A 72,089-nucleotide genomic window follows, 5' to 3' on the forward strand; every position below is an offset into this window, starting at 1 on the left:
ACTCCCACCTTACTATAAATAGTCATAATGTGTTTTAAAGGGACATTGGGAAGCTGTGATAGCAGAAGTTAGAGAAATTTCCATAATAATTATAGCTACAAATGGAAATATTATTACTAAAGAGCTCTAGTCACTACATGTTCTGTATTTCAGTTTGAAGAAACACTATCACAAAACCAAGCAGACAACTGGAGAAAAGACCTTAGCACTGCTGTTTTTGTCACAAACCTCCTCAACATTAGAAATGTTATTGTGGTAAAAGTTACTCTTCAGGTTTGTGGTCTTCCTGATGACTTAAAGCAAGACTGGTAACTCATGTGGTGTAACTCCCCTCCAATTCCCACTGGAAATACTTTCATAGAATTACTTTGGCTGCCTGAGTATTCAAGGAGGAGGGTCTGCCTAGGTTGAATGTTCATTCTCCTTGACCGTACACTCATCACTAAATCACTTTTTACTTGCCCTTTCTTGCTGTCATTCATGTTCATTTCATTACTAAGACATCCATGTTTTTCTTTATCATTTATGTTCATATGAGGTGGGTTGGGGTGGAGATGTGGGGGAAAAGAGACTAAGATCAGAGAATCTCTCAGCTCCAGCAACTGCAGTGCCATGGTTGGAAACTTGGGGTTCCTGTGTGCTGGCTGGTTCTATGCATCAACATGCTAATCTCTTTCCCTGGTCCCATGTTCCTCTTTTGCTACGTCCAGCACTTGGATAATTACCACACCATGCTCCAACCCAACAGTTAAAACTGTTTATTACATCATTAGTTATCCAACCTCTATAAATTAGTAACCCCCACCCCATTCAACCCATGCACTTATGCCAAGCATCCATTTCATATATTAAATTTCTACCCACAACTTAAAAAAAAACTCCACCTAATTTAGCTCCAAAGACTCCATTCTTTCTGAAATTATTATATTCTGTACAAATCATTTGATAGGACCTTCTAATCCAGGCAGAAGAATCTCTCAGTGACATTTATTCTTACCTATATCATGACCCAAAGGCTCATGTTTGACAAAATATTTGACATCCCTGAACCTTAGTTTCTTTAGATCTAAAGTGGAGACTATCATACCAGATAGGGCTTTGTCTAGCCATACTATGTAGAGAAATCATACTACACAGGTATTCAAAGAAGAATTATTTATTTACAAGTTCTCTCTATATAAATTGTCAGATTCTAGAAAAGTGCAGCTACATAATAATTTGCATCCCCACTTACACACTAATATTTGGCATCTAGACATTACCCACTGAAATACTTCCTGTACTAGTGACTGTCTGTACCAAATTTAACTATAGTCTCTCAAATTAAAGCAAACAATTTGAGTCCAGTCACTTTGAGGGTCCCACCCCCTGCCACAACACACGCATCACAAACAGAAGGATCTGTTAGCATGAGATTCAGACAGACCTCTTGCTCCTTTTTAAGGCTCAGTACAAATTAGACAAATTGTTGTTGTTTTCTGGGCAAGAAAGTGAATAAGCGAGAACAGGAAAACCTCATCAAACTAACTTTCCTATTAAAGAGCAACAACAAAAACACATGATGAAAAAAAAAAAACACATGATGGTGAGTGAGACATTATTTGTGATGTGCTAGAAATAGTTTTGGTAGCATTTTCCACAAATAGCAACTTCCTTCTCTGTAGGACTTTGAAATTATGATTTCTAAATGATTTGAAACTCATACTTAACATTGTGCATTCTATAGCAGAAAAGGCAGATGGCTATACAGAGACAGTTAAGAATCATGAAAAAAGGAATCTCACTGAGTTCCAAAGAGTATTCAGAATGTTCTGATTTAAAGACAGTAAACAGGGGGGTCAGCGGTAGTGCAGAGGGTTAAGCACATGAGGCATAAAGCGCAAGGACCTGCATAAGAATCCCTGTTTGAGCCCCTGGCTCCCCAACTGCAGAGGCCCGCTTCACAAGTGATGAAGCAGGTCTGTAGGTGTCTGTCTTTCTCTCCCCCCTGTCTTCCCTCCTCTCTCGATTTCTCTCGGTGCTACACAACAACATCAATGGCAACAAAAACAATAACAAAACAAGGGCAAAAAAAAAGGGGGAATGGCCTCCAGGAGCAGTGGTCATAGTGCAGGCATGGAGCCCCAGCAATAACCCTTGAGGCAAACTGTTGTAAATTAACTTTAAAAGAGGTATGGGGTTTGGGGCTGCTTGTGGCGCATATAGAAGAATTCACAGAGGGAGCTGGGAACTGGTTTAATCAATACACTGTTTATTAGGGTGAAACACGTAAAAGGCAAAATAAGCAATTATCATCAAGGGTTAAGCGTACACTAGGTCTGTAAAGTCTGAATACGGTTATCAAAATTTAGTCCCATAAGATAAACAATTGTAAGCTCTGGTAAAGGTTGCTTATGGCTGTAGAGGAGTCTAAAAGTTTACCGGCTAGCAGAGTCACACGTGTTCAGTTCCCAGGAGAAGCAGCCATGGCGGATACCTGACCAGAAGAAGCTTCTGACCAGAAGCAGCAGCAGCAGCCAGCCAAAGACAGTCACATGCTCCAAGTCCCTTGCTTTTATACATTCCCTTCTCTGAAGCACCTCCTCAAGGTGAGGTTGTTTGTATGCTAATAGTCCCAAACTCCTGCAGGGGTCACCACAGCAAACAAATAAATAAAGACCATAAACAGTGTCTTTCTCTCACTGTCCCCTTTCTAAAATAACATATATGTTATTCTTTTTAAAATCAGAGCACTGTTCTGTTATGACTGATTATAGTACCCAGAATTGAACATGAAATCTTGGAGCTTCAGGCATAGAAGTCTTTTGCATAGCCACTGTACCATCTCCCATCTATGTATATGATTTTTGAAGTATTTATTATCTTGATAAGATAAAGAAACTGAGAGGGAACGGGATGATAGGAAGAGAGAGACACCTCCAATACTGATTCAGCACTCATGAAGCTTTCCTCATGCAGGTGGGGACCAGGGACTTGAACCAGGACCCTTGTGCATAATATGTGTATTCAACTGAGTGTGTCACTATCTAGTTAGATTTTCAATTCATTTTTAAACCTTATTTTGTCTGATAGGACGGAGAGAAATTCAGAGGGAAGAAGAATATAGAGAGGGAGAGAAACAGAGACACCTATAGGCCTGCCTCATTGCTTGAGAAGCTTTCCCCCTGCAGGTGGACCATGGGCTTGAACTCAGGTCCTTCTATACTGTAATGTGTGCAGTTAACCAGGTGCACTACCACCTGCCCCCCAGATTGTCTAGCAGATTTTTAGTTAACCATTTTTAGTGAGTTTATTCTTCACCAGAATATTTAATTTGCTGGTAATCAACCTCTTCTTTCTCCCTGGAATCATGAGCTATAATCTCTCTTAGAAGGAAAAGCCTCTTCTACACAAAGAGGACACAGCCATATTATTTATAACTATACATTTCTGAAGTGGCAAATGTGCATGCTAAAATGGTAAGAATGGAAAAAAAATCTTGGCTAAGGAGTAGCAGCAGCTGTGTTTCTCTCCTCTCCTCTCCGAGTTAACTTGGAATACTAAGAGACCAACTGGGACCACAACAAGGCAGGACAAGAAAGATTTAGGAACCTACCAAACCACCACTGAGTGCAAACACGTGTGGCTCATGGACAGGTAGGAGCCTAAGGAGAAGACTGAGCGGCTAGTAATGGCTGGTAAACCAGCAGTTTACCATTTGAGGCACCAAATCCAGTCTGCTTTACCAACAAAAAGACTTCTGAAGGGAGGAGAGGACTCCCCTAATACTCACCAAATGCAACTGTGAGTCTCCATTGCTACTGCCATCAGAGGCGTGTATTATAGGGGCATTGTAATCAAAACTGCTTGGTACTGGAACATGAATACACACACTGACCAGTGGAATAGAACTGAGAGCCCAGAAGTAAACCCCCACAACTATGGACATCTAAGCTTTGACAAAGGTGTCCAGACTATTAAATGGGGAAAGATGAGTCTCTTCAACAAATGGTGTTGGAAAAAAAATGGGTTGAAACATGCGGAAGAGTTTAACTGAACCACTATATTTCACCAGAAACAAAAATAAATTCCAGGTGGATCAAACACTTGTTAGACCAGGAACTATCAGATACTTAGAGAAAAATATTGGCAGACTCTTTTCCATATAAATTTTAAAGACATCTTCAATGAAACAAATCTAATTAAAAAGAAGACTAAGGCAAGTATAAACCTATGGGACTACATCAAATTAAAAAGCTTCTGCACAGCAAAAGAAACCAATACCCAGACAAATAGACCCCTCACAGAATGGTAGAAGATCTTTACATGCCATACATCAGACAAGAGTTTAATAGCCAAAATATAAAAAGAGCTTGCCAACCTCAAGAACAAGAAAACAAATAACACCATCCAAAAATGGGGAGAGGACATGGACAGAACATTCACCACAGAAGAGATACAAAAGGCTGAGAAACACATGAAAAAAATGGTCCAAGTCTTTGATTGTCAAAGAAATGCAAATAAAGACAACAATGAGATACCACTTAACTCCTATGAGAACGCCATACAACATAAAAGGTAGCAGCAACAAATGCTGGAGAGGTTGTGGAGTCAAAAGGACCCACCTGCACTGCTGGTGGGAATATAAATTGGTCCAACCTTTGTAGAGAGCAGTCTGGAGAACTCTCAGAAGGCTAGAAATGGACCTACCCTATGATCCTGCAATTCCTCTCCCGGGGATTTATCCTCAGGAACCAAACACAAACCATCCAAAAAGATTTGTGTACACCTTTGTTCATAACAGCACAATTTGTAATAGCCCAAACCTGGATGCAACCCAGGTGTCCAACAACAGATGAGTGGCTGAGCAAGTTGTGGTCTATATACACAATGAAATACTACTCAGGTATTAAAAACGGTGACTTCACTGTTTACAGGCAATCTTGGATGGAGCTTGAAGAAATCATGTTAAGTGAAATAAGTCAGAAACCAAAGGATGCATATGGGATGATCTCACTCACAGGCAGAAGTTGAAAAACAAGATCAGTAGAGAAAAAACAAGTAGAACCTGAACTGGAGTAATACTTTGGTAACTGGAGTAATACTGGAGTTTGGTAACTGGAGTTTGGTAACTGGAGTTTGGTAACTGGAGTTTGGTAACTGGAGTTACTTTGGTAACTGGAGTAATACTTTGGTGTAATACTGGAGTATTACACCAAAGTAAAAGCCTCTGGAGTGGATGGTGGGGAGAATACAGGTCCAAAAAGGATGACAGAGGACCTACTGGGGGTTGTATTTTTATGTGAAAAACTGACAAATGTTATGCATGTACAAGCCATTGTATTTACTGTTGACTGTAAAACATTAACCCCCCAACAAAGAAATTAAAAAAAAAATGGCAATAATGCTCAAGGTAATGTAGAATTGCAGGAAAACTAGAACATTTAGATTCATCTATATCTGACTTTATACACAGACAAATGGTTTCTATCATCTAAAGATTCCCTGGAGGTGAGGATGCAATCTGTAAAAATTTCTGTAACAAACTAACACCTAGAAAGTTAAGAGTGACATATGTTTAATTTTCAACACTCATTTCTGGAAATGGTTTGACAAAATAGCCACTTTTGTGCACTAAAAGAGAGAGGACAAATTTGAAAAACTCTTGTGAAAAAATTTGGGCAAAATGTTATCAAGAGGTATAAACTGTTCTGTCATTCTAGATCTAGAAATGGTTTAAGGCTATAAAGCTGCAATACAAAAAAATTTGACACCTCAAATATCTATTAATCTATTAAAACTATAAAAAGTTGAACTTAAATGTCCAACAATGTGGAATTAAGTATGGGAATTAAGACATATTGAACAAATAAAAATTGCAACCACGTCCCTCATCATGAAAGAGAGAGAAGAATCAGTTACAGAATAGATTTATGCTTATCACTGATGGAGCACACACCAGAAATCCCAAAGTCAATTCAACTGAGCTGTCTGTGAATATAATTATATAATGATCTGGTAGGAAGAGATTCTGTCATATCTTTTTCAAGTCTATAGAAAGTAAACAGCTACCATTAGACAAGTCTTGCAGAAAGATTACACCAGCTCTATATAAAGCTGACAACAAATACAAGTTTGCTGATTGCTTAACTGATGACTGAAAATAAATAAACATGGGAGATGGCTTACCCAGAGAATGCACACTTTTAATGTTCATAGACCCAGGTTTGAATCTCTGGCTACCACACAGGAGTACCTCAACAGGGGTGGCTTCACAAGTGGTGAAACACTATTGGTACCTCTCCTTCTCTCTATTCATCAAGTTGTTATCACTAGAATTTTACTCCAGACTGTACCACCATACTGTGAAGAAAAAATTCCTGCCAACAGATTTTCAAGATTTATTTATTTTAGATAGAGACAAGGAGAAATTGAGGGGAGAAAGAGAGAGAGATGGAAGGAGACCTACCTGTGACACTGCTTCATCACTTATGATACTTCCTCTGTGCAAGTGAGGATTGAGAGCTTGAGTCAGGGTTCTTGCATATTGTAACATGTGCACTCAATCATATGTGCCACCACCTGGTTCCTCTGTCAATATATTCTTACCTTTTAGTATATTAAAGTATTTCCCTTCTCTTGCCAATGTTAATTGACATCATACCTCCCTCTTCCTTAGTTTAGTCTAGGTTTTCATGAATGGAAACATGGAGGGAATAAATTATTGCACTGAAGAGTATTATGCAATCATTAGATTATGAGAGCAAAGGCAAGATCAACTTTTAAATGGGGGCATGAATGACTTCATTACCTTTTATTTTTCAAAGTTTTCCCAAATTTATTATAAGAAATTAGCAGCATTATATAATTTCATTTTTAATGTAAAGATAAGACAGTTTATTGTTTTGTTTGTTTGTTTGTTTGTTTTTTGCCTCCAAGGTTATCGCTGGAGCTTGGTGCCTGCACTACGAATCCACTGCTCCTGGAGGCTATTTTTTCCCTTTTGTTGCCCTTTTTGTTTATCGTTGTTGTTATTGCTGCCATTGTTGGTGGGTAGGACAGAGAGAAATCAAGAGAGATGGGGAAGACAGAGAGGGAGAGAGAAAATAGATTATTTGCAGACCTGCTTCACTTCTTGTGAAGCGACCCCGCTGCAGGTGGGGAGCCGGGGGCTCAAACAGGGATCCTTATGCTGATCCTTGTGCTTTGCACCATGTGTGCTTAACCCCTTGTGCTACCACCCAATCCCCAGTTTACTTGTGTAATTTAATTTTAGCACAAAATTTTAAGCCAAGGTACCATACTTATTTTTAACAAACTAACTGTTACATACTTCCAGATGGTGCAGTGAATAAAAAGATAAAGCATGGTTCATGTGCTACTCATGGTCACAAATATTTGAGAGAGAAAGGAAATGCAATGTATTCAAGTAAAAGTAATACGATTTAAGCATTACAGCCTAAGACTACAGAGAAAACAGTGGGAAAATGAGGGAAGGAGCAACTAGTTCTGCCTGGAGTAAGAGTGACTCTCAGGAGACTTCACAGAAGTGGGAATGGTCAATGTGAGCTTAAAAGAACATTTTCACTTCACTGTCTGGAAATAAATGAGAGAAGAAAATGAAGCAGAGAAAGTAGAATTAAAAACATGAGGGGGCTGGAGCTAAAGTTGGGAAGGTGCTGCCCATCCTCTCGGTGAGGAACAGTGGTGAGAAACCTAGAGTTAGCCAGGTCTCTACCTTATAGTCAGCCACCTCCTGTTCTCCTGAGATTTTAAAAATAGCTGTGAAGTACCTAAAGAGAATAATCTTTGAGTGATGGCCCTCATTCTTGTTGTACAGCATCTCAAAATAAAGCTTTTTTCTTCCTATAAAAAAAGTGCAGAATTCTGTTATTATTCTGTGCTTTCAAGAAGATAGACCATTCCAGCTTTTATACATCAAGAATTAGAGCTTGACTAATAGGAGGTGAGTTCATTGCCAAAATGGTGGGTCAGAAGAGGAGACACAGACTATCTCCTAACCAACCTCTCCAGCTCTAGATTAGCCTTGCCCACTCCTGTTCTGATCAGTTTTTCTTACTGTAGCTCCAGCCATCATTCAAACTTGAATCTTAATATGTAATGCCCCAGATTAGAATACTTCTATGTACCCTACCTTGCTGATTGTCAGACAAATGTCAATTGAAAGGCAATGAGGTTCTATTTTTTGCCTGCTGGGATGGAAAAAACATTAAATATTGATAATATCCAGTGCTGGTAAGTACATGGGAAAATGAGCACTCATACATTTCTGGTAGGAGTAGAAATTGCTATGATATTTTGAGATACTTATTACCATCTTAAAATCTCATGACTTTTGATCTACTTTTAAGAATAAATCTTTTAGAAATAAAAGTAACAGTATAAATGGGTATATGTACAATAGTCTGTGTCATGCCATTGCAGTAAGAACCAAAACTTAGAGCATCTGATCAAATAAATAAGTGGTGATTCACATTAAGTAATAATATGCAGATATCAAAATCAGTATCCACATATTTGGTTTAAACCTAGAAAGAGCTAACAGATTTTTGTAGTAGATGACATGAAAAATATAGTTGTCAAGTTCTATATAATGATTTGATATTTCTAAAAACAAAAAAAATGGTAGTTACTAGCCTAATAATAATAAGTAATATGAATGCAAAGCTTTTAATTAGGTATTATTTATTTATTTAACTTCTGTGATATAGATTTCCATGAAGTCTAATATTTTTTTAATTTCTTTATCGGGATATTAATGTTTTACAGTCAAGAGTAAATACAGTAGTTTTTACATGCATAACATTTTTCAGTTTTCCACATAACAATATAGGTCCTCTGTCATCCTTTTCCAGAACCTGTACTCTCCCCACCCCCCACCCCAGAGTCTTTTACTTTGCTGCAATACACCAACTCCAGTTCAGGTTCTATTTGTGTTTACTTTTCTGATGTTGTTTTTCAACTACTGCCTGAGAGTGAGATCATCCCATATTCATCCTTCGGTTTCTGACTTATTTCACTTAACATGATTTCATCAAGCTCTATCCAAGATGGGCTGAAAATGGTGAAATCACCATTTTTAATAGCTGAGTAATATTCCTTTGTGTATATATACATACCATAACTTGCTCAACCACTCATCTGTTGTTGGACATCTGAGTTGCATCCAGGTTTTGGCTATTACAAATTGTGCCGCTAAGAACATATGTGTGCACAGATCTTTTTGGGTGGGTGTGTTGGGTAGCATATGCAACTTGATGTCTGAGGTTGCAGATCTTTCAGCTATAGATTATGAGTTCAGTCGGGTCTCTTGTATTTATTTGTTGTTTTGGGAAGAGAGCCATTCTGATCTCTATTACTCCACGCCTCCTAGAAGTCCCATTTTCCTTTCTATCTGTGATTTTCAGCCTGTTTTCTGACTTACAAACTCTCAGCAGGCTGCAAATATTCATGTGGTGCACCACAGATCCCACCAGAAAGACAGAGAAAAGAGGTTCCATAAGTTTATGGGGAATGACTTCCTGTCACAGGAAGCAATCACTAAACTGACCGTGAAGCTCTCTGGTTTTAACCACTCATCTCCTTAGAGTTCCATGAAACCAATTCCATGATAGTAATTCCACAAAAGTTGAAAAACCAAGCTTATTCTGATCTGGGGTTGCTGAGGGTGCACCCCTTGTCCTTGAAGGAGGACATCTTTCATTAAAGAGTGAAAGGCAGTTTCCTGTGGGCAACAGCTACATGCAGCCAGGCTGCTTTTGTTCAACAGGGAAAAAAGAATTGCATGGGCATTAGGCTAATTTATTTTCCCAATAAAGAATGTCCCATCAATTTTTCAAGGAGATTTATTGAATATATAAGGACTGAAACATCATTTTTACAGACCCATAAAAATGTCAGCAGCATCCCTTCTCTCTCAGGATTGCTAACAGCCAGGTCCTTTAGTTGGTATATGGTGCCAATGGGACCAGTGCAGTGCATCTGTGCTGCTACACGCCAATTAGTTCTGGGGACACCAACTATCCCAGTGATGATGGCAGTGGTGTCACTGATGATAGCTTGTGTGGCTGCAAATTCATTACCAATACCAAATTTATCCATCATCTACCAACCAACCTATCTAACCACTCAAAGTTTGGCCTGCTAATGAGAGATCCTAATAAGTCAAGTTTATATAAGTACTAGGAGTTGGATATATTTGCTTTCTGGATATCACTGTTCAAAATATAAGGTCAAGTTTTCAAGTATGATGAAAAAATGTTTTCCTGCTATATGTGGCCTTTTGCTTGTCCCCTTGCTTTAGTTTGCTTAGTTCAAGGCCAGTTTCTTTTAGTCTTAAACATCTCTACTGAATCCAGAACTGTAAAGCTTTATCTATATGAAGATCTTCACTAGTAGAACCCAGAAACTTCTCAGACTACAACTGTCCCAAACCACACTTTTTTCCCTGGGATCCAGAATCCCCCTTCCCTGCAGTTTCCCATTATAGTAACTACATCATGGGCAGTGATTTCTAAACCAGTAGCCCAGGTGTCAACCTTGAACTTTTTCTTCTAAAATTCTTCTCATATCCACTCTAAATAACAGGGTGAAGCAGAGTAGTAAGTAAAAAGGCAGAATCGGAAGACTAGGAGATAATGCATGCAGTAGAGTGCACATTTTACCATATGTATGTTCAGATCTATTCATCACTATTTGGCAATAGCAAGTTAGGCAATAGCAAATATATGACAATGGTAACACCAGAAAATAGCAAACTGGGCAGAGTGCCATGTCTTGCCATGTTCCTGGCTTAGGATAGAGTCCCAGAACCAAATAGGAGGCTTTATGACAACAAGGGTAGCTCTCACTATCTGCTTAATCTCTCTCTCTCTCTCTCTCAATGAAAAAGTCTCTCTAGGAGTGCTACATGAAGAATGTGCTTGTCTCTAGTGGCATAAAAAAAATAAAGAAGTACTCTGGTCCATTAACCGTCACGCCAGTAGCGAATCCCTCATGTATCTGTAAAAGGGTGTTAATTACGATACCTGCTTTATAACACCATAGGTCACATCATCCCTGCCAAATTTCAACATCTCAGCCAGGAAGACTAGGGGAGCTTGTTAAACAATGGCAGGAAAATGTTGCTGGAAGTTGAGGAGCACAGTCAACATTCATCCATCCAGAAACTATTTGTTAGGCACCCACTATGTTGCTAACATTGCTTTCATGGGAATCAGGGCTATCTGCATCGTAAAAATCAGGAGGAAATGACTTATGCTACTCTGGCATAAATGGCTCAAGACTCAGTTCAGTTAGTTCATAGAGCAAGATACAGTATGTGAAAACTGATTTTGGGGACCAAGTTTTGGTGCACCTGTCAAGCACAAGGAACTATCATGCTCGAGGAACTAAGTTTAAACCCCTGGTCCCCACCTGCTAAATGGAAACTTTACAAGCATTGAAGCAAGTACTGCAGGTGTCTCTCTTTCTTCCTATTTCCCCTCCCCTTTCTCTGAATGAAATTTTTCATTGTTATTTCTTCTGACAGTTGTTGATCACAAGTGTCCCTTTTTCAGTTCATACAATGATTTACATTTGAATAGCCTGACTTTTCCCTTTTCCTCTCACAAAGATACATACATATGCATTCTTCCTGAGCACAAAATGATGTAATGAAGAAAAATGGAGTGTCAGATATCATAGAGAAAACACCCATCTCTGAGGGAAACCAGTTTGCTTTCTATCTATTCAAGATAGAAAACAGGGAAAACAGAGCACTGGAGCAAATGAAGCTTCAGTTAAAGTTCTAGGTCCTGAGCAGTCACTGATTCCTGTGACCTTTAGTGGGTGAAGTGACTCCCTCCTGGGAGGAGTTCCTTCTCCCTAATAGGTAATGGATAGTCCCAGCCCCGGGGCTACAGTAAACAAGGGCCATCTGCCCCTAAAGACTGATCACTTCAGCACAGAAAAGATTCCTGACTTGCTTTAGAAATGCCTAAAAGTTTGAAAAGACTTAAAGGCTAAAAGAGGGGGGAAAAAAAGGTTTTAAACAAAAATAATTTTAAATTAAGAATTTCTAACTAAAGAAGCATAGTAACACTTTTCACTAAAATATAATAATTTTAGTAGGAATACATATTTTCTCTCATGCCACCAGGGCTCTTGATGGGGCTTTTTGCCTACACTACAACTCTATCACTCCAGATGGCCATTTTCCTTTTATTTATTTTTTTCTTTTCTTGTTTTTATTTGACAGGGGAGGGAAGATAGAGAAGGAAAAATAAAGATAGACACCTGTAGATCTGCTTCACCCCTTGTGAATCGTCCCCTCCTGCAGGTGGGGAGTGGGGCTTGAACGTGGATCCTTGTACATGGTACAATATGTACTTATTAACCAGGTGTACCACTGCTTGACCCTAGTAGAAATACATTTTTTTTACCATTAATAATATACAATTTCCTATAAGATGTTATTTATTTCTATTTACAGTATTTCATTATTTCACTCAGAATTCTTACTTTATGAGCCTTATAATATTCATAATATATTAGCACACCATTTTGTACAAATATTTCTGAGTAAAAAATATTTTAGATGAGGTATTAAGTAAAAATTTAAAATGCTGTTTGCTTTAGCTTCTCATGACTGTTGTTAATACATTATTACAAACTTGATGACAAAAATCAAAGGAAATTTATTCTTTTAGAGTTCTGACTCTAACTACAAAGTCCATATCACTGAACTCAGGTCAAAGAGGTTTTATAGGACAAATAGAGAAACTAAAAAAAAATATATATATGTTATTGTGAAAAGTCACTAATGTGCCCAATTCTTATTTCTCAATATATCTTACTTAAACTTGAGCGGAAATCAATAAACATAACTGAAGGTTGGAGAAGTAGCTGAGCCTGTTCAAGAACTATCTCTGATGTCTAAAGCTCTAGAGGTTTCAGTTTCAGTCCCTGGCACTACCTTATGTCAGAACTGAGCAGTATTCTTATCCTCTCACTATACTTCTCCCTCCTCTCATCCTCTCTTACTCACTAAAATAAGCAAATATTTAAGAAGAATGTTACAAAAACAATTGATAATAATAAACAAGTACCCAGTATTGCTCATGTATTGATACATATGTGTAACTATTAAGATCTGCTCATTAAAAAAGTTTTATTATATTTCTTTATTTATTGGATAGAGACAGCCAGAAATTGAGAGGGAAGGGGGCAATAGAGAGGGAGACAGAGAGACACCTGCAGCACTGCTTCACCAATTGCATAGCTTTCCCCTTGTAGGTGGGGAGTTGGGGCTTGAACCTGGATCCTTGTACATTGTAACCTGTATGCTCAACCAGGTGCGCCACCACCCAGCCCCAGATCTGCTCATTTTAATTGAGTGAAAGAGGGGTCCTCTGACTTAGGTATGTATCAGAACTCTGCAGGAAGAAAATCTTAAACAGGTTAACCTGTTTAACCACTCACAATCTCCAGGAAGATGATTAGATCATAAAGTCTCTTCACTGTTATGATACAGTCAATAAAATAAAATGAAAATAAAATAAGTGAAGATGCACTAAGCTGAATGATTGGCTCCTGCTCCTCCTTCTGGTGCTGCTCCTAAGTCAGGTCTTGGCAGAGAGACTGTTGGAGATAATGCGTACAGTAGTATTCACTCTGTATAATCTGATGTGCAATTGTAGTTAATGCTATTTGCTATTCCAGTGACTGGTGTCATCTTATGGGCTATTCCTCTCACTATTATTATCAAGCTCACTGGATTTACAGCAGTTTTAAAATTTCATTGTGTGTCACATATTAAACAATGAACCAGCTTTTCTTTTAAAGTTTTTATCTTTATTTTTAGTTTCGCGATAAGGCAAGGATCGCTAGTGCATACACACACACACACACACACACACACACACACACCACTTGTGTTTCCTCTGTTCTTTTTCATCTGCATCTGGTCTAGACTATAGACTATACTTTTTAACTTCTCTCATGCTAGGGTGTGGTCATTCAATTAAATACTTGTCAATAAAATTAAGTAGACTCCTCCTGGTCTGACCTCTAAACATATCCAATGCATAATGCTTGTTTGTAATTTTTTTCCCATCACTAGCTAAATGGATATGATTCTGAGACTCTAGGGGAAGGTACCTGAACCTCTGATGGCAGAGCAGACAGAACATCTCCCTATTCATGCATTCAAATCAAAACACATTTTTCTGTTATTAAGCTATGTAGACTGGGGTTTGTTCCATTCAGAATTTAACATGCTCTGACTAATTGATATTATTACTAGTCACAAAGCAGAATTTTAAAGAGGATGGGTTTAAGTGGTAGAGTTAAGTTTATTTCAAGCTACACACTGGGAAAGTAAGATTATTTCAAGCTACATACTGGAAAAATAATATTCTTGGATATGCCAAAAGATAATATCCATTGCTCTAGAAAGTTAAGCATGTTCTTTTCTGTACTGTTGTCTCAGCAGAAATGAGCACAGGTTGCTAGGGCAGGGAGGGGAGAGAGACTTCACAATCTAAGAGAACTAGGGGTAATACTGATTCAAAATGTGATACTAAAATAGAGCTTTCAGAAAAATTATGATGTATTGGAAAAAAAACTGTCCTCGTCAAATATTTTTTTAGAAAACTAAGTAGATATACCACAAAAATCAAATTCAGAAATTTCTATTAGAGCTCATTCTAAACTTCTAAAGCTTCCTTCTAAAGCCTAGAACGTTCAAGTCAAGAAAATCACAACAAATGTCTCATTCTTATTTGCCCTATCCCACCTTTCTTTCAAGAAAGAACCAGTACACCATAAAGAGACAAGCCATTCAGTACAAACCAAAACTGTCTTGCTGACACAGGCAAAGGGGTATCTATAGCTGATTCTTAGCAGATGCACATGTCAACTTTATCATGATCTGAACACTATGTAATGATCCCCTCACAGTTCTTCAGGGTACTGGGAGAGAGGAGAAATTGATGGTCAGTTCTTGAATCCTAAGCTAGGATTAAGTTGTAATTTCATCCTCATGTAAAAGTCACTCACTGATGATTCATCAAGAGCCAAATGCCCTACTCTGTGTTTCTAGGAGTGAAAAATCAATATTCTTGTCAATGAATTTGTTCTTTTGCCAGGATTGGTGAAGCTGGTTATTCCCAAATCTCAGAGTTTCACTGGCCCTTGCCTCCAAGCCACATACAACTGTTTTTCTTTTGTCTCTTGTCAAATACAAAGACAGAAGAGCAACTTCTTAAATTTCAGTTTCTATTATGTGAACATCTGTGAGCAAATACACTGTGAATGCAGTTTCCATCTCTTTTCTCTGCTTGGGACCCCACATTTCACTTCCAACCCATTGAGACCCAATGCACCTGGCAGAGATGAGTTGGTGCTCAGTGGGGTGGCTTTAAATCCATAAATTATTCAAAGGCAATACATAAAACAAGCACTCCAACTCTTTCACAGAGAAAGGAGACTGTATTTAGGAAATTGTCACCTTAGGCCACAATTTAGGAAATAATTTCCTTGATCTCAAAAGAGCTTGTTGTCTAGAAATAAAGTAACTTTTTTCTGAATACTTTTAAAACAACCCATGTCATTCTCTAATATGAATTCATGTTAGCTATTATTAATCATGCTATAAGAACTTAACCAAAATGCCACACTAGAAATTCTAGTAAGTATTGTAAATACAAACAAATAAAACTTTGTTTATGAAAATAAATTTCAAATCTTATATAACACAAATGTCTTGGAGGAATTATTTTCTACAGTATTCTCCCAGGGCCTATTATAACTGAGATACTGGGGCCATCCGGTCTTTTTCAGTGTATCAAACAAATAAAATAAGTTATCCCAGTCACCTGGGAAATGAGTCTAGCTGGTAGAAGCCAGGATCTGTACACATTAGGTGCCCAGTTTCATACCTTGTGCTTTAGGTACTAAAGTGGCTTTGTTCCTCTCCTCTCCTCTCCTCTCCTCTCCTCTCCTCTCCTCTCCTCTCCTCTCCTCTCCTCTCCTCTCCTCTCCTCTCCTCTCCTCTCCTCTCCTCCCTCCCCTCCCCTCTCCTCTTTCTCTCCTCTCCTCTTTCTCTCCTCTCCTCTTTCTCTCCTCTCCTCCCCCTCCCCACCCCTTCCATTCCCCCCCCCCTTCCAAATTTTATAAATCAATCTTATCCTGAAAAAAATCACCTTAAATATTTATGGAGTTGGTGAAGCCCCTTCTATTCCTTCACAGGATAGTAAAACAAGACTGACAATGAAAGACAGGACTTTAACACCATGGTACATATAGGAGAGATAGAGCTTTGACAGCAATAAACAGAACCTGTCTCTAAAGATGGTCAGCTTCCAGAGGGGTTGATTTTTTTTCTTCTTTCATCCAGGAACCAGCCTTACCAGAGTCTGGGTCCTAATTACCATTCCTTTATGTTTTAACATTTCTTCTAAAAGCAGATACGCTGGTTAGGAGGGTATCCCAAATACAATCTCCCAATTCATTCCTATTCAGGATTATCCACAGGTAGTCTGGTGATCCAGACTGAGGAAGGTTCAGGATCCCTCAGGAGAAGGTGGGCAGACTGGGGGGTGAGCAGCAGGTGCAGAGAGCAGCAAGAGGGCCCTGGTTACTGTGTTTGTGTTTGCAAGTGTTGGGGGGCCACACTCCGGTAAACAATAAGTTACAAGCCATTCTGTGATATTGAGATTTATATGAAATACATATTTGGACTTTCAAAGACTAAAATATATTTATCATATATATTTAGCCTTTATCCACAGTTCTTGACACAGTGGTCTCCCAAAGACTTAGAATTTCCTTAGCATTGAGAGTAATAAAGATATCTCATGTTATGCTAATGATGTCCCAGATGGGGGGGTAGAACCTAAAGATACAGCCTGGTTTCCAGGGGAAGCAAGACTGTGATTAAAGGGTTGGCATTTTCAGTCCCATCCCCCAACTTCCAAGGAGGGGAGAGAAGCTGATGGTTGAGTTCAATTGCCAGTGGTCAATGAGTAATCAATCATGCCTATGAAATGTAGCCTACAAAAGCCCAAAAGGAAGAAATTCAGAGAGCTTCTTGGTTGGGGAGACCCGTTTAGTAAGTAAAATGGTTTCCTGAGTTGAGTTGCTCTAGCAAATTAATCAAATCTGAGAATTTTCTAGCAAGTTTTGCTAAATAGTCAATGAGTCAGAAGTATAGACCATAGTCTAGGCTTGCAACTGACACCCAACTTATGAAGAAGAGGGTCATTAGAAGCTTTATTCTGTAGCTAGTCAGTCAGAAGGGCAGGTAATAACATAGAGCTTGGCTGGAGCTTGTGAATGGAGTATGCAGTGGAGGGTAGTCTTAGGAGACTGAGGTTCTTATCACTGGCAGAATCTGAAGCTACCTTTGAGTAAATTCTATCAAAATTCTGTTAAACTCTCTGATACCCTCTGATATCCAGGTATTGCTTTTTGGTTAAAAGAACCCATACATTCATGCTGTGATTATACTGCTTGAAAAGATTAATATAATCTTTACATATGATTCCCATCGGGTAAGGATGTAAGAACATTATGTGTGTGTGTGTGTGTGTGTGTGTGTGTGTGTGTGTGTGTGTAGCTAGGGCCCTACATGCATTTGTGATTTCACTGCTGTAGGTTTGCTTTTTCACTCAGATAGAGAACGAGAGGGTGAGACATTACAGTACCAGGCCTTCTGCTATGGCCAAGGCAGTGCTCTTGTGGTGCTGAGACACAGACCTTGGCCAGCATGACAAGGTATGCACCCTATACAGGGAACTATCACTCTGGATCCTATACTTTTGTTCATTCATTCATTCATTCATTCATTTCTTAAGCATATCTATGAGAGTGTTCCATACCAAACACCATTTATACTGAAGATAGACCTGTGCACCTATGAGCAGATGAGGACCCTATGCTCATATAATGCTTACATTCTAATAAAAGAGAAAGCCTTGACTGACTCAATAAATAAAGCCATTACTAATTGTGAATATATACTGTCATACATACTATTAGGCTGTCAGAAAAGTCATGACACAATTTTTGCATAGAAAAACAGACAAATATGACTTTTCTGACAATCCAACATAAAAAAAAATAGAAGGGTCTAGACGTAGAAAGTAACAAGGAAAGTTGACTTCAGGTGACTAGCTACTTACTCATTTTGTGGTCTTAGGTAAGCAACTTCTTTAATGAGGGTTCTCATTTTTTCATCAGACAGGAAAACTAGTAATACTCCTTAAGATAACTTTAAAGATCAAGATAAGAAGTGAACTAACGGGAGCCAGGCGGTAGCACAGCAGATTAAGCACACGTGGCGCAAAGCACAAGGACCCAAGGAAGGATCCTGGTTCAAGCCCCTGGCTCCCCACCTGCAGGGGAGTCACTTCACAAGCAGTGAAGCCGGTCTGCAGGTGTCTATCTTTCTCTTCCCGTCTCTGTCTTCCCCTCCTCTCTCAACTTCTGTCTGTCTTATCTAACAATAATTACATCAATAACAACAATAATAACTACAAAAATAAAACAAGGGCAACAAAAATGAATAAATAAATATAAAAAAAAAGAAATGAACTAACTACATTTACTCTCCCTTCTCTTCCTTATCCCACTTGAGAACATGAACTGGTCTCCAGTGACAGGAAATGTATCATCAAAACAGAAAAGAGCAAAACAACAACAACAACAACAAAATAAACAAACAAACAAAAACATGGTGGAAGAAGAGAGGCTATGAGCCAGGAGCTAGCTCACTTGGCAGAGCATGCACCTTGCTATACTCAGGACCCAGGCTGGAGTCCCAGCACAGTACTGGGGAAGTTCTGGTGCTGTACTATGTGTCTCTGAAATAAAAAGAAAAAGTTGGCTCAGGAATAATAGAATTGCACACATGCCCTGGCATTACAAAAAAGAACAGAAAGAGAGCCTATGTGTTTGTTATCTGCTGAGACAGAAGGTACATACAGATTTAAGTCAGATGCTCTGAAGTCTAAGACTGCTTACTCTGCTAAAAAAAAAAAAAAAACAGAAATATGCCCAAACTCTACCATCAGTGTTCTGACATTAGCATCTGTCATTCCAGAGCCCCCTCAAGGAATTTCTGTGGCATAGTTACTTTACCTCTGATAAAGGATGAACAGAAATTCATGCTTTAGCAAATTTCCTTTCACCTTGCAATGGCATTTTTAAACCTCTTAGTTTTAATAGGCTTGATGATGGGCATCAATATAAATACTATCTTAAGAAATTCTTACAGTTCATTTGATTAGCCACAGTATTTTTATATCTGTTATACTAATTCCTGCAATAATTTACAAAGCAACACTGCACGTCACTAGAATCCAGCTAACAGGAGAAAACTCCAGCTAACAGGAGGAAACCCAGAGCATAATTAGGCATATGTCTTCCAGAGGTTCCAGGGAACTCAAAGCATTTCCATGGCTCTTTATCATCAGTTCTCCTGGGAAACATTATCCTCAATTAATTGTTCAGTCTCATTGAAGATATGTTCTAGCTTAGGTCTAGCCCAGGTAAAATGTGTATTTCCTTTCTTCATAATGCAGCCTTGTGGAATGATTAAGAAGTTGAGACCATGAATTGGATCATAGCAGTCTGAATTTTGGTGCCACCATGTACAAATGACCCAAGGAAGCTCAATAACCCTGTATAGTAGAGACAATATAAGCACCTATGCCAGGCTAGCTTCATGGAGAGAGACCATGAACTCATGGCAGCGTGGTAATACAATTATTTATTCATGCAGGGACTCCAGAGTCGGGTGTGAGCACAGCGGGTTAAGCCACATGGCAACAAACCACAATGGCCGCCTCCCATTCTGCATGCTAGCCCTTCTCCAGGTTGGGACTCGGGAGAGAAAAGAAAGAGAGCAAAACCAGGAACAGAAGTGGGTTTTATAGGGTAAAACCAGAAGTGGCAAGTCGGAAGGGAGATGGCTGGGAAAGGGGTGGAGAAAAGAAAGAGTGGGAAGGTAGAAAGCTTCTGTAGCAAAGGTTTTAATTAGCAGGATTAGTGTACCCTGCAGTCAGGGCGGGTCTCGAGGTTGAAAGAAGATAGATCAATGGGTGGGGATCTTTCAGGCAAAACAATGATTATGTAAATAGGCCACAGTGTCAGCAATGGAGGATGGGGGGGCTGGCTTAAGACACACCTAGTTTACATGGGTTATTATGAGAAATAAATTCATAATAAATTTATTAATACATGTTTTGAGATACATGAAAATGATTTCAAACCATGCCTTGGCACACAATACACAATTGTGTGCAATAAGACTAGATAATAAGGTGATAAGTTTACACAGAGCATTAAAAAACACTATTCATGGTCCACTGGAGCTCACCTTTTGAAGGAAGGCCCCCATTTCCTTTGACAAAAGCTCTCAAATAATAAATGATGTTGATTTTGAAAGCTTGATCCAAAACAAAATATAAGCATACTTTTTCAAGCATCCCAGACAATTCTCCAAGCCTGTGCATCTTCCACCATAACAATGGCTGCTCTCGGGGCTCTCACCTGCTGCCTGTAGAATAAGAGCTGAGACTGGCAGGTCCCAGTGTACTAGGAGGCCTCCGCCCTGAGTGACAGCTGGGCTGTCAGAAGTCATTACCACTGGTGTGCACAGACCTTCTGGCAAAGCCAGGCAGAATGCAAGTACTGCAGTCTCCCTGCCCACCTGTCAGCCTAGCTCAGGAACAGCAGAGAAACAGCCCTAGTGCTCATGAATGCCTGTCTCTGCAGCTGAGGCAGTCTCTTGGCCCTCCCAGATCCATCACATACTCCCCAGCCCATTCTTTCAACAAAAGGATTAGCTCAATTAATCTCTAGACAAATGTCAAGGAGTCTGGAGGAGGGGGAACACCTTTCAAGTGCCATGTCCCAAACAGCAAGGCAGGCCAGACGTGAACTGATGTCACCCAGCACACTAGAGCTGAACAGCTGCCAGCATAATGGCACTGAGGTCCCTGTGTGGGGCTAAACTGCCTAAGTGCTCACTGTCCTGCAGCCTGTCCTGACAGATCCCATGTATGCATGGGATCTCAATTCTCCTTTTACAATCTGGAATGGAGTCCTGACAGGGAACTTGGGATCAGATACATTTCTGAGGACAGCACTGCAATTCTGCAGTCTATCATTACAGGTATCTGTCCTCTTCTCTCTTAGCTTACCAACTTCCCATATCCTCACCTTCAAAGCTTGGTTAGTGTACGAGATGACTCAGGCTCAAAATGACATAGAATGAGAAAGAGAGAGAGAGGGAGAGGGGGAAGGAGAGGGAGAAAGAGAGGGGGAGGGGAGGGGGGAGGGAAAAGAGGGGGGGAGTTGGGAAGACAACAATATAGAAAATTCTTATCACATATGTTTATCTCAACATGTAATATTTTCCCAAACCATAAGTTTCATTTTTCTGCTCCACAGAATTTTGGAAAAGTCTTGGGAGGATCTTTTCTCTGTTCCAATTCCCAGGAAGACCTTATCCAATCTACACAAGGGAGTTGCTGTACTTGGAATAATTCTCTGGAAAAGAGACTCCCCAATTGTTTCATAAAACCATTCCTCCCTCCCCCTTCCCCTTTCTCTCTGTAGCCAAGAAAACCTGGCATAACCAGCAGGCAATTAAACAGTGCTTCCACATGCTACAGTCCAGTGACTTGGTAATTAATTTTCATAATGATGATCTGAATGGATTTCTAGAGCCCCCTGAAAGATCCAAGAATTATCTCTTTCCTACTGACTATGCATATGCTTGATTAGAGGAGGCAGCCTGGGCATTTGGGCCTAGTGGTGCTACTTACAAGCTGTGTGACCTTGGGCAAGTTATTTAACCTCTCTTGTCTACCATCGCTGACTCCTGTATAAAATGGGGATACAAAGTTTACCAAGAGGGATAAATAACTAGCTTTCCAATTATGGAGTGTGCCCTATGAATCAGATACCATGCCAAATTATTTACCTGAATTATTTAACCCTAATAAAGTAACAACTACTGAGTCAGCATTAACTGTATTTCATTATATACATTCTAATTTGTTCAACATTACCAGGACACGTAGTCCTATAGTGACTATTAACCAGAAGATCAGCTTAAACAGTTGATTTCCTCACTCTGTTGAAGGGTAGAGTAGTCTACTACAGAGCTACAAGTATTATTCAAGATTCTTCTATTTAGATGTGATTTTGAAAGCTTCCGCCCACTTCCCCCCCAAAAAAAGGAGTTTAGAAAGACAGTATACATACAGTCAATATGATACACCAGTTTAAGATAGCCACTTGCCATTGAATACATTATAATTTCTGCAAGAAAATATCTGAATATTCTCCTGAAGGAAGACAATAAAAAGTCTCCTCTTATTTCAAAACAAGTTTTGCTACCAAAAGAATAGTTCATACTAGGCTAGTTTTGCCACCGAAGTTACAGGAGATTGTAAACCTTACAAAGAAACACTTGATAAAGAATTACAAAGAACTAAGAGTATGATCATGGTTCTAATAATAACTACTATGTGATCTTGGGCAAATCACAAAACCTTCCTGGTTTCAGAGTCTTCATTTATAAAATGGGTAACTACTATTACCTTCGAGGTTATGTAGAAGTGGTTTTGAAGATCTAATGAGATAATATCTGTCAAAGCATTTTGAATAAGTGCTAAGCAACCTCAAGCTATTTATTTTCTTTCTAAGTTTTATTAAATATTATTATGTCTAATTTTATTAAATATTATTATGTCTAATGCATGCATTACTGTTTCCTGTTTGAAAGAATTGTTTGCCCAGGAAGGGAGCCTCACTTAAGTGTCTTTCTCATATGTATTACTGTGGTTCCTTCTTAAACATCCATGTAGACCAGTACACACAAGATGTCTGCATTCCTGCAACATCTGTCTTAATCTACAAGAAACACCTCCAGGAACTAATGACAAGCTGCTGTGTCAAATCAGCACAGTTACCAACACCTAAAAGACCTTTTTTGTTTAAAAGGCAATTTGTCCAACAGTCAGATGGTTTCTAACCTGATTTCACAGCTTCTTAAAAAATCTGCCTTTGTCTCTCTTTCTGTGTGACCGACCTATGGGTAACCCACTAGCCTGGGAGTCTGAGACTCAGTGCCTAGACACAGCTTGGCCTGTGAACTTCTGCTTGCTTTCTGACAAGGCATGGTACCTTTCAGTTGAGCTCTCTAAGTCAGTGCAGCCCACTTAAATTTTGGACCATAAAGGAGGCCTTAATTTTCCTCTTTGGTATCTCCCATCTGAATTTCACTCCTTTAAAGTATGTGTGTATGTGTGTTTGTTTGTTTATTTGTATGAGAGAGAGAGAACCAGAGCAGCTATGGTCATATGTGGTGCTGAGGATCAATCCCAGACCTCATGCATGCAAACCTTTGCACCCCACCATAGCACCATATCCCTGGCCATTCCCAACTGATTTCCTTCTTACATTCTTTAGCCCTGTCACATACTTCTGACTATCAAATGCTGTCCCCATAGCTTGTCAACCGCATGTTGCTGATGTCAGCTCAGCAATGACAGCTTAGTTCTATACCAACCCAGTCACTCACATTTGCCTCATTCCCCCCTGCCCTGCACCTTCCCATAAACTGGGGGCAGAGTTATGACCCACTTTCTTTTTTGCTTTTCATTATGCTCCTTCAGCCAGGGAGTCTCCATGGCCTGGTGATTTGCCCCATTAGACATGGATCTACAGAATTAGCCATGATTGTTCTCCAGTATCAGTGGCAAAACCTTTACATCAAGTCAATTGTCCAACAAGTGTTCATTCTGGGATAGATGTTAACTTCAGGAAACAACTTCTCTGGAAACAAATGTGCAGATGTTGTGGAGGATAATAAAGAGTGAAATACAGTTGTTCCTCTAAGGAGTTTGTGATCTAATTTGGATGACAAGATTAACACAATTGGGTAAACTGAAAGATTAAATAAAATTTAATATAAAATGAAGTACAAAATTACATGAACTAAGCATATTATGTTAGTTTAAAGTAAAACAAACTATATCCAGGCATCAGGTCATGGGAGGCAGTCAGGCTCTACTGGATGGGAAAGAGCTAAATGGTTGTCAGTAGCAGGTATTAGAGGTGAGAGCTCCAGTAAAAGCAAACACACAGAAAGTATAAACTACTCTGTGTTCAAGATAATGCACAAACCAGCCATATTGAAGTGAAGGGGTATTGCAGGTATGAGAACTGTTGAGGAACAAATGCAGGACACAGGGAGTGCTGGGTTTGCACACATGGAACTGGCATGCACACTGACACATTTTTGTTTTCACGAGTTTGCACATGTGCAACTGAGATCTACTTGGTGAAGGCTTCCTTCTTTTTTTTTTCTTTTCTGCACCATATGCAGGAGGAGGAGCTTGCCTCCTCGGGCCAATGAAAAGTGGGCCCTGGTGTGACATAAGAAAGGGTATAAAGAGAAGGGAGCTTGTAGGATCTTGGTCTTCTGGCCTTTGGTCTTTTGGGTTTTTTGCCATTTTGGATGAGGTCCAGAGACCTTTGGGGAGTCTCTACCCTGAGCTTTTCCTCTAATTTCATTTTTGCATGACTATTAAAGAATGAATTTAGAAACCACGCATTTGTCATGTGTGTCCTTTGAAATTCTTTTTTGAGTGAAGCTGTGTCAAATCCAAAACCTTTCAACACAACCACCCTTCACTACTTCTGACTCCTGAGACAAATCATCACTTCACACTTGGACTGGTCCCACACAAGTTCTTATCTAGTAAGAATGTTCTGGAGAGCTAAAAATATGGTAAAGTCTAATAGATTTTTAATTAATGCATGATGAGTGGACAAAGGAAGACAATTTGCCTAGCATTCTATGTTGTCAGTAGATGGTCAATGATGCTGATGACTTCAGAATATCTTAGTTGTTTTCTTTCTGCCTCCAATTGAAATGTAATGCTATACTAAGCCACTTTGCAACTTTTCCTATTCACACCAAAAAATGACTATCAACCAGTTGTCTACAGCAATACACAGGTTATTTGGATTGAGAATTGTATGTTGAAAAGAAACATAAATTTATAAAGATTTCAAATCTAAAAAAAATCCTCAATTTTTCTCCTATCCCAGTAAATGATAAAATCTAGTACCTCCACTTATAACCTCTATTCCAGATTCACATAGTTCAAGGCTTTGTTGTCTTTTGTCTAACATACCATAATAACATTTACATATTACATGTAATATGTAACAGATATAAATATGTAAAAGATATATAGGCAACAGATATAAAATAAATAATAGTACTATAGTAGCTCCTTCCATGTAGTCTTACTCATCTTTAAACTCAACTAAAAAAATCTATTTTTAACATGTTGGTAAATCACTGATTTGATACTTTTGCCATTGTGCCCTCTATAGACACCTGCACATACACACACATACACAGAGACACATACACACACACATACAAGCACACAGTCACACATAAACCCCATATACTTTACATTTTCTCAACTTGTTCCCATATACCCATTCTTACTGTTTCTCAGAAGGAGATAATACAAAGGCTGTTTTTCTATTGCTGGTAGAACATTCTATTTGTATATTTAAGGACAAATGTCAACTTCTTCAAAAGAAGAATCTCTATAATTGAATCAATGCCATCCTGAGTCCCTTGGAATTTTTCAGACCATGAAAATGATAGCCTGTGATTTACTCTTGTGAAAAGAATCTAAAAATTAAACCTAAAATTATGGTAAAGTTGAAAGTCTTTAACTTTGTGTAAAATGACAAACATTTAAAGAGTATCTCTGTCTTGATTCTGAGTAAATTCAGGAATAAAGATCTCAGTTTTCTACTTAAACTGAAAAAAAAAAAAGATGGGGGGTTCATCATCTGGCCTGGAAAGAGTGACCAAAACCTAGTGATTGTATGGATCTGTGAAGAATTTCTTCTGGAACTAATATTTGGTGGGTATACCTAAGGGCATCTTTTTCATCTGCTGCCTGAGTGCCCAATAATTCTTTAGAGAGATGTAAGACATTGATCCTTAAACTCATAAAGCCCACTTCTCTTCCTGGTTTCACTCTCTTTTCTCTCCCGAGTCCTGACCTGGAGAAGGGCTGGCGTACAGAGCAGGAGGCGGCCATTGTGGTTTGGCGCCACGTGGCTTAACCCGCTGTGTTCACGCTGGAGTCTGGGGTGTCGGCACTAGCATCAATAAAGAATTGTATTACCACACCACCATGAGTTCCTGGATCCTCTCTCCCGCCCACAACACTAGCCTGGCAAAGAATCATAAATCCAAATGAACTAAAACAGAACTGTGGTGAAACTCATCATGATATTGATGCTCCAAGAAAGGTCACGCCTATAAATAGTGCCCCTTTCTAAAAGATTATTAAGATCCCACAGTACAATAATAGAAAAGACACATGTGAGCTTGTGGAGTGAACTTCAATTTAAACAGTAGATGTGTGACACCTAGCCTCACAGGTATCTGATACCTAAATACTAAAACATAGGCATACTTAATATGGAACCTTATGAACTGGGACTTTAACAAGAAAGCATGAAGTGCTTCAAATATTTCAATAGAGAATTCCACGCAGGAAATTGGCTATACAAGTGATGAAGATCTTATGCTAAATAACAGACAAAGGAGATAGCCCAGAATGAACAGGAGCAGGATAATCTACCACTTCTTGGCTAAAGAAAGCTAAAGGTACAAGGTGTTTTTGGAGGTCAGGAATGAAGCCACAAGCAGAAGCTAGAGTCAACCTTCTAGTCTCGTGGAGCTATAGGTCCAAAGAAGATACACTCATAGTCAGAGAGGGTAATATTCTGGTTTCTCTCTCTATTACACCATACATATCCATTACTACCTCACATTGGTCAAACCCAAGAAGGGAACAATAAAGAAGAGACACAAGGAAACACAGCTCTAGAAACTTGTCCTACTGCAATTCAGAGAAGAACAGAAGAAAAGAAGACATGATCCAAGGACTAATGGGCACAAGACCCGCCCAAGACTCCAGATAATTACTGTAAGGATTAAATGAGACATCATGTAAAAGCATCCACCATAAGACCTCAAACACAGTCAGCTCCAATAAAAGCTTGTCTGTTTAAGAAGATAATGTCATCCTCATGGAGGATGTCTCACAATGGTATTAAATCTATAGGTGCAAAGTAAAAATTCTTATGATTTTGATTTTTTGAAAGAGTTAAAAAATGATTGAAAAAGCTGCATATAGTATTTATGATTTTCAATGAAATGTCCCAGGTAAACTAAGTTCTTATATATTAAATCATAAACTGGCAGTTTACATTTTTTCTAAAATTATTAATTTGTACATAAAACAGACAATTAAATCAGACCAAATGACTACCTGATCAGTAGTGTCACTTCTGCCATTCTATGACTGCCTGATTATGTTAATGCTTAGATGAGAAAAGGATTTAAGGTAAGTCCTGCCCTTGGCCAGTGAATATCACCTGACTCGGTATCCAGAATACACTTTCTTTCAGAAATCTTCACACACAGTGGAGAAAGTTGAAGGCATTTAATTCTCCTAGACAAGATGGTTTATTTGAGAAGTACATTTTCCATACCATAACTGGACACTGAAAATGTCTACAATTTGTTTTAGGTTTTTCTCTGCCCATGATGCAAATATTTACATATTCCAGATAGAATTCAGTCTGGATTTCTTAGCTGCAAATTGACTAGGACCTATCTGGTGCTTAGTGATACTCTTTACCATGTGAAATAATAATATTAACTTCTATTTACATGGTATTTATAATTAGTAGTAGGTATTGGCCTAAGTACATTACATTTATAAACTCAAATGATTTCCCTAATAAATGAATGTGTGGCCATCACTGTCATACCCCAATTTTGCTATAACAGGCATACTGAGGTGAAGTTCAATTTTCTTGTGGTCATAAATCTTGTAAGAGGCAGAGTAGGATGGTAACTTGGCAGTGTGGTCCTAAAACTCCAGAATCCAGGTCCCCAAACTCGCACAAAGGAGGTAAAGTTAGGAATGCACATTCTAACCATGAAAGATACAAATCAGCATCTTCTAATTATTATAACAAAGCCTTTTTTTGACTGATTCCTACCTGCTCCTCCAATCTTAACTGATCACACATCCTTCTTTTCCCACCTCAACTGAGTGAAGAGAACTGTTTGCACTCATTTACACCAGGCTCTTTCCCTGCACAGGACCTTTGTAGATGCTTTCTCCTGTGCCTGTAATGTGCTTTTCATTTATTCTGTCTTTAAGATCTTCAAAAACCTTCCCCTACTTATTTGTTTTTGCCATTGAGTTATTGCTGGCACTCAGCACTCGCATGACTTCACAGTTCCCTGTCAATTTTTTTTTGCCCTTTCTTCCTTCTTCCCTTCTTTCTTCTTCTTTTTAAAAAATTCTTTATTGGGGAAGCCTTATTTCTTCTCCTCCTCCTCCTCCCCCCCCCTCCTCCTCCTTCTTCTTCTTCTTCATCCTCTTTTTTATGGTAACAGAGAAAAATAGAGAGGGAGGAAGAAGAGACACCTGAAGCACTGCTCTACCACTTGTAAAGCTTTCCTTTGCAAGTAGGAACTAGAAGGCTGAACCCAGATCCTTGTGCATGATAACATGTGCTTTACGAGGTCAGCCAGTTGCCTGGCCCTCCTTGACTACCTTAAACTTAGGTTATAAGTGCTCATGATACAGAATCCCTAATTAAAATTAAAGTTTGAAATTATGCTAAATGACTTATATCTGATTAGCTTCCTGGAGAATTTCCAGTGCTTAGAATATAACTAGTGCTCAATAAATACTTATGAACCAACTTGTAGATTGGTTAATTATTTGTCTGCTCAGTGGATGGGGAGCTCTACAAAGGTGGAAACCATAAGTGTTTCTGCTTCTTCTGCACCTCCAGCTCCCAATTAAATGCCTGACATATAGAAAATACGTAGTGAACAAATATATCAACCAGAGGACAGTTATTAAAAAAATCTCATGGCTTTTTCAAAACTAAATTTCTTATTCTACTAATCTCCAAACAAAACTCCAATATAACTAAAAGACAGAGACTTCACCAATGCTTCTATGTAGCCCTTAAATCTGATAAAATGTGCAGAAGGTATATTTCCTCAAAGGAAATTCTAGAAAAATAAGAAATTCTTATAAAGGGTAATAAGATGCCCAGGCAACTTCTGGAAACTTGGTTTTATTCAAATGAAAAAGAATGATAAACAAGGTTCCCTCTTTTGAAGATTCATTACATGCTTTCCAGTGGCTTTGGGACTTGTCACTATTGCCACAGTATCTTCTGAAAGTTATAACCACCTGCTGTCACTGGTCTCAACCTCTGCTATTTTAATGAATAAAATCAAAGACCTTGTCCCTCTAATTTATAGGATATGACAATTTGTCTTGCCCACATCAGCAGGAGGCAGAACTTTTAGTCAGTCTAGGTTGGAAACCATCTCTAACCCTTGGCCTAAAGGGATCACAGGGCTTGAAACTCTGACATTTCAGTCTGGAAAGTTTGCTGCTCTCTGGTATGGAAAACATATAGTCACTCTAGCCCACTGCAAGAATCAGTCATGAGGGCAGATTCTTAGCATTCCTTTCTCTTTTTTGAACAGATATCTTAGCAATAATTAGATAGACATAGGGGTCACTAGTCAAAACTAGAATGATATCTTCTTACAAAAATATAAAGATGATTTAAATAAGCCAGACACAAAAGAACAAAGACAGTGTGACCCTCATTTTAATGAAATACTTAGAAAAATCAAATCCAGAGAGACAGAAAGTAGGATGGCTACTAGAGGTTAAGAAAGGGGAGCTACTCTTACTTTGGGTCATCTCCAGGGTTTCATGGCTCTCAGCTGATTTTTTTTGTTTTTCATATAGGAAGAGGAGAAAAACTTGGGGAGGGTGGGGGAGGGGAAAAGAAATCATAGCACAAAAGCTTACTCCAGTACAATGGCGCCAAACTCGAACCTGAGTTGAATATAAGACAAAAGAGCACACTATCCAAATGAGCTCTTTTACCAGCCTGGGAGTCACTCTTTAATGGGTATAGAGTTTCAGTCTGTGATAATAAAATATCTTAGGGATGGATGGTGGTGATGACTATACAACAATGTGTACTTACTGTCACTGAACACATAAAAATGGTCACAATGGTAAATTTGTTATATATATATATGTATATATATACATATATATATATATTTCACTACAGCTTTTTTGAAAAATCAACAGCTTTACAATGTTTACTTTGACATTTTAATATCTTTTCAATCATTCCCTGTATTTGTCAACTAGAAGTTCCTAAGGTTTGAGCAAGCAGGAAATTTTCAAATGCATTCACCCCTGAAATTTTTTTAAATTTTTTTATCTTTATTTATTTGTTGGACAGAGACAGAAATTGAGAGGAGAGGGGGAGCTAGAGAGAGAGAGAGACAGAGACACCTGCAGCCCTGCTTCACCACTTGTGAAGCTTTCCCCCTGCAGGTGGTGACTGGGGGCTTGAACCCTAAATTTCATGTGCTATACTCCTACCCCTAGGTTCTTAGGAGGATTGTTGCGAATTCTTTGATGCCATTTTGACTATTCCAGTCTCTCTCTTGTTTTTGCATATATATTGATGTTATTTCTAAGACTTACTCCAGTTATGTTATCTATCACATATATTATAAATCATGTATAATATAGTATAACTATATATGCACCAGGACACAAATTATATATATTATGATCATAAGGAAACTAAACCTGTTCTTTTCATCCAAGAATACCTCTATTGTTCTACCATGTTCATCTTTCCTATAGTTCAAGGATAGCCATAGATGTGTTGCTCCCTCAATGAATAAAGAGCATCTTTTCTTCCCATCATCTAAACAACTCTGTACTGTCCTCAAACTACCCAGAAGTCAGAGACGGGGACAAGATAATAAACAAGAAAGAAAAAACATGTTGCTACATGCTTTACTGAAGGAGGTAAAATAACAACAATCTAGTTTTGGCTTCAGAGGGGGAAAAAACATTATTTTAATAGGAAATAAACCTGAACTTTATTTAGACTAGACTTTTCAGATGAGAGGACAGAGATACTGCAACAAATTTTAGAGGTGCTGGAGATTCCATAAATCATCATAAATGACCTTTACGCACTGACACTGTGAATTCAAGTGCAATGTCACAAGCAAGAACCCTTGACTGTACTATAATATCCAGATCAACACTTCTGTCAGAGAAGAACATTCCCATTTGGGCTTACAGAAGAGCAGGGCAAGCCTAGGAAACAGATGATTCCATGTCATCCACTCAGCATGCATGAAGGTGAGCTGATTTCTTAGGAACTGGCCAACATAATAAATGTGTAGGCAGAGTTAGTGAAGCCAAGTACATGGAAAACCACATATATACTGCACACACAGTCACATGCAGATCAATAAAGCCTTCATGTGCTCTTGGCATCTCTGCTTACTATTTTATAGAAGTAAAGTCAACTTTAGGAATGCTTATCCATTGTCATGCTTTCATATGTTAATGTAATATTTCCAAGTCTTGATAGGCAGAAAAGTGCTGGCTGGCTCTGTTTTTCATTACTTATCAGTGAGAGCTTTGGAAAGATTTTCAAGTATCTCTGCCAGATTTAACAAAGTGTTATAACAATCATTAGCTAAGACAAAAATTAGACAGTTTAAAGTATAAGATCTACTACCAATATTAACAAAATAGCAGCACCAATGTTATGAGTCATCAGATTTCTACTAAATTTTTACTGTTGGTGTTTCCTAACTGTGTGATTTATCAAAATGCACAAAGAACCAACTCAATTCCCCTCTTATAAAGTCAGCTATTATTAGGAGTTCGTGTATGCATTGTCAAATTCTAAGGGAAAGATTGACCCGCCAATGGGCAGTGGTGGAGGGATATTTGCACTTTGATCATAGTCATGATTTGATAACAGGTATTTTGATGAGGTGTGAAATTGTACTTCTAAAGCATGAAGCCATGAAGACCAATATTTTTTCAATTAAAAAGAGAAAGCGAAATATTGGTGTGCTTCTAGTTCTGCTTCTGGGATACCTTCTGTTACATTGCTTGACGTTGTGGTCTATTTACATGGTCATTCTGTTACATTGGTTTGCTCTCACTCCCCCTGCCTCCGGGAGATTTTGGTTTGATCTTTGCCTTTTCGTGCTTTTTGCTTCTCCCCGCCACCTATCCTACGTACTTCCTGGGTTCTGGAAGCTGCTGCCAGAGGAGAGAGATGGAGGAGCACATTGTGTGGCGATTAGGTTGTTGGACTGCTTGCCCGCTCGTGAATAAAGATTAAACTGTGTTCTCAGCTCAGCCATGAGTTTCTGGTCGTCTCTGTCTCCCACCCGTGAAGTCAGCCCAGAGAAAACAACAGCAAAAGATTATTTTTTAAATAGATTCACCATAAAAGAAACTACGAGGATTCAGATCCTAGGAAGTGGTAATAAGTCATGGGAACTGGAAAATAAGCAAAGTTGAATAATTTTTACACTGGAAATCTAGAAACCAAGGACAGTAAAAGCTTGGGTTATGAAGTCATAGATCTCAGCACATGTCCTTGCTTTGTTATTTACCAGTCACAAAACAATGACTACATTCGGTTTCTATTTCTTCACCTGTAGAGGATGTAAGAACATCATGCAAAGCCCTGAATGCCTGGTCCTTAGTAGTCCTCAGCAAGAGACCTGCTACTTTTCAAGTTCTTTGACAAACTTAAAAGGAAAAGAATTCCTTGACTCAAGTTGTGTCTTGAATGTTGCCTGCCTGCCCAAAGTTCAGAAAAATATGACTCCTCCTTTTCAACTCTCTTGTGGCATAATTTTGTGTTCTCTCACAGTCCATTTCCCTAGACTTTAAGGGTGACAGATCTAAACAACTTGACCTTTGTGTTTGTTGATCTTGTGTTCACTGAAAGCAGTGGGTTTTGTTGGCAGAGATTATTCTGTTGCTGAATTCCAGGGAGAACCAGTGGACACACTGCTGACAAAGCTGGACCTACAGGCACCAGTCCTTGCCAGCCATTCTTTGTATTTAAGAGAGAGGGCCTAAAGTACTCTGACACAACAGATCAATGGCAAAGAATCAAACATTGAGAAAAATCAGTGTTTTTTGTACCTACACTGACTGACTCACAACTGCTGGTTTTGCATATAGAAAGACCTGCATTAAGGTATTTACTTTTGGAGTCTTTTCCTCTCATTAATGGTGTCACTATAACAAGTCCCTTCATCTGCTCTAGTAGTCTGTGGAGCCCTTCTAAATTTATCATTAGAATGTGACAATGTTCTTTTGGTCTGGTAGCATTCTCTGTAAATTAGAATCATCGGGAGAGCTTTGAGAACCCTGGTGCTGGGAGTATGGATTGACCTGTCAACGCCCATATTCAGCGGGGAAGCAATTACAGAAGCCAGACCTTCCACTTTCTGCATCCCACAACGACCTTGGGTCCATACTCCCAGAGGGTAAGAATAGGAAAGCTATCAGGAGAGGGGATGGGATAGAGTTCTGGTGATGGGAAGTGTGTGAAGTTGTACTCCTCTTATCTTATGGTTTAGTCAATGTTTCCTTTTTATAAATAAAACATTAAAAAAAAAAAAAAAGAACCTTGGTGCCACACCCAGACCAATTGAGTCTGACACTCCCATGTGTGGGTTGTTAGGTTTGTTTGCTTATCTATTTCCTTATTGGATAAAGACACAGAAACACTGATTTTGAAGAGGGAGACAGAGAGAGAGACATATACCTACAGTACTACTTGACTACTCATGAAGTTTCATCCCCCACAGGTGAAACTGGGGGGCTTGAACCCTGGTCCATGTGCATGGTAACATGTGTGCATAGTCTAGCACACCACCACCCAGCCCTCAATATGGGGTGTTTTAAGCTCCCCCAGATGATAACAATATACAATCTACTCTGAAGACTAAGAGATTGCTAACAGCTAATCCTAAAGGTTTATCTGATAGTTTTACTTGACTAGGTGGAGGGAAGTTATATGTGTGAGCATGCTTGCATACACCTCCTCCCAGTTACATTCATGAACCCCTACATTTGCTCCCCAGCATTATAGACTTCAGAGTGGAACTATGGTTCTCTCTGTTGCTCCCCCAACCTCTGGTAAAATAAATAAATAAATCTTTAAAAAATATAAATATTTACAGAAATGAATTTGAACGTTCAGAGTAACCTGTATATATAAGTACAACTTTCTGACTTATAGCTGGAAGAAGTATTTCTGTTTCTACTCTCAAGCTGTTCACTGCCTCCTAGATGACCCCTAAAAAAGATCCAGTAACTTTTGAGATGCAGATAAGTGGACATGAAGGAGGAGACCTTTTCAGAACTAAGGTAAATGATAAATAGAGAGGCCAGGACTGGGAACTCACAAATTCACACAAAAGCAGACAGGAAATTCCAAGGAGAGTTAATCCCACCTTCTTTATTTGTTCTGTGAAACATTCAAACAAGCAACATCAGGTAACTTATGAGCTGAGGAAAAAGAGATTTTTATCTGAGCTTTATTTTGAGATTCTGTGTTTTGAAGGTACCAACATGGCAAAATTTGGAATATTTATGCTTTGTTTTCCAGCTTTCAGACGCAACAAGGATGCTGACAGCAATGAAGTCTCTACTCTCCTGCTTCTAAGCCACAATCACAGTTCTTGCTTTGTCCTAGTTCAGAAATTAAGTATGACAGTCTGTTTGCATATTTTTGCCTGGTGAAAAATAATAAATCATTGTCACGTTCATTGATCCTGTCTTTGACAATAGTGTCTGTTGCTTAGAACTTCCAATCCCTAGAGTTCTGGGCCTGTTTGGAAGGCAGCAGTGGAAGTGGGTGAGGACAGACCAGTGCAGGGATGACCTCCCAATGGCCTCAGAACTCTGGCAGTTGGTTGTCTGATTTAGCCTGTGTACACACATGAAAGGCAGCTTCTGTCAGAAGACAAGGTCTCAGTGTGAACATATGTGCAACAACAGACTACTGTAACATGGGAGTGGGGGGCTAGTTAATTTCTCCCCCAGAGCCCCACAGAAGATGTGAGAGTTATCAGGCTTGGGAGCCAAAGCCCTGAGGGTTTCTGGACCCTAACAGATGACCATCAGCAGATAGTCATCAGCCCTACTCCATTCCTCCTGCATAAGCCTCCTGATCTGTGGTCTCTTTCCCTACTCTCTCACTTGCCTTACACCTACAGTCTTCCCAGAACTTGTATCACCAAGCTGACTTAAGAATATAGACCAACTGTGATTTATTTCCAAGATTCAGAGTGTCCTCTAATTCCAATGTTCTTCTAATAAATAAATATTGGTTTAATTTTATAAACGTCAGGCTATTTATTTTCAATTAATTAATTTGATGAGAAAGAGACAGACCAGAGCATAGCTCTGACTATATGCAGTGCCAGGGTTCAAACTCATGGTCTCAGGTTTGCAAAGCACAGACTACCCACAGAGCCACCCTCTCAGCCACCTATGCCTATCTCTTATGTTTTTATTTTTAAGTTTGTCTCCTCCCAGCTTCTCATAAAAAGGTTTGTCCTCTTGTTTTTCAGGCATTTCTCTCATTTATGTTTTCTACCATTCTGAGTATCAAATATTGTAACCAGTAGCTTAGATTATTTGTTCCATTCACTCATTCATTCGACAGACAGAGAAATTGAGAGGGATAGGGGAGTTAGAAATTAAGAGAGACCCCCACACCTATGGACATCTAATCTTTGACAAGGGGGCCCAAAGTATTAAATGGAGGAAGGAGGCTCTCTTCAATAAATGGTGCTGGGAAAACTGGGTTGAAACATGAAGAATAATGAAACTGAATCACCTTATCTCACCAGAAATAAAAATCAACTCCAAATGATCAAGAACCTGGATGTTAGACCAGAAACTATCAAATACTTAGAAGAAAACATTGGTAAAACACTTTCCCACCTAAACCTCAAAGTCATCTTTGATGAAACAAACCCAACTGCAAGAAAGACTAAAGCAGAAACAAACCAACGGGTCTACATCAAATTGAAAAGCTTCTGCACAGCCAAAGAAACTATCACACAAACAAAGAGACCCCTCACAGAATGGGAGAAGATCTTCACATGCCATACATAAGACAAGAGACTAATCACCAAAATATACAACGAGCTCAGCAAACATAGCAACAAAGAAGCAAATGACCTCATCCAAAAATGGGCAGAGGATATGAACAAAACATTCACGTCAGAGGAGATCCAAAAGGCTAACAAACATAGGAAAAACTGCTCCAGGTTGCTGATTGTCAGAGAAATACAAATAAAGACAACATTGAGATACCACCTCACTCCTATGAGAATGGCATACATTAAAAAGGACAGCAGCAACAAATGTTGGAGAGGCTGTGGGGACAGAGGAACACTTCTGCACTGCTGGTGGGAATGTAATAGCTAAAACCTGGAAGGAACCTAGGTACTCAACAACAAATGAGTGGCTGAGAAAGCTGTGGTATATATACACAATGGAATCCTATGCAGCTTTAAAACAATGAACCCGGGGGGGTTCCTGGAAGATGGTGGACTGAGAAGCTGCTAGTGGATTGAGCTCTGACCACATCTTCTGGAAACGGTAGGATTTTTTGCCTTTAGTATGACAGTCAATAGGGGTCCTAGTGGTAACACCAAGGAGGTGACTATAACTTAATTTGGGTTAAGAAATAGAGTAGAAAAAAAGCGGAAAAAATTCTTTCCTTTTAATTATTAAGCACACCTCCTACCTTACCCCCCCATAACCAGTCCCTGGGGACCAGCTCCTACCAGGTTGCCCTGCTGAGCTTCTGTCTTTACCAAATTCCTGTCCCACCAGGGAGTGTCATTCATTCTAAGTCTATACACTTCTGAAACCTCTGGCCTTTTTGCTTTCTAAGTAGCCAAACCCCCCCACCTCACCCCACATAGCTAATTAAATAATTAAAAATAAATAAATAAATAAATAAACTCTTTCCTTTCAACACTCTTTTATGACTGTTCTTTTTCTTATCTTTATCTTACCTTTTTCTTTTTTCTCTCTCTTTTTTTTTCTTTTTCTCATTCTTGTCATCCTTTCTTCCTTAATACTACAGCATCCAAAGCCACAGGCCCCATGCCCCCACAACACCAAACAGTGTACTTTTTTGAATTCACTGATACACATTTGGGAATTATTTTGGGGAAGAATTCTGACTCAGTGTGGACTCTCACTGCGAGAGTCTCTGATCAAATTCCCTTCCTCCTTTAGCCAGCCCTAGAATATACAGTGGATAGTAGATTTGCATAACTATTTCAGCTATCCTTGTCTAGTCCTGAGGTTTTGTTTTTTTTTCCTCATTCTTAACAATCAGCTGCCTCTGATCACAAGGTTTGAGGTAATTTGGGACAGGGTTTTTTTTTTTTTCCCTGCTCTATTTTATTATTAATATTATATAAAGGCATATATCTTCCCCCCCTTTAGGTTGATCAGAATTAACTCTTAGGGTATCTTTCATTGCTAGGGTAGTGGGCATCTTATCTATTCTGGGAGGAACTTGTCTCCTTACTCCTACCTCCTCTACAGACTCTCCCCTCCCTTCTCCTCCTAGCTAATTAAAAAAATCAAATTAAATTAAATTTAAAATAAAGTAATTAAAAAAAACCTTTCCTTTCACTGCTCTGTAATTACAGCTCTTTATCTTATCTTTTCCCTTTTCTCTCACTTGTCTCTTTTTTCTTTTTTTACTTGTCATACACTTCTTCCTTCCTTCTTCTTTGCCTATCTGAATTTGTGAATTATTTTGGGGAACAAATCTGACTCAGAGTGGACTCTCTATGTGTGTATCTCTGCTCTAGTTCCCTTTCCCCTCTTGTTACCCATAGAATATACAGTGGATAGTAGATTTGCATAACTGTCTATTCTTGCTATCCCTTCTTTCTTTTCTCTTTCTTCTTCACTGGGATTTGGTTACTATTTTTTCACGGACTGAAGAAATTGTTTGGCTAACTGGTAGTGATTAAACTACTTCAATACTTGCTTCAGTTGCTACTGTAATTCCTGAGGTTGGTGAGTGCAATTGTCATAAAGGTATTTAGTACAGTGTTGCTTGTACTCAAGACACAACAACTGAGGAACAACAGAGCAAAAAAAAGGAACACATAAATCAAAAAAATGGGTAGATCAAGAGTAAATAAAACTGCTACTGCAATGAATGAAGACAAGAGCCCAGAAGAAACTACAAATCAGCCAGAAGTAACCATAGATAAGAAAAGTATGCAAGCAATAATAAACTTATTAATCACAGAAATGAAAACAACATTGGAGGAAAGGAAGGGCAGTATTAGGGAAACAACAGTTGAGACCCCCAAGGAAAATACTGATTATCTTGAGGCAATTAGAGAACTGAAAGCTGAAATAGTTGTAATGAAGAAAGAAGCTGAGGCAAGGGAAAGCAGACTAACAGAAGCAGAAAACAGAATTAGTCAGACAGAGGATGAGTTAGAGAAAACCAAGAAAGAGGTGAAAAAGCTTAAAAAGAGATTGAGAGACACTGCAAACAACAACAGATACATATGGCATGATCTCAAAAGAAGTAACATTCACATAATTGGCCTGACAGAGGAAGAAAGAGAGGAAGGGGAAGCAAACATTCTAAAGGAAATAATAGAAGAAAACTTCCCAGACCTGAATAACAGAAAGGACATCAAGATTCAAGAGGTCCACAGAGTACCAAACAGAATCAACCCAGACCTGAAGACACCAAGACACATCATAGTCACAATGAGAAGAAGTAAGGATAAAGAAAGGATCCTAAAGGCTGCAAGAGAAGGAACAAAAAGTCACAAGGGAAAACCCATAAGATTATCTGCAGATTTCTCCACTCAAACTCTAAAAGCCAGAAGAGAATGGCAAGATATCTATCGAGCCGTGAATGAAAAAGGGTTTCCACCAAGGATAATATATCCTGCTAGACTTTCATTCAAACGAGATGGAGGGATCAAAACCTTCTTAGACAAACAACCGTGAAAGGAGGCAACCATCACAAAACCAGCCCTGAAAGATGTTCTAAAAGACCTCTTATAAACAAGAATATCACTATAATACTGGCAATATATCAGAGCAAACAAAAAAAATTTTTTTCGGAACAATGGCACTATAATACATTAAATCCATAATATCAATAAACGTCAATGGCTTAAACTCACCCATCAAAAGGCACAGAGTTGAGGTGTGTATCAGAAAACATAATCCAACCATATGCTGCCTGCAAGAATCCCATCTGTCACAACAAGATAAACACAGACTTAAAGTAAAAGGATGGAAAACTATCATACAGGCTAACGGACCACAAAAAAGGGCAGGAACAGCCATTCTCATCTCAGACACGATAGATTTTAAATTAAATAAAGTAATAAAAGATAGGCAAGGACATTAAATAATGATTAGAGGATCAATCAGCCAAAAAGACTTAACAATCACTAACATCTATGCACCCAATGAGGGACCATCTAAATACGTCAAGCACTTACTGAAAGAATTTCAAAAATATATCAATAGTAATACAATAATAGTGGGAGACTTCAATACCCCACTCTCACACTTAGACAGATCAACAAAGCAGAGAACCAACAAAGATACAAGAGAATTGAATGAAGAGATTGACAGACTAGACCTCTTGGACATTTTCAGAGTCCTTCACCCAAAAAAACTGGAATACACCTTCTTTTCAAATCCACATAACACATACTCAAGGATAGACCACATGTTAGGCCACAAAGACAAAATCAATAAATTCAAGAACATTTAAATCATCCCAAGTATCTTCTCAGACCAAAGTGGAGTAAAACTAACATTTAACAACAAACAAACAATTATTAAAAGTCACAGAATTTGGAAACTTAACAACATACTCCTTAAGAACCACTGGGTCAGAGATTCACTCAAGCAGGAAATTCAAATGTTCCTGGAAACAAATGAAAATGAATAGATAACATCAAAATATTTGGGACACAGCTAAAGCAGTACTGAGAGGGAAACTTATAGCCATACAATCACGTATTAAACACCACGAAGAATCTCAAATGAACGACCTTACTGCACACCTCAAGGACTTAGAGGAAGAGGAACAAAGGAACCCTAAAGCATCCAGAAGGACAGAAATCACTAAAGTTAGAGCAGAAATAAACAACATCGAAAATAAAAGAACCATACAAAAGATCAATGAAGCCAAATGTTGGTTCTTTGAAAGATTAAACAAAATTGACAAACCCCTAGCCAGACTCACCAAACAAAAAAGAGAGAAGACTCAAATTAATAGAATTGTAAACGATGGAGGAGATATCACAACTGACACCACAGAAATCCAGAGAATCCTGCGAAACTTCTATAAAGAACTATATGCCACCAAGCTAGAGAACCAGGAAGAAATGGAATAATTCCTAGAAGCATATGCCCTTCCAAAACTGAACCAAGAATAACTACAAAATCTAAATGCACCAATCACAGACAAAGAAATTGAAACTGTTATTAAGAACCTCCCCAACAACAAAAGTCCTGGACCAGATGGCTTCACAAATGAATTCTACAAAACTTTCAGGAAACAGTACCCATACTTCTTAAGCTTTTCCATAAGATTGAAGAAACAGTAATACTCCCTTCCACCTTCTATGAAGCCAACATCACCCTGATACCAAAAGCTGATAGGGACACAACAAAAAAGGAAAACTACAGACCAATATCTCTGATGAATATAGATGCCAAAATATTAAACAAGATCTTGGCCAACCGCATACAGCAACATATCAAAAAGATTGTTCATCACGACCAAGTGGGATTCATCCCAGGAATGCAAGGCTGGTTCAACATCTGTAAGTCAATCAATGTCATTCACTACATCAATAAAAGCAAAGCCAAAAACCACATGATTATCTCAATAGATGCAGAGAAAGCCTTTGACAAAATCCAACACCATTCATGCTCATAACTCTCACAAAATATGGGAATAGATGGGAAATTCCTCAAGATAGTGGCGTCTATATATAGCAAACCTACAGCCAACATTATACTCAATGGACAGAAGCTGAAAGCATTCCCCCTAATTGGGGACTAGACAGGGCTGTCCACTATCACCAATATTCTTCAACATAGTATTGGAAGTTCTTGCTATGGCAATCAGGTAAGAGAAAGAAATCAAAGGAATACAGATTGGAAGGGAAGAAGTCAAGCTCTCACTATTTGCAGATGATATGATAGTCTACATAGAAAAACCTAAAGAATCCAGCAGAAAACTACTGGAAGTTATTAGGCAATATAGCAAGGTATCAGGCTACAAAATCAATGTACAAAAATCAGTGGCATTTCTTTATGCAAACACTAAATCTGAAGAAGAAGACATCCAGAAATCACTCCCATTTACTGTTTCAGCAAAATCAATCAAGTACCTAGGAATAAAGTTGACCAAAGAAGTGAAAGACTTGTATGTTGAAAACTATGAGTCACTACTCAAGGAAATAGAAACTGATACCAAGAAATGGAAAGATATCCAAACACTACAATCATTTACCTGGAACCTGAAAACACCTAGAATTGCCAAAACCATCTTGAGGAAAAGAAACAGAAATGAAGACATCACACTCCCAGACCTTAAACTATATTATAAAGCCATCATCATCAAAATAGCATGGTACTGGAAGAAAAATAGGCACACAGACCAGTGGAACAGAATTGAAAGCCCAGAAATAAATCCCCACACCTATGGTCATCTAATCTTTGATAAGGGGGCCCAAAGCATTAAATGGAAGCACGAGGCTCTCTTCAATAAATGGTGCTGGAAAACTGGGTTGTAACATGGAGAAGAATGAAATTGAACCACTTTATCTCACCAGAAATAAAAATCAACTCCAAATGGATCAAATACCTAGATGTCAGAACAGAAACAATCAAATACTTAGGGGAAAACATTGGTAAAATAGTTTCCCACCTACACCTCAAGGACATCTTTGATGAATCAAACCCAATTGCAAGGAAGACTAAAGCAGAAACAAACCAATGGGACTACATCAAATTGAAAAGCTTCTGCACATCCAAAGAAACTATTAAACAAAGAGACCCCTCACAGAATGGGAGAAGATCTTCACATGACATACATCGATAAGAAACTAATCACCAAAATATATAAAGAGCTCAGCAAACTTAGCACCAAAAAAGCAAATGACCCCATCCAAAAATGGGCAGAGGATATGAACAAAACATTCACCTCAGAGGAGATCCAAAAGGCTAAAAAACATATGAAAAACTGCTCTAGGTCACTGACTGTCAGAGAAATGCAAATTAAGACAACACTAAGATACCACCTCACTCCTGTAAGAATGGCATACATCAAAAAGGACAACAGCAACAAATGCTAGAGAGGTTGTGTGGACAGAGGAACCCTTTTACATTGCTGGTGGGAATGTAAATTGGTACAGCCTCTGTGGAGAGCAGTCTGGAAAACTCTCAGAAGGCTAGACATGGACCTTCCATATGATCCAGTAATTCCTCTCCTGGGGTTATACCCCAAGGACTCCATAACACCCAACCAAAAAGAGGTGTGTACTCCTATGTTCATAGCAGCACAATTCATAATAGCTAAAACCTGGAAGCAACCCAGGTGCCCAACAACAGATGAGTGGCTGAGAAAGCTGTGGTATATGTACACAATGGAATACTATGCAGCTATCAAGAACAATGAACCCACCCTCTCTGACCCATCTTGGACAGAGCTAGAAGGAATTATGTTAAGTGAGCTAAGTCAGAAAGATAAAGATGAGTATGCGATGATCCCACTGATCAACCGAAGTTGACTAAGATCTGAAAGGGAAACTAAAAGCAGGACCTGATCAAATTGTAAGTAGGGCACCAAAGTAAAAACCCTGTGGTGAGGGGTAGACATGCAGATTCCTGGGCCAGTGGGGGGTGGGAGTGGGTGGGAGGGATGGATCACAGTCTTTTGGTGGTGGGAATGGTGTTTATGTACACTCCTAGTAAAATGTAGTCATATACATCACTAGTTAATTAATACGAGAGGGGAAAAATTAATTGTATGTCTCGAAGTTTTTCAAAACAAAAACTGAATCTTTTCAATATATAGGCTGTGTAATTGATATGCAGACTCTCTCAAAAGCCTAGACCAAGTAGATCAGAAGCAACCAATAGCACAGCTATATACAAGATACTGGGTACTGTACAGCAAACCCTAACAAAAGGAATTTTCAAAGTTTACTCAATTACCAAATAATGTGATGATAACATTAACTATTGATTGTCTTTTTGAACCATAAGACAGCAGGAATCTCACATCTCCACTATAGAGCCTCTACTTCCCCCAGTCCTGGAACCATTGTATGGGCCCACTTTCCTGTATGCCTCTATCAATCCATATCAAATAATATTGCATCTGCCGATCACAACCTAACCAACACAATGATTGCCACCTCAACATGCTTCACTTCAGACTGTGTCCAGAGACTTCACGTGTGGAATGACAACCCTTCAACTTCATTACTCGGGTGAGACCTTTCCTTTCATAGTATACTCTAATTTCATCTCAGGTGGTTCACTTTCTAACAAAGTCCCAAAACCTAGATATACACCAGTTTCTGTGAGAGAGAGCATATGTTCACACGTATTCATAAACTACTGCAAAATATATACCTGAAAGCAGAAGTACACTAGAGTTTGCAGTGAGTACCCCCCTAACACTTCCTCTCCACTATTCTAAGCTTTGGGTTCATGATTGCTCAACAATTTATTTGGCTTTGTATGTTAACTCTCTTTTCAGTCACCAGGTTCCAGATGTCATCAGGATGCCGGCCAGGCTTCCCTAGACTGAAGACCCCACCAATGTGTCCTGGAGCTCTGCTTCCTCAGAGACCCACCCTACTAGGCAAAGAGAGAGGCAGACTGGGAGTATGGACCGACCAGTCAACGCCCATGTTCCACGGGGAAGCAATTACAGAAGCCAGACCTTCTACCTTCTGCAACCCACAATGACCCTGGGTCCATGCTCCCAGAGGGCTAGAGAATGGGAAAGCTATCAGGGGAGGGGGTGGGATATTGAGATTGGGTGGTGGGAATTGTGTGGAATTGTACCCCTCCTACCCTATGGTTTTGTTAATTAATCCTTTCTTAAATAAAAAAAGATTAAAAAAAAAAGAACAATGAACCCACCTTCTCTGACCCATCTTAGATGGAGCTAGAAAGAATTATGTTAAGTGAGCTAAGTCAGAAAGAGAAAGATGAGTATGGGATGATCCCACTCATCAACAGAAGCTGAGAAAGAGGAACAGAAAGGGAAATTAAAAACAGGAACTGACTAAATCTAGAGTTGGGCACCAAAGTAAAACCTTGGGGTGAGGGTGAGGGTGAGGGTGGACATTCGACTTCCCAGGGCGGTGGGGATTGGGAGTTGGTGGGTGGGATGGGACACAGTCTTTTGGTGGCGGGAATGGTGTTTATGTACGCTCCTATTAATTTGTAGCCATATAAATCACTATTTAAGTACTATGAGAGGGGAAAAATTGACTGTATGTCTCAAACTTTTTAAAGCACAGACTGATTCTTTTTAATACATAGGCTGAGTCTTTGATATGCTGACTCTCTTAAAAGCCTAGACCAGGTAGAAAAGAAGCAACAAGTGGCACAGCTATACACAAGATGTTGGATATTATATAGCAAATCCTAACAAAGGGACTTTTAAAGTTAACCCAATTACCAAATAATGTGATGATAACTATAACCATCTATTGTCTTCTTGAACCCTAAGACAGCAGGACCCTCACATTTCTACTATAGAGCCTATATTTCCCCCAGTCCTGGAACCTTAGGGTGGGGTGCACTTTCCTGCACGCTGCTCTCAATTCATATCAAATAATATTGCATCTGCGGATCCCAACCCAATCAACGCAATGAGTGCCATCTCAGCGTGCTTCACTTCAGACTGTGTCCAAAGACTTCAGGTGTGGAATGACAACCCTTTAGCTTCATTACTTGGGCACCAGGTTCCAGATGCTAGCATGATGCTGACCAGACTTCCCTGGACAGACGACCCCACGTGTCCTGGAGCTCCGCTTCCCCAGAGACCCACCCTACTAGGGAAAGAGAGAGGCAGACTGGGAGTACAGATGGACCAGTCAATGCCCATGTTCAGTGGGGAAGCAGTTACAGAAGCCAGACCTTCTACCTTCTGCAACCCACAATGACCTTGGGTCCAACTTCCAGAGGGATAAAGAATGGGAAAGCTATCAGGGGAGGGGATGAGATATGGAGATCTGGTGGTGGGAACTGAGTGGAGTTGTACCCCTCTCATCCTATGGTTTTGTTAATGTCTCTTTTTTTTTAATAAATAAAAATAAAAAATAAAAATAAAATAAGGGACAGAAGAACAGAGAGACAACTGAAACACTGCTTCCTTAACTTGTGAAGCTCCCCTGCTTGAGAGTAGTGGCTGGGGCTTTGACTCTGACTCCAAGCACGTGGTGATATATCACTGCATGTGCCTGTAATGATGCTTTAAAGTAAATTGAAGGGAGTCCGGCGGTAGCACAGTGGGTTAAGCACAGTTGGCGCAAAACACAAGGACCGGCCTAAGGATCCCAGTTCAAGGCCCTGGCTCCCTACCTGCAGGGGATTCGCTTAACAAGTGGTGAAGCAGATCTGCAGGTGTCTATCTTTCTCACTCCCTCTCTGTCTTCCCCATCTCTCTTCATTTCTCTCTGTCCTATGCAACAATGACATCAATCATAACTACAACAATAAAACAACAAGGGAAACAAAAGGGAATAAGTAATAAATCAATATTTTAAAAAATTAAGTAAATTGCAATTTCAGAGTTTACTTTTATTGTATAGAGTTTTCCTTTATACAGTTATGTCAGTGGAATAATATTCAAATGGCTAATTCTTTAATAATAAAACAAAATAGTTTATGATTTCTTCCTACAAAAAAAAAAAAAGGAGAGAGAGACAGAGAGACACACATAGAGAGAAACTCTCAGCACTGCTTCACCATGCATGAAGTTTCCCCCATGCAGGAGAAGACAAGGGGTTTGAACCTCCTGGTTTTGTGCACTGTGATATGTGTGCTCAACCAGGTGTGCCATACCTCAACCCCGTAGCAGCTGTGTGTGGAATGTGGCCTGAGAGGTGGCACAGTGATAGAGCTCTAGAATTCCAAAGATGAGGTCCCAAGGTCAATCCTCTGACACCACATATGCCATAGTGCTGCTCTAGCCTCTTTCTCCTCACCTTCCTTATCTCTTTTTCATGAAATAAAGAATAAAATCCATTTCAAAGTTAAAAGTGGTGGTACTACTTTTTCTGGTTCTATTTTGTTTTGTCAAATCTCTGTGACTCAGTTTACCTATCTCCAGCATAGGGTTGTGTGTCACTGGGGCTGAGTGGTGACTCACCCAGTAAAGCGCATACATCACCATGGGCAAGGACTCATGTGTAAGCCCCTTGTCTCCACCTGGGGTGGGGGGAGAAGGAAGTTAAGAGCAGTGAAACATTGCTTCAGGTGCCTTTCCTTTTCCCCCTCTCCCTCTCCCTGCCCTCTAAGTCTCATCCTTTATGAAAAGAAAAAGTATAATGGCTGTCAGAAGCAGTTGGGTTGTATAGACACTAAGCCCCAGTGACAACCTTGGTAGGGGGGAAAAAAACAAACAGTGAGTCCTTTGAGGAGTGCCATTAATTTATTTTAATCAAATAATTTATGTAATGTCTTAGAGCTGGGCCTAGGTGGCAGTTACTTCCACTACTGTATTAACTTGGGACTGCAAGTGGGCTCAAATCAAGTGGAGAGGGCACATGAGAGATGACAGTAATATTTTGTATGTCTCCCTTATAAATACAGTCTAAATTTTACTGAGTGAGTTCAAAATGTAAGGCCTACATTTTTTATTGCTTCCCCTATAAGGCAAATAATTACATCTGTTTGTCCAAATTTTGTCATTCCCATCCCCTTCATCTAACTTGGAGACACTTGTCTTATAATTTAGAGTGTGATGGTTATTTTGCTGGAGATGCTCAATGCCATCAGATCATGCATTGAAGTATGTGTCCCCACCAGCCTCTTTAAATGCTATGTATGCCTTCTGACCACCAACATTTGCAGGCTCAGCAGCTTACCTAAAGAGACCTTTGCCTATCCTAACTAAAGAAATCTTTTTATGAAACCCCAGCACCTTACAAATTGTTCTTCTTTAATTCTTTCATCATCTACATAATTTATGGTCTATCCACAGAGCCCACCTCCAGTCCCATTGGGTGCTTTCCTATGTCCTATTTTAGGTTAACTTCCATTTTAAGACATTTTTTCAGTCTATTATGATGACCAGCTGCCCTCTGCCAGCTGGCCTCAGAGGGCTGTTATCCAAACACCTGGTTGTTTTGATCTGCTGTACACATTTTTCCAGGACTTTTAATCAGGCCTTCAAAAACTAGTGGTCAGATGTTCCTTTTCATTTTCTTTTCTCAATGGCTAAGCCAATTGCCCCCTTTTATGTACATTAGCAAAGTTATATCTATAAAGAGCTATCCTTGGTCTCAAGGAAAAGTAAATTACTGATCAGACACAGAGCATACAACATGCTAGATTTTTTTTTTTTCTAACTTTATGTGAACTTGTAACAGTCCATTCTGTCTGTGATCTCCTACTAAACGAATATCACAATTTCTCATGCAGTGTCTATACAAACATTCCTTTTTGCTCCTGGTCTGGCACTTAGAGCTGGGCATCAGCTACAGTGGTCCCTATTCTTCTATAGCTGGGTACATGATCCTTGACCTCAAGAGAACTTTGAGTAGAGACAAACAGAGAGCTTCTACTTCTAATCTGCATTTGAAAAATCCTTTACAAAACTCCTTCTGAGTCTTATTTTTCTTCTTAGCTTGGGGAAGCCCATGATTTCAAAATCTGTGTCCATAGTGAAGTCTGAGGGCTTACTGGGTTTGATAAAAACATTTTATAGCTAGATAGTACCACAGGGTCATTACTGATTTCTATTTTACTGGAGAGACTATCAGTGAGAGAAAAAATATTTTTAAAAGGCTGATAATGTTATTTGTCTGATGTTTTGCATTTTAAATGCAATTTGATAAGCTTTCTCATTAAAAAATTCAAATGTTACAAGATTGAGGAATTTAGATATGGAAGTTTAAAAGCTCAGGTTAAGGGCTCTGGTTTCTCCTGAGATCATATAGATCTTTCACCTTTTACTAAAAGTACAGCCTGAAAATTTGAATCAACTTAAATGTCCATCAAAAGTGGATAAAGTAGATAAAAATGGATAAAGAACTTATAGGGTTCGGGCATGCAGCAGGTTAAGCACACATGGCGTGAAGAGCAAGGGCCTTTGTAAGGATTGCAGCTCAAGGCCCTGACTCCCCACCTGTAAGGGGGTCCCCTCACAAGCGGTAAAGCAGGTCTGCAGGTGTCTGTCTTTCTCTCTTTCTCTCTGTCTTCCCCTCCTCTCTTGATTTCTCTGTCCTATCCAACAACAACATCATCAATGACAACAATAAGAACAGCAATAAGCAAAATAAAAAATTTTAAAAAAGGAAAAAATGGCATCCAGGAGTAATGGATTCGTAGTGCAGACACTGAGCCCCAGCAATAACCTTGGAGGGGGAAAAATAATTTATGGGATAGGGGCCAGGTGGTGTCACACCTGGTTGAGCACACAGGTTACAATGCATAAAGACCTGGGGTTTGAGCCCCAGGTCCCCACTGCTTCACCACTTGTAAAGCTTTCCCCCTTAGGTGGGGACCGGGTGCTTGAACCCAGGGCCTTGTGCATTGTAACTTGTGTGCTCAACCAAGTGTGTCACCATCTGGTGTTTCTTTTTTTCTTTCTTTCTTTTTTTCTTTCTTTCTCCCCCTCCCTTTCTTTCTTTCTTTCTTTCTTTCTTTCTTTCTTTCTTTCTTTCTTTCTTTCTTTCTTTCTATTAGAGCACTGCTCACTTCTGTCCTATGATGGTGTGGGGAATTGCCCCTATGAGCCTCAGGCATAATAATTATGCTATTTCCCTCCCTGGAACATTTATTTCTTCATTAAGGAAAAAAAAATGTCCATCACATTAGGAAGACAAATGTATGTGTTTTTTCATGAAAACAGAATTTGGAAGAAAGCCAATGAACTGTATAAACATTTCTATATATGTGATTGTAGGAAATATTTGCATCTTAAACATATTCCCTATAGATGCCAGTGTTTTGCAATGTTTTGTATATCATATGTTATTATTTTTTAGTCCTTGTAACAAAGAGGAAGACTTTTGCTAAGTGAAAGTGAAACATAATTCTCAACTGAATAAAGTGAGAAGCCAGGGATCAGTTAGTAAATGAATCAGCCGGCTGCTTCTCTTTTTTTCCTCTGGGTTTGTGGTGACAGGAGGAATCAGGAGTTCCAAAAACGTACAGGATGTTCTTCTACATACAACTCCTTAAAGACTAGGAAGGAGAGCCACAACTCCGGAAAAGAAAAAAGAACTCTTAATCAGCTAGTGGCTAAGAAACTTTCAATCATTTTGTGAACTGGCAGATTTGGCAGCTTCACTACAGTTTCTAGTCAACTGACAGAGAATCGGCTAAGATATTCTTGGAGATACAGGGATCAGAACTCAGAACTCAGGTCTTCATTAGGGGGCGCTTGTTGAGGATCATAATTTGTTTGTTGGTCTATGGAATATTTTGTCTTCTAGCTCCAAGGCAATACTTTGCCCACGCTGCTCACAGTTAATGACTAAGCATGGTATGGGATTAGGTAAGTGAGCTGGTCCAATAGAAGGACTCAGGAAAAATATGTGCATTCAAGAGAGCCATCATACTAGCCAAGATTTCTTCAGAACTGCACTAGAGATAGAGAGTCCAGCTGCCTAGACCTTCTATCCTTTCACAGGCTTCAAGCCAGAAATATGGTTTGAGGATATATCTGCCTGCAACTGCTCCCTCTTCTATCTGCATAGCTATCCTCCACCCTATAAAGTTCCTGCAGGATAAAATTTACACAGCTCCCTCTGTCAGGTATTACTTGACTAGAACCTTCATTCTTTTCCATAAGTACAAACTCAGGGCTGTCTAAAAGATGTCCTAGACAGACAGAAAGACACACACACACACAGACACACACACACACACTTCACTAATAGGAACTTTTAGTTTGCTTCCTATTTCACTAGAAAATAACTATCAATTCTCAATCTCTAAAGTGTTCAAGGACTAAGACATCTCAGTGGATAGTATATGTGTGAGGTGATTGTGACTCCCAGCCTCTGAAGCAAGAACAATAAACGATTACTTAAGATTGTAGCTTGATCTTAAGAGGCTTGCACTAACTTGTTTCCCTGAAGATGAACGGTAAGTAGTAGGGACCCATCCATTAGGGCCCCTGTCTTTTATTAGTTAACAAAATCAATCAAAGGAATTTTAAGATAGTTCATATCAGCAGAACAACTAGATAAGGAGAACACATGAAGGACAAAATCTGCATAGGCACTACTTCTTCTTCTAGTGTTTGCTCTTCTTCCGTAGCCAGTCAACAGCGTCAGGTTGAGCCTGATGTAAAGTTTCGAGACCTTTGAATCTGGAGAGGTGGCAGTTGTTGACTATGTGGGTCATAGTCTGTAGCCGCAGGGGCAGTTCGGGTCGTCTCTGGCTCCCCAGCGATGGAACATAGCGGCGCACCGGCCATGGCCTGTTCGATAGCGATTGAGGAGGGCCCAATCATAACGTGCTAGGTCAAAGCCGGGTTGACGCTTGCAGGGGTCTGTGATAGGCACTACTGATAATGGAAGTCTCCTCTATGTAACATTCAAGGTCTTTCTTTCCTTTCTTTCTTTCTTTCTTTCTTTCTTTCTTTCTTTCTTTCTTTCTCTCTTTCTTTCTTTCTTTGGGGGATTAATAGTTTACATTCAACAGTAAAATACAGTAATTTGTACATGTGTAACATTACTCAGTTTTCCATGTAACAATTCAACCCCCCTCTAGGTCCTTCTCTGCCATTACATTCCAGGACCTGAACCCTCCCCCCGACCCCAGAATCTTACTTTGGTGCAATACACCAAACCCAGTCCAAGTTATGCTTTGTGTTTTTATTTTTCATTTTTTTATTATTAGTTATTTAATAGTGATCAACAAGATTGTGGGTTAAGAGGGTTACAATTCATACAGTTCCCACTACCAAAGTGCCACATCCCCTCCCCTCCACTGAAAGCTTCCCCATTCTTTATCCCTCTGGGAGTATGGACCAAAGATCTCTACGGAGTGCAGACAGTTGGAGGTCTGGCTTCTGTAATTATTTCTCCACTGGACATGGGCATTGACAGGTCAATCCATACCCCCAGCCTGTCTCCACCTTTCCCTAGTGGGGTAGGGCTCTGGGAAGGTGGGGTTCCAGGACACATTGCTGAATTTGACTGCCCATGGAAAGCAGGTTGGCATCATGGTAGTATTTTTTTTAAAGTTTATTTAAGAAGGGATAAATTAACAAAACCATAGGGTAGGAGGGGTACAACTCCATACAATTCCCACCACCCAATCTCCATATTCCGCCCCCTCCCCTGATAGCTTTCCCATTCTCTATCCCTCTGGAAGCATGGACCCAGGGTCATTGTGGGTTGCAGAAGGTAGAAGGTCTGGCTTCTGTAATTGCTTCCCCGCTGAACATGGGCGTTAACTGGTCGGTCCATACTCCCAGTCTGCCTCTCTCTTTCCCTAGTAGGGTGGGTCTCTGGGGAAGTGGAGCTCCAGGACACATTGGTGGGGTCTTCAGTCCAGGGAAGCCTGGTCGGCATCCTGATGACATCTGGAACCTGGTGACTGAAAAGAGAGTTAACATACAAAGCCAAACAAATTGTTGAGCAATCATGGACCCAAAGGTTGGAATAGTGGAGAGGAAGTGTTGGGGGGTTACTCACTGCAAACTCTAGTGTACTTCTGCTTTCAGGTATATATTTTGCAGTAGTTTATGGATACATGTGAACATATGCTCTCTCTCACAGAAACTGGTGTATATCTAGGTTTTGGGACTTTGTTAGAAAGTGAACCACCTGGGATGGAATTAGAGTATACTATGAAAGGAAAGGTAATATTTTTTAACTTTTGTCTATGAGTAAGATCAACTGATATTCACCCTTCTCTTTCTAACTTATCTCACTTAACATGATTCCTTCAAGCTCCATCCAAGATGAGGTGAAGAACTGAATTCACCATTTTTAATAGCTGAGTAGTATTCCATTGTGTATATATACCACAACTTACTCAGCCACTCATCTGTTTTTGGACACCTGGGTTGCTTCTAGGTTTTGGCTATTACAAATTGTGCTGCTAACATAAGTATACACAAATCTTTTTGAATAGGTGCTTTCAGTTCAAGATCTTTTCTAAGTGGAATTCTTAAAGGGACCTCAGCAGATTTTATGGTTATAATGGTCAAAAATATTGGCTCACCCTCATTCATATCAGACACCAATTGGTGCCCAAAGCTTTGGCTCCATAGTCATCTATCTATATTTGAGGACTTACAGATAGCTCATTGCTGGCCATGCAGAATAGTTGTGCCGTGAGTTATACGAGTCTGTGGCCAGTAAAGGCCTAGCATGCTGAGATATCTTTCCTAGATGTTCCCCCACAGGCATGTGAAATGTTGAACCAGATGGTGATCTTACAATACAGAAGAAATAAAAAGCAAAGCAGTCATTTTACTTAGTGTAGTAAGCTTAAAAAAGCACCTAGGAGTTCTCCTTTGGGGATAAAAATACTTTGAAAGTGAGTTTTGCAGGGTCATTAGGACTTTGGTTGGTGCAGAGAGCGGGTCAAGGAGGTAAGTCGGGGAATGTTCTTGACAGAGCAGTACGTGCAAAGGCCTTAAGACAGCACGTGTGCAGAGAATCTCAAATGTCTCAGTTAGACTGGCATGTTTATTGCTCAGAGAAACACCCTCAGAATAAAGGCCCACTCAAATATCCTGCTGACACCCAAATTTGTTTATTATTATTATTATTATTATTTTACCAGAGCACTACTCAGCTCTGATTTATGTGGTGGTACGGTGGGATTGAATCTGGTCTGGGTCTTTGGAGCCTTGGGCATGAAAGGCTACATAACCATTAAACTATCTACCCCCACATCCCAAATTTCTATACTTGAATCTCTTCATAATTTCATCTATTCTTTTAAAAAATATTTTTATTTGCTATTAATAGTTCATTACAAGATTGTAAGATTATAAAGTATAGTTCCATACCACACCTACCGCCAAATTTCTGTACCTTCCCACCTCCCAAAGATAACTACCATAGTTCTCACAATTTACAGTTTGTTAGCTTCTGTTGTGTTTGAATTTTCCTTTTTTTTTTTTTGCAAGTTCATAAATCAGGTCTCTAGATTCCATCTATGAGTGAAAACATCTGCTAATTATATTTCTTCTCTTTATTTACTTTGGTAAGTATAATAACCTCCAGTTCCATCCATTTAGTCCCAAAGGACACAATATCATCTCTTTTATGTTTATTGAGAGTAGTATTCCATGGAATATATATTCCATAACTTCTTTAGCCAATCATCTGTTGATGGTTATTTAGGCTGCTTCCATTTGTTGGCTATTGTGAATAATGCAGCTATGAACATAGCTATTGTTGGTGTGTTCCTGCTTCTATTCTAATACTGATTATCTCATTAAAAGTTGGAATCCCGGGGTCCTGGCAGTAGCGCAGCAGCTTAAACACACATGAGGCTAAGTACAAGAACTAGACTAAGGATCCCGGTTCAAGCCCCCGCCACCCCACCTGCATGGGGGTGGCTTCACAGGCAGTGAAGCAGGTCTGCAGATGTCTTTCTCTCCCCTCTCTCTGCCTTTCTTTCCTCTCTCAATTTCTCTCTGTCCTATCTAACAACAACAGTAATAACAACAACAATAAACAACAAGGGTAACAAAAGAGAAAAAAGGCCTCCGGGAGCAGTGAATTCATAGTTCAGGCACCGAGCCCCAGTGATAACCCTTAAGGCAAAAAAAAAAAAAAAAAAGTTGGAATTCCTTTGCTGCTTTTTTTCATGTGAGACCCCTCTCAATAATTCAGCAGGTTTGATAGTGGCAAATTCCTTCAGTTTCTGAATATTTGAAAAGGTCTTTATTTCTCCCTCATAATTGAAGGCTAATTTAGCTGGATAAAGAATCCATGGATGACAACTCTTATCTTTTAATACTCTGAATATGTCATTCCACTCTCTCCTTGCCTCTAGGGTTTGCAATAACAAATCTGATGAAAGCCTAACAGTTCTGCTTTGATATGGGACTTTCTTCCTTTCCCTGACAGCCTGCAATATTTTTTCCTTGTCCCTTGTTTTGGATAGTTTTATAATGATGTGTCTTGGTATGTGTCATTTTGGATCCAAAAATTTAGGTGTGTGTTTACCTTCTTGGATGTCTACGTTTTGAACATTGCTAAGTGATGGAAAATTTTCTGCTGAAGTATCTTTGAATATGTTCTGTACCCCTCTCTGCCTCTCTTCTTCCTCAGGGATCCCAATAACTGTAGTGTTCATCTTTCTTATAGAGTCTGCCATTTTGTAGAAAAGTACTTCATTTTTCTTAAACCTTTCCTCTCCAAGAGTTATAAATTCAGTGTGGTGGTAAATATTCTCTGCCCTATCCCATTAAGTCTGCTTCTAAGGCCTCTTACTTCAATGTGAACTGCATTCAAAGCGTCCTTTAGGCCCTGCAGTTCTGTTTAAATTTGTTTTTCTATACTTTGTAACTCTAGTAAAATGATCACTGAGTTCTTGGATCTTAAGTTTAGTTTCTTGAACTGATTTCACAGTGAGTTTTCTGAACTCTATCTATGTCATTCTTTCTAGATATGTGCCTGTCTGGTCATTTGGAGTTTCTGTCATTGCTGTCTGTATATTTCTCAGTTTCCACATTCAGCATAGCTTTCATTGTGCCAACAGGAGGCACCATGTCTAAGGTGTTCAATTTTCCTGTTCATATATATACCTTGGTAGCGGATGGGAGATTTTATCTTGAGTCACCAGGCCAGTCAGTGTCCTTGATGTCATTATAGGGTCTCCCTGCTGCTGTCCCAGCCTCTGTGCAGCAACAGTTTTGGAAACTCAAGAAGCCACAGTTGTAAATCGGTGAGTTTTTAGGTGATCTCTTTTTGTTTGTTTGTTTAACTATTTTGTTGCTTAAATGCAGACCCAGAAGTAGTGCACCTCAGCAACCAATTTTCCAGTTTGGTGCCAGCTGTGCCTAAGCACCACATTTTAGTCCTGGGAATGCCTTCCTTACTTGCTTTCCATTCACAAGCCGCACGTGTCTAAACTCACCTGTGCCTTGTTATTTTTTTTTCTCTTTCTTTCTTTCTTTCTTTCTCTCTCTCTCTCTCTCTCTCTCTCTTCCTTCCTTCCTTCCTTCCTTCCTTCCTACATGCTTCTCTCAATTGATACCAAAAGATATTGCATCTGCTGCTCCCAACCTATCAACACAACAAGTACCACCTCAGCATGCTTCACTTCAGACTGTGTCCAGAAATATAAGGCATGGAATACCAACACTTAAGCCTCATTACTTGGGTGAGATCTTTCCTTTCATAAGATTCTTTAATTTCATTTCAGGTGGTTCACTTCTTACCAAAGTCCCAAAACCTAGATATAGACCAGGTCCCATGAGATATGGCATGTATCCATACATTAGGGCAAAATATATACCTGAAGGCAAAAGTGCACAATAGTCTGCAGTGAGTCAGTATGAAGTTCATAATGAAATAGTGTCTACTTAGACTTAAATACCCTCCTTACCTAATTCCTATTACACTTCCATCACTCACTCCAAAGCTAACCTTATCAAAGTAAGGACTGCAAAAGCTGAATAAGGGCAAGAGGCTAGCACACTTTAATGATGACTCTTTAGTCACTATCAGGCCACCCCATCAGCTGGGGCCCTATTCGGGGAGTCCTGAGATTCCCAAACAGACATGATGAGCCTAGACCTCGAATAAATCCCTCTCCCCAATGTTACCAGTCATCACTAGCAGGAAAAAATACAATAGATCCTTTTATGGGCTCCCCACCTTCAACTTGGATCATCAATGCTACCTCCGAAGGGAGGATGGACAACAAACTCTATGTTCCACCTGAGGAAGATGGGTCCTGAAATTGCAGCAGCTTGGAATGTTCCTACTCATGACCACAGAAAGTGAGCTCAGATCTATAGGGATGCAGAGGTTACATAGGATCCTAAGCTGACTATGGGCCCCAGACCAAATCAAATTATGGGGTTTACAGTCAACAATATTTATACACTTTTCTCATATTTGGAAGCTAATCTCTTCCCTGATTTAGCTTTCGAGTCCTTTTTCCAGCCATGACACCATCTCAGGTTTCAGGCTCAGGAAAAACAACAACAACTAATATAATCATGGGCCCTTTGGAATATAACAAAAATAGGCCTATTAGCTATCTACAGAATGGAGACCCCCAACTCTTTTTTTTTAATTGTTGTTATTATTATTGTTGTTGTCATTGTTGGATAGGACAGAGAGAAATGGAGAGAGGAGGGGAAGACAGAGAGGAGGAGAGAAAGATAGACACCTGCAGACCTGCTTCACCACCTGTGAAGCGACTCCCCTGCAGGTGGGGAGCCGGGGGCTCGAACCGGGATCCTTATGCCGGTCCTTGTGCTTTGCGCCACCTGCGCTTAACCCGCTGCACTATAGTCCGACTCCCTGACCCCCAACTCTTCATCTGCACTATTCTACCCTTTAGGTTCATGATTAGTCAACAACTTGTTTGGCTTTATATGTTAACTCTCTTTTCAGCAACCAGGTTCCAGATGCTACTATGATGCTAATCAGACTTCCCTGGATAGACAATCCCACTAGTATGTCCTGGAGCCCCGCTTCCCCAGAACCTCGCCCCACTAGGGAAAGAGAGAGGCAGGCTGGAAGTATGGATCAACCTGTCAGTGTACATGTTCAGCGGGGAAGCAATTACAGAAGCCAGACCTTCCACCTTCTGCATCCCACAATGACCTTGGGTCCATACTCCCAGAGGGATAAAGAATAGGAAAGCTATCAGGGGAGGGAATAGGATACGGAGTTCTGGTGATAGGAATTGTGTGGAGTTGTACCCCTCTTATCCTATGGTTTTGTCAGTGTTTCCTTTTTATAAATTAATTTTTTTTTTAAAAAAGAGAGAGAGAGAGAGAAGTACAATGCTCCAAAAGTAGTCATTATCTTCAAAAGTAAACAAACCAACTCCCCAGGAATAATGTAAATTTTTCTGGTGCTAGAACTGGCAAGTAGTATCTCTGTGGCATCTTATGAAGAGGGTGTTGTGGGGTGCAGTTGGCAGTATCCTCAGAGACATTCCACATTAGCAGCTATAGCCATTGTACTCTACTGCAAGTCTAGAGCCAAATTCTGAATACAACAGTACTTCAGCAAGGGATCTATAAGGATAGAGGTGAATTCTAACATTTGCAAATTTTCCTTTGTAATTATGCAACCAGGGATTTAGTAAAGATTGGAATTGAAGGATGTCAAGTTCTCAAGGTTGGAAGAATCTGTATTGCTGACAAAAAGTAATTCCAGGTGTTTTATACTGAATAGTGATCTACAGTGAGACTAACAATCAGCTTTTAGAAATAGAGATATGAGTACATTTAAAAAGATTTAAATTGACTTTTTTCACATTGTATGTTCAGTTGTCTATATTCTGCATATGAACGAAACCATTCTGTAGTTGTCCTTTACTTTCTTTATTCTTTTTCTTTTTTTAATATTTATTTATTTATTCCCTTATGTTGCCCTTGTTGTTTTATTGTTGTAATTATTATTGTTGTTGTTATTGATGTTGTTGTTGTTGGATAGGACAGAGAGAAATGGAGAGAGGAGGGGAAGACAGAGAGGGGAAGAGAAAGATAGACACCTGCAGACCTGCTTCACTGATTGTGAAGCGACTCCCCTGCAGGTGGGGAACCTGGGCCTCAAACCTGGATCCTTACGCCAATCCTTGCGCTTTGTGCCACATAGGCTTAACTTGCTGCGCTACCGCCCAGCTCCCCATCCTTTACTTTCTTAACTTGTTGTATTAAGCATAATCTTCTTCAAGTCCATCCACTTTATCCCAATTGACACAATGCCATCCTTTTTATTTCTGAGTAATATTCCATTGAGTATATGTACCATAACTTTTTTAAAATTTTTATTTATCAAAAGGAAACATTGACAAAACCATAGGCCTAATAACATACCATAACTTTTTTATTCAGTCATCTGTTCAAGGGCATTTTGGTTGTTTCCGAGTTTTTGTTTTTGCGAATAAGGCTGGTATGAACAAGAAGGTACATATATCCTTTTGAATTAGTATTATTGTAATTTTTGGGTAAAAATATAATGGTTAAAAAATGGCAACCTTTATCTAAGACTGTTTGAGAACTTTATAAGGTGGTGGGGACACATACCTTTGGTGATGAAAGTGGTGAGAAAAATAAATATTAAAAAAGAATAAAGAAAAAATACTAATAGACTAGATTCTACAGTTATTTTCCATAAAAATGAATAGTAAATGGGAAAATTGCTTAAAGAAAAAGACTTAAGATATATGGAGGTTAAGAAATGTGAAATAGAGACTTCATTCAACTTGTAGAGATTGTGCTAAGCTTCTCCTTGGAAGCCCATGAGACAGCTGCACAATCTTTCTCACTATCCATCATTTCTGTCTCTGAGTATGTCTTCTGCTCACACTGTTAACTAAACTCTTTGCTTCCAACAGGCACAATCACCATACTGATAGGAGCAATATGGTGAATGGATAACATGAGACCAGGTAGAAGAAAACAAAAAGCAGGCTCTTTTCATGGCCCTACAGATTAAGTGTGAGAAATGCATGTTTCATAGCAGCCTGACCTCTCAGTGCCTCATTAGTTGGAAACTGATGCTAAGGAAATGTGCTGCGGCTTCTTAACATGTGCTAGTTTAAGACACAACTATGAAGATTGAAATTGACCCAGAAATAATTTGGATTATTCATGGACAATTTTCAGGTCACAGCCTGAGACCCAATATGTTTACCAAATTATTCAAAAGTGAGAAAATTGAATCTCAGAAACAAAAGAGATCAGCCTCATTAACTTTTCTTAACCTACATGTTTGTTGTTCAAGTTTTCTTGGCTGTTTGCAATAAGGTCTCTCTCAGCTTCATTTTCAAAGCAAGCAAATGAGAAATAATATAGAAAGTAATGGTCAGGTCTCAGCTGGCTAGGTTTCACTGAGGGAACTTAAAAAGGATTTTTAACTTTCTATGGCAACTGTCATCCAAGATATCACTTTATTCTAATCTTTACTCTGGTTTTTTGTGACCCTGATGCTTCAGAAATAGAACATCCTACTTTCTTGTCTCATGTGGCAAAAATGAAAACTCTAGGGGTCAGGCAGTAGCGCAGTGAGTTAAGCGCACATGGCACAAAGCACAAGGACCAGCGTTAAGGATCCCGGTTCGAGCCCCCGGCTCCCCACCTGCAGGGGAGTCCTTCACAAGTGGTGAGGCAGGTCTGCAGGTGTCTATCTTTCTCTCCCCCTCTCTGTCTTCCCCTCCTCTCTCCATTTCTCTCTGTCCTATCCAACAACAACAACCAATAGACCAATAACGATAATAATGGCCACAACAATGATAAAAAACAAAGGAAACAAAAGGGAAAAATATATAGCCTCCAGGAGCAGTAGATTCATGGTGTAGGCACTGAACCCCAGCAATAACCCTGGAGGCAAAACAAAAAAGAAAAAGGAAGAGGAGGAGGAGGAGGAGAAAGCTGTTTAAGTTTCAAAAAAGAAAACTGTACAAATCCACCTTTATATTTATAAAAGAATAAATGGGGCTGACAAAATGGCTTGCTTGGCTAGTACACTGCTTGGCCACATGCATGACTCAGATTCAAGTCCAGCCTCCACCACAATGGAGAAAGCATCAATGCAGTGGTACCTTTCCTTCTCTCTCTGCTTCCCTGTCTCCCTATCTTTACATGTAAAAGCAGTGAAACCATGAATGTGGCCAAAACAATAATGATAATAATATATTAAGATATCTCATATCACCAAATAAATGGATTATACAGATGTTACATTATGCATATACCATTAAGATGTAACATATATGAAAAGTCTGTGAGACTTATGCTAAATTATGCTAAATCAAGCTTTAATACATAGTAAGTGGATCCTTTGGTGTGTATGAAAATATTAATAAAAGCCTGTGTGTATCAGGAAACAGTTTACTGTGTTGCTGGGAATGTCTTAATGTCACATGTCCATTAAGGAAATAATCATGCATGTATCATAACTCATTTGCAATTTGGTGGTACTGAGGGAGAATTCATTACTCAGAATAGTGATCACACCTGTGCTGCCTTTTCTACTGTTCCTAGAGTTTTGACAGTAGGTGTAGAGAAACACGGACTGCTCAGTGCCTATATTTAAATAAGCATGTACAAAAATGAACACGAAAGCAAACACTATTCTACTAGGAAAATATTTCTCACAACCAATCACCATTAAACACATCTTCTACAATCTTTGACTTGGACATTCACTCCTAACAGATTTAACTTGGTTTAATTTTCATGATAAACAGGAAAGTGAATCTGTGCCTTTTCAAGTTTTACCTCCAATGAATGATTTTAAGCACACTTTTTCTCTATCTCTTTCTCTTGGTGATTATCTTTGCTTCATCTGGTAGTGCTCCATTTTCAAAATCTTAAACTCCAAAACTGTACTTTCTGCTAAAAAAAAATACTATTCCACTAACCCTCAAATCCTTAGCTCTGAATAATTTTGCTATTTTTGTGTTGTTTGTTTTGTCACAGTTACTTTCACCACTCTGGGCCAACGTTTTCAAAAAGAAAGAGAGAGAGAGCAGAAAGATAACACAGCACCCAAGATTCTTCCAATGCAGTGGAGGCTGGACTCAAAACTGGGCTGTTTATATGATATAGCAGGCACAATGCTTAGGTGAACTATCTTGCTCACTCTACCAATGCTTTTAGATTTCCTTCAGATTCCATGTGACTCAATCTCTCACTCACTATTCTCTTCCAAAATTCTTTTTTTTCTTCCTTGCAGGATTTTTTTCTTTATTGAGGAATTAATGGTTTACATGTGTAAATAAAATACAGTAGTTGGTACATGTGTAACATTTCTCAGTTTTGCATATAAAACTCTAACCCCTCCCCCACCTAGATCCTCCTCTACAATGATTTTCAAGGACCTGAACACTCTGGCTCCCCCTGACCCCACCCCAGAGTCCTTTAATTTGGATACACCAAACCCAATCCAAGATCAGCTTTGCGTTCTACCTTCTGCTCTTATTTTCCAACTTCTGTTTATGAGTAGGATCATCCCATATTCATCCTATTTCTGGCTGATCTCATTTAACATGATTCCTTCAAGCTCTATCCAAGATGAGGTGAAAAAGGTGAATTCCTCATTCTTAGTAGCTGAGTAGTATTCCACTGTGTATATACATTACAACTTTTGCAACCACTCATCTGTTGCTGGACACCTAAGGTGCTTCCAGGGTTTAGCTATTATAAACTGTGCTGCTAAGAACATAGATATACATATATCTATTTAGATGGGTGTGTTGGGTTCCTTAGGTTATGTGGTGTTCTTATTATGTTAATTATTTCAGTCCTTCTGATTGCTTAAGATTTCCTTTGCTCTTTTTCTTCTAAGACCTTAAGGGGAGTAGTCCCCTTAAGGTTGTTTATTTGAACATTTATTGTTTATTTGAACATTTTCTTATTTCCTAATGTGTTCCTGTATGGCTACGAATTTCCCTCTCAGTACTGTCTTAGCTGTGTCCCAAGTATTTTGATAGCTTGTATCTTCATTTTAATTTCGTTATAAGAACATCTGAATTTCTTTCTTAATTTCCTCTTTGACCCAGTAGTTGTTAAGTAGTGTACTGTTGAGTTTCCATGTTTTGGGACTTTTACTAAATTTTTGTCTGTTTTTCAATGTTAATTTAACCCCGCTATGGTCTGAGAAGAAAGATGCTTGGGATGATTTCAATGCTCTTGAATTTGCTGACACTGTCATTGTGGCCTAATATATGGTCTATCCTTGAGAATGTCCCATGTGGACAAGTAGAATGTGTATTCCTGTTTCTTGTAGTAAATGACTCGAAAATGTCCAATAGTTCTATTTTACCTCTTTGATCAATTATCTTGTTTCTTTATTAACTCTCTGTCAAGGTGATAGAGTGAGATGTTTAAGTCTCCTACTATTACTGTGCTGCTATTAATATATTCTTGTAGCTCTTTCAGTAGACGTTCGATTTTTTTTTTAGATGGTCCCTCATTGGATGGATAGATGTTAATAATTGTTAACTCCTCTTGGTTGATTGATCTTCTGAGCACTAAGTTATGTCCAACCCTATCTTTTATTATTTTATATATTTTAAAATCTATTGTGCCAGATATGAAAATAGCTGTTCCTTCCCCTTTTGTGGTCCGTTAGGTTGGATGATAGTTTTCCATCCTTTCACTTTGAGTCTGTGTTTTTGCCCAATTGAGTTAGGTAAGATTCCTGCAGACAACATATGGTTGGGTGCCTTTTAAAGGGTGAATTCAGACCATTGACATTTACTGATATCACAGATTTAAGATATTTTGATACTACTGCTATAAATTTTTATCAGTATTCTGATATACAGCATGTTTTTTGTGATGTTGTTATTGTTTATAGGAGTCCCTTTTGAACTTCTTGTAGAGCAGGCTTGGTGACGACTGATTTCTTCAACTGTTGCTTATCTAAGGTGGGTTTTCTGTCTCCATCTTGTCTGCATGACAATCTAGTTCACAGGAGATCAGCTTGCCTCTCATGTCACAGAACAAGAGAAGCAACATAGGTATAAACTTCCGCAACTTCCTCCTCCCCGTCACCATAATAGGATTAATTATAGCTATGCTTCTCCTGATTTCATGTTCTGTCATGACTGGGGTCTACACACTCCATTTTTCTCTGTATCAGTCTTACCTTTCTGCATATTCTTTAAGTTTATCCATGTTTTTTCCTCCTCCATTTGCTTTCCATCCTACAACATTTCTCATAATTTTAAGTATATTTTGAAATTTTGACTTTAACTTATCAAATATTAGAATTATTTTCTTATTATTTTACTGAAATATAAAATACACACAAAATATAATTTCAGGCATACAACATAATGATTTGACATATATTTTGAAGGATCACCACAGTAAGTCTAACTGAAGTTTTTATACATTGTCAAAACAACAATGTGATGAAACTTCTAATATCTACCATATTAGCAACTTTCAAATATACAATATATCACTGTTAGCTGAGGTCACCATGATTTCCATTACATCACCATGACAATTCTCTTTTACTGAGAAGTTTTTACAATAGAAACTAATACTGCTGAGTCTTCTTTGGTATTTTCCATTCCATTTTACATACAAATATAAATTTCTAATTAAAATCCTTTGGTGTTTTTTTTTCTTGCTGTTACAATTCAGAATAAATTCTTTATAGATGATGTTTACACATCATATGTCTGATGCTGTCAAAAATATATAAAGAGTGCATACAAATTATCACACAAAAATGAAAAAAACCCACAATAAACATAAAGACATTTATAGATCCTGATCCAAAGAAGACATACAGATGGTTCACATAGACATGCGACATGAAAAAATATTCAATATCACCTTTAATAAGAAAAGTACGCATCAAAAATCACAGTGAGGTAGCAACTCACACTGTGAGATTGGCCTATATGAGAAAGACTTAAAACAAATACTGGAGGAAGTATAGAGAAAGAGAAACTCTTTTTTGCATGATGTTTGTGAGGATGTAAACTGGTGCAGCTGCTATGGAAAAATAAAATGAGGATTCCTTAAGAATACAGAAAATACAGTTTCTGTGAGAGAGAGCATATGTTCACACGTATCCGGAAACTACTGCAAAATATATACCTGAAAGCAGAAGTACACTACAGTTTGCAGTGAGTACCCCCCTAACACTTCCTCTCCACTATTCCAAACTTTGGGTCCATGATTGCTCAGCAATTTGTTTGGCTTCGTATGTTAACTCTCTTTTCAGTCACCAGGTTCCAGATATCATCAGGATGCCGGCCAGGCTTCCCTAGACTGAAGACCCCACCAATGTGTCCTGGAGCTCCACTTCCCCAGAGACCCACCCTACTAGGGAAAGAGAGAGGCAGACTGGGAGTATGGACCGACCAGTCAACGCCCATGTTCAGCGGGGAAGCAATTACAGAAGCCAGACCTTCCACCTTCTGCAACCCACAATGACCCTGGGTCCATGCTTCCAGAGGGATAGAGAATGGGAAAGCTATCAGGGGAGGGGGCGGGATATGGAGATTGGGTGGTGGGAATTGTGTGGAATTGTACCCCTCCTACCCTATGGTTTTGTTAATTAATCCTTTCTTAAATAAAAAAGAAAAAAAAAGAAATAAAAAAAAGAGTACAGAAAATCACAAATCAATGGAGTTTACAGTCAGCAATATTTATACTCCTTTCCCATATTTGGGAGCTACTCTCTTCCCTGATCCAGATTTCTGGTCCTTTTTCAAGCCATGACATCATCTTCCCAGACAATAAGTAGGATCCATCTGCATAGATTTCAGGCTCAGGGAAAAGAAAAAAAAAAACTAATATAGTTACAGGCCCTTTGGAATATAACTAAAATATGTCTACTAGCTATCTACAGAACAGCAACCCCCGCCCCCAACTCTTCATCTGCACTACTCCAGCCTTTATGTTCATGATTAGTCAACAACTTATTTGGCTTTATATGTTAACACTCTTTTCAGCCACCAGGTTCCAGATGCTAGCATGATACCAATCAGACTGTGTCCTGGAGCTCCAATTCCCCAGAACCCCGCCCCACTTGGGAAAGAGAGAGGCAGGCTGGGATGTCAATGCCCATGTTCAGTGGGGAAGCAATTACAGAAGCCTGACCTTTCACCTTCTGCACCCCATAATGACCTTGGGTCCATGCTCCCAGAGGGATAAAGAATAAAAAAAAAAAAAAAAGGAAAGCTATCAAGGGAGGGGATGGGATACGGAGTTCTGGTGGTGGGAACTGTGTGGAGTTGTACCTCTCTTATTCTATGGTTTTGTCAGTGTTTCCTTTTTATAAATAAATTATTAACAAACAAATAAATAAAATAAAAAAATACTAATTATTAAAAAAAAAAAAAAAGAATACTGAAAATGGAGGGCTGATCCGTACCATACTTGACAGATGGCATATGTTCAAGGCCTTGGTCCCCACCTGCAGCAGGATAAGCTCCACAAGCCATCAAGTAGTGCTGCAGGCGTTTCTATTTCTATTTTCCTATCTACCTCCCTGTTCCCTCTCATCTCTATTAAGAAGGACAAACAGGGGGCCAGGCGGTAGTGCAGCGGTGTTAGAGCACATGGCGCAAAGTGCAAGGACCAGTTTGTAAGGATCCCAATTTGAGTTCCCAGCTCCCCACCACTTCACAAGCAGTGCAGCAGGTCTACGGGTGTCTTATCTTTCTCTCCTCCTCTCTGTCTTCCCCATCTCTCTTGATTTCTCTCTCTCTTATCCAACAACAATGACAACAATAACAACAATAATAATAGCAACGATGAACAACAAGGGCAACAAAAGGGAAAGAATGGCCTCCAGGAGCAGTGCATTCATGGTGCAGGTACCGAGCCCCAGAGATAACCCTGGAAGCAAAAAAGATTTAAAAAAATGGAAAGAAGGAAGGGAGGATGGAAGGAAAACATGACCACCAGAAGCAGTGGATTCATCATGTAGGCACTGAGCCCCAGAAATAACAATGGTGGCGATTTAAAAAACACTGAAAATTGAAATTCCACATGTTTGAACAATGCCACTTCTAGATATTTATCCACAGGGTATTAAAACACTCATTTTAAAGGCTATTTGTATCATTCTGTTCAAAGCAACACTGTTCACAATAGCCTACACATGGAATCAACCTAAATAAATACGCACAGAAGAGTGGATAAGGAAGCTATGGTATGCATATTTAATGGAATACTACTCAGCTATCTCAAAAGGTAAAATCATGCCTTTTGTGATAAGATTCATGAAGCTCAAAATGACTCTAAGTTAAATAAATCAGGAAGCAGAATACAATTACCAGATGACTTCTCTCATAGTTGAAAAATAAATAACAAAAGAAAACAGAGCAACTACACACACACACACACACACACACACACACACACACACACACACATATACCTCTTAGCATCTGTGTGTGTGGGGGGAGACAACCGGAGGGAACAGAGGAAAAGGGTGGCAGGAAAGAGTAGAAGGGCCATTTTGATAGTGTGATCACTAGGCACTAGGTCTTTGTGGGTGTGATTTATACACTTAGAAAGATATAAATTTGTAGTCCTGAAATTGCATAGTATTGGAAAGTGATGGTAAATCAACAAAATTTGTTTAGAAAAGAAAAATGTGTGAAGGTTTTGTCAGTCTACAATCCTCTACTCCCTGTCCAGCGTCACTGTGTGTCATTCTCTCTCAGCTCAGCAATCCTGCCAAACAGACCTGCTTCTGTCCTGTAGTAAATATGGAGCATTTCCTCCCACACAGGCTTAAAGATCATGGATGTGGTTGAATGTGGTAGATGGGTAAAGAGGAGGGGGAAGGAAAGAACATAAGAGGATGAAGAAGCTGTTCAGAACACTTACTTGCTTACAATAATTATTTAGCCCCTGCTCTTCTTTGCTAAGAGCAACAGTTTGACTAGTGTTTGTCTTCCTTTCTTTCTTTCTAGCAGTTATCTGTGCAGGTGGAGGTAGGAGCTTGGAGCCTACATGACTTCACTGTTTCCAGTGGCCATCTTTTCCTTTCTCTTTCGTTTTCTGATAGTGAGAAATGCAGATGGAGAGAGAGAGAGTAAAGAAAAAAAGAGCGAGAGACACCTGAAGCACTGTTACACTGCTCATGAAGCTCCCCTCTATGGGTGGGGAACAGGGACTTGAAGTTAGGTCCTGGTGCATGGCATCTAGGTCCCTGACCTCCTTCGCTGCTTTGTGGGATGCATGAAGTGGGAAAGAATACCTTGTAATCATACATTCTTTTATAAATGTGGTAGAGGAATCTTTTTAGGCTAAATTATTATTATTATTATTTATTTTCCCTTTTGTTGCCCTTGTTTTATATTGTTGTTGTAGTTATTATTGTTGTTGTTATTGATATTATCGTTGTTAGATAGGAAAGAGAGAAATGGAGAGAGGAAGGGAAGACAGAGAGGGGGAGAGAAAGATAGACACCTGCAGACCTGCTTCACCGCCTGTGAAGCGACCCCCCCCTCCGCAGGTGGGGAGCCAGGGGCTCGAACCAGGATCCTTAGGCTGTTCCTTGCACTTTGCACCAAGTGCGCTTAACTGGCTGTGCTACTGCCTGACTTCCCTAGGCTAAATTCTATACTCTTATTTATATCACTCTTAAATGATTGGTAGGTATATAGGTTGACTAGGGCTGCCTTAATAAAATACCACAGGATAAATGGTTCAATACTATAAGTATGCTTTCTCAGAGAACTGAAAGCTAGAAGTTCAAAACCAAGGTGTCAACAAGAATGATGTCTTCTGAGGTCTTTCTCTTTGGCTTACAGTTAGCTGTCATTTATCTGGCTGTCTTCACACGACCTCCCCTTTGCATATGTCCAAATTTCCTCTTCTTTGAAGGATGCTACCCATATTGATCAGGTTCACCTAATTCACCTGCTTCATTTTCCTTCTTCATGCTCATTTTTGGTTTTGCTGCTGTTGTTGATGTTGTAAACAGGACTGTGCTGCTCTCAACCAAATTTTGCAGACAGAAAGAGATAGAGGACCACCAGGCACGGTAGCGTGCCTATAGTCCTGGCTACTCAGGAAACTGAGACAATAAAATCACTTAAGTCTGGAAGTTCTGGACTATAGAGTACTAACATCTATTCTAAGTTTGGCATCAGTAAGATGACCTATTGGGACTAGGGGATCAGATGTTGATTAAGGAGAGGTGAATTGGTTCTGGTCAGAAAGAGAAGGTGAGGGAGACACACAACAGCACCAAATCTTCCCCATTTCCTTAATATGTCTATATGGTATATCAGAGGCTTGAACCTGGGTTTGGAGTATGGCCATGTAAGAATCCTCCCAAGTGAGCTAACTTATTGGCTCATGGCATAACTTTTAACTTAATTACCTCCTGAATGAGATGGAGGCACAATTCAGTCACAACAGTATATAAATATGTAGAACTGTATGCTAGAAATCAATTCATTCTACTCTTTCCCTTTTCTTGAAAAACATCCTCATTTGCATTCTACACAATAATGCCAAAGAATGCATTTTAAATGAACAAATTTCTAAGCCTGGTTTCTTATTTTAATGTTATTAAAAGTCACAACAAATTTTCAAATCACCAAGGGGTGTTTTACATACTTACTTGAAAATCAAAGACACGGAGTGGATACCATTTGAAAAAATAACCTGATTAATAGATGTTTTATTTTTTCAATGCACTGATGGCAGACCTGTCTTCACACAAGACTTGGGAGTCTGTGCCATCTATTTGTGTCTAAGGATGAAGCTCCAGGCCAGAGCTGCCAGAAGGGTCCACACAGAAATCCAGTGAGAGTCCTTCTTTGTGTGTGGAGCCAGCCCCTTTGTAATACCAGGCCTATTGCCAGCAGGGCGCCAGACTCACAGCTCTTCTCAGTGCTAAGCAGCAGGTCTCTGAGAAGTGTATTCTAGGCAACCCCTTTCCAGCTGGCACTGGGACAGAGGTAGTGAGAAGGACATCTTAGAGCTGCAAAGCACCAAAACCTTTGCTTGGCTCCTGTGCTCTATCTGGCACTCAGGCCCACGACCAGCTCCATTCCAGTGACCTCTATATGAAACCACAAATCCATATGCACATGTATACGCATGCATGCTCACACACATAAACATACACACAAATGCACAGGCACACCTCAGACACCTTTCCTCTAAGAACAGACACTCAAATCCTTCTGGAATATTAATAATCCCGGACCACCCCAAGAATATTTCCCTTCTCATTTCAGATGGAGTCCACTGAGGCAAGCCATCAGTATTATCAGTAACACACGCTGTTATATCCTTGCTATTGAAGCAGTCAGGAGCCCCAGGCTTAGAACCTACGGGGATGGCAGAGAATACTGTTATCCTGGCTCTGCAGATGAAGGCTTGGAGAGAGTATTTGCAGTCAAAAGACAGCCTGACACAGAAACCTGGGCAAAGCTAGGACTTACTTCCTATGCTGAATGTGTGCCATAGATCTGGGAGAGCTCATCCAAGTGGCTGCCTGCTACCAGACACTTAAAATTTCTTCACATAATGAATTTTTTTCCAAATGTTAAGAAAGTACAGGAGGAAGGCTTTTTAAATATATTCTCCATATAAAATCAGCCAAGTATCAAAGTACTAACTTGAAGGGAATAACACACAAAAAACAAAGTGTCAGAACCACCACAAATGTAGTCTTCCTACCCAGTAGCATACTTTATATTTATAAAACTATTAAGGAAGACAGACATGTACCAGCTTCTGAAAAGATGGGGTGAGATTAAAGTGAAATGTCTAAAGACATTTCTCTGTATGCCTGTGAACTTGTGCTCAGCTGTAGATTTTTGTTTCTCATTTTCAATTCACTTATTATTAAAATACATTTGAAGCAAAGATATTTTATTCAGTGCTATCCTAGACAATTATATTGGGAGTAGTAAGCAATCTCTCTCTATATACCAGTTCCCTCCACCTTCCACCAGGGACATTTTAAAGAATATGTTCTTCAAGCCTGGGTGGTGGGGACCTCTTAGTATGACACCCAGTCTGCTAACATAACAATGTCAAGGGAAGTGCTCACAGAAAACTAAGATGGGCAAGGAGGACAACCTTTGTCATGTATAATTTTCAGGAGCTGTTCCCCAGGGGATGGCAGGCCACTGAAAATGTGCAGAGAGAGCAAGTTGTTTATTTGCTAGGAGAAACAGAGATGCAGAAGCCCACACAGGCGACAGGGAGGAGCAGTCATTTATTCCCAACACACACATGTACCAAGGACAACAGACTCCCAGCCACCTCCAGCTGAATAAGGGCAGCAGGTTTTGACCAGGTCCAGAAAAAGCTCCCCCCCACCCATATAGGGTATAGGAAAAGGTGCTATGAGAAAGAGGCGTGTAAGCAGCCATATTCCCAAACTCATGGTCAATAGGAAGGCAAGTCTTTGCAGAACAGAGAAGAGCAACTTGTACCAGAGTTCATGCTATTTTTAGTGTCACAGAAAAATATTTACTGTATTCAATCACCAAGTGTATTGAAGGCAATTTATTTGCATTAAAAAAAATAAGCTCATCATTTAAAATTGTAATGAGAGACATCGCAGCTCTGCACGCAGATGGGAGTGCACAGAAGCCTGCCAGATTTGGAACAATCCAAACACTCCTTGTTTTATCCTGGGGAGCCCCCTACTATTTACAGCTGCGAAGAGTCTTTATTCAGCATCCTTTGGCTTGTCAGACACCACCTGCTGTGCCTTTCCAAATGGGAACCTCAAGTGGACACAGCAGCCCTGTTACATGTCTGAGTGCTGTGCCATTTGAGTATGGTGTGGGGGCAGGGAGACACAAAACAGGACACACTGCTTTGCACTGAACAATGATGTCTCTGTCCAGAGAAGTGATACTGACAACTAACTATCTTCTTGACATTCAGGTGTCTTCTGTGAATTCTTTACAATGAAGATGTCTATCTGTAAATTCTATATAAGTGAAACACTGAGCTCTTTTAAAAACTCCACTTGATTGTGGAATCTAGGATTATGATATTCCTAAGTATCATTTACTGAGATCATGACAGGCAAAATTTTACAAGGAGACAGCAAGTAAATGCCTAATTTACTGTAGAGAAAATATTACCAATGTCATTACATGTTTTCAAATGTCTCCTGGAGAGACGGGGGAAGACCACTGACTTAGAGGGATTGATAGGGATCTTTAGGAAACTCTTTTTTTTTCCCCTAAGTGTGGCTCCCCTTGTCAGGTTTTACAACATAATTAGTAAGTTCAAACAAAGGTATAAAACTGTTGGTTTCCTCTATATGACTTCAATACTACACCATCCTATTATATTCTGTTCAATCTTCCTCTATCTTTTCTAACACCTACTAAGTAGTTTCACAGTCATAGCACTCTCTGTAACCCCTGAAGATAAAATAGTAAATAAAATATAATCACCTACCTGAAGTTCAGAATTTGAAATGAAACAAGCAAACGAACAAACAAAAAAAGGATACTTAAACCAACTGAGACAAGAAAATCCAAATGTCCTGGAAAACTTGCTATAATACCACTTGGTTTTATTTTCTTTCCTTTGTCACCCTCAAGTCATCTGCATGGACTCTGAATTGTCACACACCAGATCTGATTACAAGATTTTGAAGGTGGCATTTTTCTACAACTATAAATCTAAGGAGACACTGATCAGGCTAAGGACTTAAGAGTTTGGGCCTCCCAACATTTCAACTCCTCCCCTAAAATTTCTGTGTAAAATGGCTTGATTTTTACAACCACCACCTCCAAAAGAATATTTGAAAATGCAGCACTCCAATATTTCATCCATTCACCCATGATCTTATTTCTCAGCATAAGGAAACATGAAATTGTTATTGACATCTAAGCAATTTCCCATGTGCAGTCAGGAATAATTCTGACATATGCCCTCTGTAAAGCTGTGCTCTGCTCAAGCATGTACAAGTAAAAGGACTGTGCATAAATCCAACATGGAGGTAAATGAAATCAACTCTTTATGTTTTTATGATCCTTTTCCTTCTCTGCCTCCCCCCCCAAAAAAAAAAAAAAAAACTTACACTAACAGCTCAAAAGCCTGGATACTGATGTATGGAACCTGACCTTTGATCTCTTCAAGAGAAACTCTGAACTCTCTGAAAGTCTGAAAAAGAT

The 72,089-nt window shown here is 39.3% G+C and overlaps 1 long non-coding RNA gene across 1 annotated transcript; it reads left to right on the forward strand.

The window, feature by feature from the left end:
• Positions 1-33,136: 33,136 nt before the first annotated feature.
• Positions 33,137-34,795, forward strand: LOC132537705 (uncharacterized). The gene is made up of 3 exons (XR_009549164.1): positions 33,137-33,216; positions 33,348-33,508; positions 34,636-34,795. It is a non-coding gene; the product is annotated as an uncharacterized LOC132537705 (long non-coding RNA).
• The last annotated feature ends 37,294 nt before the right edge of the window (positions 34,796-72,089 follow it).

The sequence above is a fragment of the Erinaceus europaeus genome, chromosome 3 (assembly GCF_950295315.1).
Source record: "Erinaceus europaeus chromosome 3, mEriEur2.1, whole genome shotgun sequence".
NCBI classification, from domain to species: Eukaryota; Metazoa; Chordata; class Mammalia; order Eulipotyphla; family Erinaceidae; genus Erinaceus; species Erinaceus europaeus.